This window comes from Trichomycterus rosablanca, chromosome 4 (assembly GCF_030014385.1).
Source record: "Trichomycterus rosablanca isolate fTriRos1 chromosome 4, fTriRos1.hap1, whole genome shotgun sequence".
Lineage (NCBI taxonomy): Eukaryota > Metazoa > Chordata > Actinopteri > Siluriformes > Trichomycteridae > Trichomycterus > Trichomycterus rosablanca.
In genome coordinates this window covers 53,369,114-53,426,162 of record NC_085991.1, presented here as the reverse complement: position 1 = coordinate 53,426,162, position 57,049 = coordinate 53,369,114, and the positions used below count along the sequence as shown (strand labels likewise).

Below are 57,049 nucleotides of genomic sequence, written 5' to 3'. Positions count from 1 at the left end.
AAGAGTTGTTGTATGTAATGTGGGTTACAGTTAATAAAACAACTTGTTTTGGAGCAATTTATGAATATTTTAAAAGTTATTGAAGTTATTAATATGCTGAATATTTTTAAAGCTATTGAAGTTATGAATAAAAACCTATGTTTTATTATGTAATAAAGGGTAAAAGTGTCAGTATAAGAGTTGTAGTATGTAATGTGGGTTACACTTGATAAAAAAACAACTTGTTTTGGAGCAGTTAGAAGAATATTTTAAAAGATATTGAAGTTATTTGTAACGCTAAGTGGGCTATGATGGACGAGGGGCAGACACACGCAGAGATGTACTAAACTAAATATATTTATTGAAAACAAAGACAAAACAGAGGAAGGCATAGTGATGGGTCTGATGACACTGAAGCCTCGGCGCTTGCGCCGAGTAAACAAAGCGAAACCCTGTGTCGGTGCGCGGAAAACCACGTGACCGATACAGTTCCTGTATCGTTTGGTTTCGAGCGCGCTAAATTGTATTTATAAGGGAGAAAATGTATCGACACGTTTGTGGGTTTTGTTGGATGGAGATAGTTTGTGTTCTTTGCTTTGCATTGGTTTTTGGCTTGTCATCAAATACCATGGATCAACCAAGGAAGAGGAAGTTTTCTCCCGTGTGGGATAATTTTGATCTTATCACAGAGAATAAGGTAAATGATTATTCCATTCTTGTTTCCACTATTGATTTTTCTTTCGGGTTATTCCAATTTCTTTCTGAATGATATTCGAATTAGTTTACATGGATTAACTTTTATTTCTATTGTAGGTGAAATGTAGGATTTGCTCCCAGGTGGTGTCTTACTGTAACCGGAGCACTTCCACAATGCTAAGGCATTATCGTGCCCTGCATGAGAAGGAACAACCGGTTAACTCTCCCGTGATCAACCCTGGTGTTTCCAGAAAGCAGGCGATTGATGAGGCTATAGTGAATATGATCATTACAGACTGTCAGCCGCTTAGCCTTGTGGAAGACGAGGGGTTCTGAGAGCTGCTCCAACTTCTTGAGCCATCATATGTTGTGCCAAGCAGAAAGGTACGTGAAACAAACTGATGAATGGATGTCATACATGTTAACAAAGTATATGCATGTTATGTGCTTTCATTCATTAATCTACTCCACTTGTGTTATTTATTTTAGGCTATCAAGACCATGATTAGCCAGAGGTATGAGGAGAAAAAGGAGCAGGTAAAAAAAGAACTGCAGAGTGCAGTTGCAGTTAGCCTAACAGCTGATATGTGAACATCCATCAACATGGAGGCTTACCTGGCTGTGACCTGTCACTATGTCGACAGTGAGAACCATACACTGTCTACATCAATGTTGGGAGTGGAACACTTCCCTCAGCAGCACACTGCTGAAAATATGGCCCAAGGAAAAAAAAAAAAATAATGGAGGAGTGGGCCATAGAAAAGAAAGTGACATGTCTGGTCACAGATGCGGCTCCAAACATGATTGCATGTGTCAGAAAGCTCCAAATCAGGCACACGATTTGCATAGCGCATTTTTTAAATATAACCGTTCGAAAATCATGTGACCAAATTGAGACACTCACTGAAATCCGAAATAAAACAAGGCAGATTGTAACATACTTTAGATGCAGTACTACAGCCAATGAGAAGCTGGCACAAGTCCAGCTACAGATGGGAGGTCCAGTGAAGAAATTAATGAATGAGGTATCAACTAGATGGAACAGCACGTATTTAATGCTGGAACGCATGATGGAACAGAAGGAGTCGGTGTTGGTATCCCTGGCCTCTTTAAAAAATGACATACCTCAGCTAACTTCAGAGGATTATAAAATCATAGATGACACACTCCGTGTGCTTGCTCCATTTAATCAAGCGACAGTGGAGCTGTCTGAGGAAAAAAGAGTCTCTGTATCAAAAGTAATCCCAATGCTTAAAATGTTGCACCACTCACTGCAACGCAACGCATTAACTGTAACCACCGAAAGCGCAATCAATCTCGTGGAAAACCTTAAAAAAAGAATACTAGAAACACTGTGCAACCTGGAGTCATTAAGTGTAATGACAATACCAACACTGCTGGACCCTCGGTTCAAGACGATGGGATTCTTAAGTGCATCAAAAGCCAAAGATGCAGTGAAAAGACTGAAATCGGAGTGTGCGGCAGAAATGAGAAACGCTATACCGACGCAAATGGAAGATGCCAAAGCTGGACCATCAACTCAACCGTCTGCTTCCAGTTCAGGTATGTCATGATTGTTAATTGTGTTTATTTGTATTTTAATGTTCTTGCAAATCACTCCATGTGATTACAATGAATTAGTAACGCAGATGCATTTTATTTTTTCCTCAGATGACAACCTGTGGCAGCAGCTGGACATGGAAGTTAAGGAGAGCAAGGCCAATTCAAATTTCACCACTGATGCCATTATCCAGGTACAACGATACATCTCTGAGGTGAACACACCAAGATCACAGGATCCACTACTGTACTGGAAAACGCAAAGACTAAATTACCCTACCTTATATAAACTTGCACTGAAATATCTATGTACGCCGTCATCATCAGTGCCCTGTGAAAGGGTATTCTCAAAAGCAGGAGAAATTGTTTGTAAACGGAGCAATCGCCTCGGCCCAAAGATGTTACAGCAGCTGATGTTTCTAAATAAAAACGTATGAATGAACCTTGTTTGTTTCCAGTCTTTATAGAAGTTGCCTGCAATGACTTTTTAAATCCAGCAGATGTCGCCATTAAGTGATACAGCAACAGTTTCAACACAGTGTCGACACAGCTTGGGAAATGTGCCATACACCCAATGAGGCCTCATCTGCCCATCACTAGGAAGGCAATCTAACATACACATGAAACATGAACCTAAACCCTAAGCTAAGCTAAACAGGAACTAGACAGGACTAGACAGGGCAACATAAACTAAACAGGACCACAAAGATTAAACAGAGATAAACAGAACTGAAGCTAATAAACAAAGGCTAACAAACAGAGCTTAAACACAGAACTAACAAACAAAGGGCTAAGGCTAACGAACAGAGAAAAAGGCTAAACAAGACTAAATAGGATTACTAGAACTGAACAGGGCTAAACAGGACTAAACAGATTAAACAGGACAGAACATACTAAACAGACTAAGCAAAAACAGGCTAAACAGATTAAACTAAATAAACCAAACAAACAGACCGGAGAAGACAGACAGGCAGGCAGGCACAAAGCACAGAAGCAAGTTCAGAAACCTGACAGACAAACTGAGTCACCAAATAGTTCTCAAAGTCTGGCTTCCAGCTCACCTCTTAAATAGAGGGCAGCTGGAGCTCATTAATTATGGGTAACCAATCAGGAACAGGGGTGTGGCAGGAGACTGAGGAGAGAGAGAGAGGCGTGGCACACAGGAGCACCAGAGAACACGGAGGCTCAAAGTGTGACAATAATAAAGGTAAAAGTGTCAGTATAAGAGTTGTAGTATGTAATGTGGGTTACACTTGATAAAATACAACTTGTTTTGGAGCAGTTAGATGAATATTTTAAAAGCTATTGAAGTTATTAATATGCTGAACACTTTTTAAATGCTATTGAAGTTATGAATACAAATCTGGTTATTATTACAGTGGGGTCCAAAAGTATTTAGTCAGCCACTGATTGTGCAAGTTCTCCTGCCTAGAAAGATGAGAGAGGTCTGTAATTTTCATCATAGGTACACTTCAACTATGAGAGACAAAATGAGAAAAAAAAAAATCCAGGAAATCACACTGTAGGATTTTTAAAGAATTTATTTGTAAATTATGGTGGAAAATAAGTATTTGGTCACCCACAAACAAGCAAGATTTCTGGCTCTCACAGACCTGTAACTTCTTCTTTAAGAAGCTCTTCTGTCCTCCACTCGTTACCTGTATTAATGGCACCTGTTTGACCTCGTTATCTGTATAAAAGACACCTGTCCACAGCCTCAAACAGTCAGACTCTAAACTCAACCATGGCCAAGACCAAAGAGCTGTCGAAGGACACCAGGAAGAAAATTGTAGACCTGCACCAGGCTAGGAAGAGTGAATCTACAATAGGCAAGCAGGTTGGTGTGAATAAATCAACTGTGGGAGCAATTGTAAGAAAATGGAAGACATACAAGACCATTGATAGTCTCCCTTGGGGTCAAGATCTCATCCCGTGGGGTCAAAATGATCATGAGAACAGTGAGCAAAAATCCCAGAACTACACGGAGGGACCTGATGAATGACCTGCAGAGAGCTGTGACCAAAGTAACAAAGGCTACCATCAGTAACACACTACGCCGAGAGGGACTCAAATCCTGCAGTGCCAGGCGTATCCCCCTGCTTAAGCCAGTACATGTCCAGGCCCGTCTGAAGTTTGCCAGAGAGCATATGGATGATCCAGAAGAGGATTGGGAGAATATCATGTGGTCAGATGAAACCAAAATGGAACTTTTCGGTAAAAACTCAACTCGTCGTGTTTGGAGGCTGAGTTGCATCCCAAGAACACCATACCTACTGTGAAGCATGGGGTGGAAACATCATGCTTTGGGGCTGTTTTTCTGCAAAGGGGACAGGACGACTGATCCGTGTTAAGGGAAGAATGAACGGGGACATGTATTGTGAGATTTTAAGCCAAAACCTCCTTCCATCAGTGAGAGCATTGAAGATGGAACGTGGCTGGGTCTTCCAGCATGTCAATGATCCCAAACACACTGCTCGGGCAACGAAGGAGTGGCTCCGTAAAAAGCATTTCAAGGTCCTGGAGTGGCCTAGCCAGTCTCCAGACCTCAACCCCATAGAAAATTTGTGGAGTCCGTATTGCCCAGTGACAGCCCCAAAACATCACTGCTCTAGAGGAGATCTGCATGGAGGAATGGGCCAAAATACCAGCTACAGTGTGTGCAAACCTGGTGAAGACAGGAAACGTTTGACCTCTGTCATTGCCAACAAAGGTTATGTTACAAAGTATTGAGTTGAACTTTTGTTATTGACCAAATACTTATTTTCCACCATAATTTACAAATAAATTCTTTAAAAATCCTACAATGTGATTTCCTGAATTTTTTTCTCATTTTGTCTCTCATAGTTGAAGTGTACCTATGATGACCTCTCTCATCTTTCTAAGTAGGGGAACCTGCACAATCAGTGGCTGACTAAATACTTTTTTGCCCCACTGTATATAATAAAGGGTAAAAGTGTCAGTATAAGAGTTGTAGTATGTAATGTGGGTTACACTTGATAAAATACAACTTGTTTTGGAGCAGTTAGTAGAATATTTTAAAAGCTATTGAAGTTATTAATATTGTTACATTTCAGCCTAGGGTATTTAAGTATCTCATGTACCAAAATGACACACACCTGACACTATAGTGAGCTTCACAATACAAATTTATTTACAATAGTTTCAATAATACAGTCAAACCAAGCTCTCTCTCTCCAGGGGTAAGCAAGGCCAAAATAATAAACAAAACCCACACTAACTTTACACCCAAACCTCTTACTAACTTAACCAAAAAAAAGGAAACAAAAAACAGGCTTCTATCCTGACTCCCTAACTAATCACAAAACCAGGAGGAAAAGGTTACAAACAAAATGGCACTTACCCCCTTCCAGCTCTTTTGAATCCACATAAACACCCCACTCAAGGTTTACAATTATTTACAACACAATACATCAACCACCAAGTCTCTCGCTCTCGCTCTCGCTCTCGCTCTCGCTCTCGCTCTTCATTTCTTCTCCTTTTATAACCTCACCAGCACAGGTACATAGGAATTCTCTCGGCTCCACCTAGGGACAGGGAGGCAAAAGGAAGAACACAAACACAGACACTACACAGCAGCCATAACAGTGTGTAATGTGTGTGTGTATAATGTGTGTGTGTAGTGTGTGTGTGTAATGTGCGTGTGTGTGTGTGTAATGTGTGTGTAGTGTGTGTGTACTGTGTGTGTGCATAATGTGTGTCTGTGTAATGTGTGTAATGTGTGTGTGTGTGTATAATGTGTGTGTGTGTATAATGTGTGTGTGCATAATGTGTGTGTGCATGTCAGTGATGGCATAGTTACCTTGAAAAAGTAATCTGATTACTGATTACTGATTACTCCTTTAAAAAGTAACTTAGTTACTTTATGGATTACTTGATTTTAAAAGTAACTAAGTTAGATTACAAGTTACTTTATTAGTTATATAATGCGGTCCGCTAATGTATCCCATAATGCAACTGGAGCTGCGTAGGTGATTGAAGCGGAATAAGAAACAAGAAAGACGCGGAAAACGGAGTCCTCTGTTCACAAGTGCAAGTAAGATAAATAAAATACAATTTTTTAAAGACAAATGAATAACAAAAAGACGATAAATATCCTACATTTTGGCGAGTGGGGTCTGTAATGAGTCTGTAACCATGGTGATATTACGTCATCACGTCCCCACGTCATCACTTGACGTTGGTAAGATGGCGGATGTAGTACTTTTTTACCAGCCGAGTAGTGCATACTTCCTCCAGTCTAGTGCACACTCTGTAAGTATGCGATTCCGGACGCAGCCCGTGACTTAACTGTCGCATAGGACAGACGTCACTCCCCGAGACGTAAAAAGAAAGCAAAATATATCTTTTTACTAAGGAAAATGACAAAAATAGTAACGCACAGTAACTTGGATAAGTAACTTTAATCTGATTACTGGATTGGAAATAGTAACGCATTAGATTACTTGTTACTGAAAAAATGTGGTCAGATTAGAGTAACGCGTGACTGACTTCAGTGGTGCATGTGTGTGCATAATGTGTGCATAATGTGTGTGTATAATGTGTGTGTGCATAATGTGTGTGTGCATAATGTGTGTGTATAATGTGTGTGTGTATAATGTGTGTGTGTGTAATGTGTGTGTGTATAATGTGTGTGTAATGTATGTGTGTATAATATGTGTGTGCATAATGTGTGTGTATAATGTGTGTAGTAAGTAAGTAAGTTAAAGTAAGTAAAGTTTATTTATATAGCGCTTTTCTAGGACCAAGCCACAAAGTGCTTTACAATGCGGTCAAGTATAATACAATAAAAACACAAAAATTAATAATCATAAAAGCTACACAGTGACATAAAAACATTAATACAATAGTACAAATAAAAATTATAAATGCACTTTAACTACACATACATACATACATATACAGTGTATCACAAAAGTGAGTACACCCCTCACGTTTCTGCAGATATTTAAGTATATCTTTTCATGGGACAACACTGACAAAATGACACTTTGACACAATGAAAAGTAGTCTGTGTGCAGCTTTTATAACAGTGTAAATTTATTCTTCCCTCAAAATAACTCAATATACAGCCATTAATGTCTAAACCACCGGCAACAAAAGTGAGTACACCCCTTAGTGAAAGTTCCTGAAGTGTCAATATTTTGTGTGGCCACCATTATTTCCCAGAACTGCCTTAACTCTCCTGGGCATGGAGTTTACCAGAGCTTCACAGGTTGCCACTGGAATGCTTTTCCACTCCTCCATGACGACATCACGGAGCTGGCGGATATTCGAGACTTTGCGCTCCTCCACCTTCCGCTTGAGGATGCCCCAAAGATGTTCTATTGGGTTTAGGTCTGGAGATATACTTGGCCAGTCCATCACCTTTACCCTCAGCCTCTTCAATAAAGCAGTGGTCGTCTTAGAGGTGTGTTTGGGGTCATTATCATGCTGGAACACTGCCCTGCGACCCAGTTTCTGGAGGGAGGGGATCATGCTCTGCTTCAGTATTTCACAGTACATATTGAAGTTCATGTGTCCCTCAATGAAATGTAACTCCCTAACACCTGCTGCACTCATGCAGCCCCAGACCATAACATTCCCACCACCATGCTTGACTGTAGGCATGACACACTTATCTTTGTACTCCTCACCTGATTGCCGCCACACATGCTTGAGACCATCTGAACCAAACAAATTAATCTTGGTCTCATCAGACCATAGGACATGGTTTCAGTAATCCATTTCCTTTGTTGACATGTCTTCAGCAAACTGTTTGCGGGCTTTCTTGTGTAGAGACTTCAGAAGAGGCTTCCTTCTGGGGTGACAGCCATGCAGACCAATTTGATGTATTGTGCGGCGTATGGTCTGAGCACTGACAGGCTGACCCCTCACCTTTTCAATCTCTGCAGCAATGCTGACAGCACTCCCGCGCCTATCTTTCAAAGACAGCAGTTGGATGTGACGCTGAGCACGTGCACTCAGCTTCTTTGGACGACCAACGCGAGGTCTGTTCTGAGTGGACCCTGCTCTTTTAAAACGCTGGATGATCTTGGCCACTGTGCTGCAGCTCAGTTTCAGGGTGTTGGCAATCTTCTTGTAGCCTTGGCCATCTTCATGTAGCGCAACAATTCGTCTTTTAAGATCCTCAGAGAGTTCTTTGCCATGAGGTGCCATGTTGGAACTTTCAGTGACCAGTATGAGAGAGTGTGAGAGCTGTACTACTAAATTGAACACACCTGCTCCCTATGCACACCTGAGACCTAGTAACACTAACGAGTCGCATGACATTTTGGAGGGAAAATGACAAGCAGTGCTCAATTTGGACATTTAGGGGTGTAGTTTCTTAGGGGTGTACTCACTTTTGTTGCCGATGGTTTAGACATTAATGGCTGTATATTGAGTTATTTTGAGGGAAGAATAAATTTACACTGTTATATAAGCTGCACACAGGCTACTTTTCATTGTGTCAAAGTGTCATCTTGTCAGTGTTGTCCCATGAAAAGATATACTTAAATATCTGCAGAAATGTGAGGGGTGTACTCACTTTTGTGATACACTGTATATACACACATATACATACACAAACATACACATACACTTTTCCAAAGAACGTCAGCCCCATTGCTTAAGATCACTACTCTGAAATGCTAATGAATAAAAATGTGTCTTAAGACATTTCTTGAAGGTTAATGTAGACTCAGAGAGTCTGATATCGAGTGGGAGACTATTCCATAATTTAGGAGCCTGGACAGAAAAAGCACAGTCCCCTTTCCGCCTCTGTTTGGTACGGGGCACAACCAGAAGCTCTTTATTAGATGACCTCAAAGACCTACAACTTTTGTGAGGAACCAGCAATTCACAAATATAATCAGGTGCTTCCCCATGTAGAGCCTTAAAGGTAAGAACTAAAATTTTAAAATCTATCCTAAATTTTACTGGCAACCAATGAAGTGAGGCCAGCACTGGACTGATGTGGTCTCTACGTCTAGTTTTTGTTAAAAGCCGAGCAGCTGCATTCTGAACCATCTGGAGTCTTGACACAGCTCCTTGACTGAGGCAAGTATACAAAGCATTGCAGTAATCCAGTCGAGATGAAATAAAAGCATGGATGATTTTCTCTAAGTCTTGAAAAGACAAAACCTGTCTAAGCTTTGCAATATTTCTTAGCTGAAGGAAGCAAGACTTAACAAGCTTATTTATATGGCCAGAAAATGGCAAGTGAGAATCAAACACAACACCGAAATTTCTTGGGGAAGTGTTAATTCTTGAAACGAGAGAACCAAGGGCCATCTCCAAATCCCTGGGTATGTTGTCTAGACCAACAACTAGAACTTCGGTTTTGTCCTCATTTAATTTAAGAAAATTATAATTCATCCAATTCTTGATAGCTGCAATGCACTCAGTTAGATTGCCTAATCCACTGAATTCATTTCGTTTAACAGAGAGGTACAGTTGCATATCGTCTGCATAAAAATGAAAAGAAATATTAAAACGTCTAATTAAATTACCCAGGGGGAGCATATATAATAAGAATAAAACAGGGCCAAGAATAGAACCCTGAGGTACCCCACAGGTAAAATCAGCCTTCAAGGACATCTTATCTCCAATGGAAACAGAAAATTTCCTATTTGGATAAAAATGACCGAAACCAATCCAGTGCTGATCCTGATATGCCAACCCATTCACTGAGCCTGTTTATTAGGATATCATGATCTACTGTATCAAAGGCTGCACTAAGATCAAGTAAAACCAACACTGTTATTTCCCCTGAATCTGAGTGCATTAAAATATCATTTAAGATTCTCACCAGTGCAGTTTCTGTGCTGTGCTTTTTTCAAAAACCAGACTGAAATTTTTCAAAGACATTATTTTCTTCCAGTGCATGCAGAAGTTGATCAGACACAACCTTCTCCAAGATTTTTGATAGAAAAGGAAGTTTTGAAATGGGTCTAAAGCTAGCACAATCATTTGGGACAAGGCCTGGTTTCTTCAGAAGAGGCTGTACACTTGCCACTTTAAAACAGGTGTGTGTATAATGTGTGTGTGTGTGTAATGTGTGTGTATATTGTGTGTGTAATGTGTGTGTGTATATATTGTGTGTAATGTGTGTGTGCATAATGTGTGTCTGTGTAATGTGTGTGTGCATAATGTGTGTGTGTAATGTGTGTGTGCATAATGTGTGTGTGTATGTGATGTGTGTGTGTGTGTGTGTGTGTGTGTGTGTGTAATGTGTATGTGTGTGTTGATCTCATAACATCCTTAAAACATAAAAAGGTTTTGTTTTGAAGGTGGGCGTGAACAAATTCAGTTAGATTTTTTTAGCCAATCGTTGATGATTGAAATGATTGAAATAACTAACAGCACAAAACTAGAATAAATATTGAATAAATGAACGACTGATGATGACGTTAAACACTCTGTAGTTTACAGGACGCAGTAATGAAGTGATTTTTGATAAGGATCTGTGTAAAGAGTCCAGACGTTTATCTTGTTTTGAGATCACGCAATTCTGTGATTTATCATGAAGAGAATGAAAACATTCATTAATGCAAATTTAAATGAGCTCAACAAAATTATTAGGAAACATCCCATAATGACCATCCGGACCGAACCCGCGCCACCATCCTTCATCAAACATGTCGATATCAGTGATGATGTCATTAGGGTCAAAGGTGATCTCTGTGTTATCAGCTGAGAAAATAAAAGAAATGTTGATCATTAATATTGAGTATTTATAGTTTTATTATTTATGTATTTTGGTATTCATGGTTTATCTTGTATTTATTTAACTGGATGTTTTTCTGGAATCACGTCTGTCTAATTTAATTACAATTCACTGTTTAATTATTTGGTTTTATTAGAATTTTAGCCTAAAAAACTCAGTAATTTAAAATGACATTAAATGATGAGGCAGAAAAAAATAAATAAAATATTAGTGAATTACTATAAACGTTACTGAAACTTAAACAAGAGAAATCATTTATATACATTTACATTTTCAGCATTTAGCAGACGCCTTTATATTAGCGACTTACATTACAGTTACAGTATACAGTTTGAGCAACTGAGGGTTAAGGGCCTTTCTCAATGGCCCAACAGCAGCAACCTGGCAGTGGTGGGGCTTGAACCAGCGACATTCTGGTTACTAGTCCAGTACCTTAACCACTAGGCTACGGCATGCCCCCTATATAAATATTACCAGCGTAAAAGCTTTTTTAATATTAATACAATATTAAATATGTACATTTTTAGATGTTATAATAATGATTAAAACAATAAAGTAAAAAATGTATTTTACTCACTAGCCTGATAATCAAACAGAGCCCAAGCACAAACACCCTGCAGTTTAGCATCATCAGAACTGTCATGGTAACCCTGTTCCATACATACACACACATACACACACACACACACACACACCATCAATACACACCGTACACACACAAACACTGTAAACACTTCTAATACACAGTAAGGAGTTATTGATCATTATGTGCAGCATGCTTATGTGTTTATAAAATGCTTTTACATTTAATGTTTATTATTATTTATATAATAATATAATAATATTTAATTATAATAATATTTTAAGAAGTAAAAAAGAGGGCTTTAAAATTAAAACTTACATGTTAATTAAAGTGCAGTTGTGTTTTTACAAAACTTTAATCCTGTATATATTTAAAGAAAATCACACACACACACACAACACACACACCTGAGTATGACAAACAGGAACCATGTCGTAGATGTTCTCCTGCTGCTGGTCTTCATCATTATCTAAATATTTAACAAACACTGATTTTATAGCATAAATTAAACATTAAACCTGATTTATTCATTAATTAAAATAAAAATGTACTGAGCAGTTATAATGGTGCAGTGAATTATTTTTATGAGAGAGAAAAATTCAGAATAATAAAACTGTAAACAGGAATAATTATTAACCATCATCACTTAACACAGTGTTCAGGTTGAATTACTTGATGCAGCATTAAACTGTTAAACAAAGAATTAATTCTATTCTAAATCACACCGAGTTCTGTGAGCTCAGGTGGACTAAACGACCGTGGAAACGTGAGCTGGTAAACCCCCCCCCCCCCCCCCCCCATATATATATATATATATATATATATATACCTCTAGATACGAGTTTAATTCATTCCAGAGCCGAGCTCGTAAGTAAAGCAGCTCGTATCTCAAACTAATTTTCCCCATTTAAAATAAAGGAAATAGAATTAATCCGTTCCAGCCCTCTGACAAGTCCCCAAAATATCATAAATGATGAAAAAATACACGTTTTTAATTAAGAAAAACACATGTATAAACATATAAAACATAAAATAAATAAATTAAAGAAAAATGTATAAGAAAAACAGTAAGAAAAATGTAGCGAGTACTGTACTAGTGCTGGGAAAGTAAGGGGTTAATGTTTTGAAAACACATTGCATTATGGGTATTGTATTGCATGTTGTTGTAGTCGCTGTTTGCCGGCAGCACGTTAAACTTTCTCCTCTCGCTGCTTAACACCGTTTATGTTTATTTTCTTTTATTTAACGCGGCCACTCAGTTTCATTTTCGGTGTTATACCCAAACTGTTATAATAAACACAGAGTGCTTCGAAGTAACCCTGTTTTTGACTCGTCTTTGCGGTGAAAATGAACTAAAAGTTGGGTATAAAGCAAAACACCGTTCTGGCCCAGGAGCTAACAGGTATAACAGCTCCCCTGAGTCGTCACAACCACGGTCGAGAGACATAAATCAGAAAAAGGTAACACTAGCAGTAGTAGTAGTAGGGAAATTCCTTTGAAACGGCTCCCTTGCGCCGACGCGCAAACTAGCGGTAGCGTCCCCGAAGCTCCAGCCCGGCTCGTATCTTGGACCTTGGCTCGGATCTCGAAAAGCTCGTATGTGGAGCAGCTCGTATCTAGAGGTACAACTGTATATATATATACAGTTGTGCTCAAAAGTTTACATACCCTGGCAGAATTTGTGATTTTTTGGCCATTTCTCTGAGAATATGAATGATAATACAAAAAAAATGTCTTTTATTCATGGTTAGTGGTTGGGTGAAGACATTTATTATCAAACAATTGTGTTTGCCTTTTTTAAATCATAATGACAACAGAAACTACACAAATGACCCTGATCAAAAGTTTACATACCCTAGTTCTTAATACCCTGTATTTGCCTCCTTTAACATCAATGACAGCTTGAAGTCTTTGTGGTAGTTGTGGATGAGGCCCTTCATTTTCTCAGATGGTAAAGCTGCACATACTTCTTGGCAAAATGCCTCCAGTTCCTGTAAATTCTTGGGCTGTCTTGCATGAACTGCACGTTTGAGATCTCCCCAAAGTTGCTCAATGATATTGAGGTCAGGAGACTTAGAAGGCCACTCCAGAACCTTCACTTTTTTCTGCCATAGCCAATGACAGGTCGACTTGGCCTTGTGTTTTGAATCATTGTCATGTAGGAGCATCCAAGTGTGTCCCATGCGCAACTTCAGGGCTGATGAGTGCAAGTTTTCCTCCAATATTTTCTGATAAAATACTGCATTCATCTTGCCATCAATTTTGACCAAGTTCCCTGTGCCTGTGTAGCTCACACATCCCCAAAACATCAGCGATCCACCTCTGTGTTTCACAGTAGGGATGGTGCACTTTTCATCATAGACTTTGCTGACTCCTCTCCAAATGTAGCATTTATGGTTATGGCCAAAAAGTTCAATAACTGTTCCAGAAATGTTAAGGGTTGTCTCTGTGCTGTTTGGCATATTGTAAGCAGGCTGCTTTGTGGCATTGGTGTAGTAACAACTTTCTTCTGGCGACTCGAACATGCAGCCCATTTTTCTTCATGTGCCTCCTTATTGTGCACCTACACCACTTTTTTTCAGAGAGTCCTGTATGTCAGCTGATGTTATTTGTGGGTTTTTCTTTGCATCCTGAACAATTTTCCTGGCAGTTTTGGCTGAAATTTTTGTTGGTCTACCTGATCTTGGCTTGGTTTCAACAGAATCCCTCATTTCCCACTTCTTAATTAGAGTTTAAACACTGCTGATTGGCATTCTCAATTCCTTGAATATCTTTTTATATCCTTTTCCTGTTTTATAAAGTTCAACTATCTTCTCCTGCGGATCCTTTGATAATTATTTTGCTTTCCCCAAGCTTGTAATCCAACAACATCAGTGGCAGCACTGGATGAAACATGCAGGGGTCTGTCAGGAGCCCATAAACTTACTGACTTTTTATGCACACACACGAATTACAAGCAAACAGATAACAGGTGAGGATGGTTACCTTTAGTAGCCATTTAAACATGTCTGTGTCAATTTGTGTGTATGTTATCATGCCAAAACTTCCAGGGTATGTAAACTTTTGATCAGGGTCATTTGGGTAGTTTCTGTTGTCATTTTGATTTAAAAAAGTCAAACACAATTGTTTGATAATAAATGTCTTCAGCCAACCACTAACCATGAATAAAAGACATTTTTTTTTGTATTATCATTCATATTCTCAGAGAAATGGCCAAAAAATCACAAATTCTGCCAGGGTATGTAAACTTTTGAGCACAACTGTATATACATATACAGTGGGGCCAAAAAGTATTTAGTCAGCCACTGATTGTGCAGGTTCCCCTACTTAGAAAGATGAGAGAGGTCTGTAATTTTCATCATAGCTACACTTCAACTATGAGAGACAAAATGAGAAAAAAAAATTCAGGAAATCACATTGTAGGATTTTTAAAGAATTTATTTGTAAATTATGGTGGAAAATAAGTATTTGGTCAATAACAAAAGTTCAACTCAATACTTTGTAACATAACCTTTGTTGGCAATGTCAGACGTCAAACGTTTCCTGTAAGTGTTCACCAGGTTTGCACACACTGTAGCTGGTATTTTGGCCCATTCCTCCATGCAGATCTCTTCTAGAGCAGTGATGTTTTGGGGCTGTCGCTGGGCAACACGGACTCCACAAATTTTCTATGGGGTTGAGGTCTGGAGACTGGCTAGGCCACTCCAGGACCTTGAAATGCTTTTTACGGAGCCACTCCTTCGTTGCCCGAGCAGTGTGTTTGGGATCATTGACATGCTGGAAGACCCAGCCACGTTCCATCTTCAATGCTCTCACTGATGGAAGGAGGTTTTGGCTTAAAATCTCACGATACATGGCCCCGTTCATTCTTCCCTTAACACGGATCAGTCGTCCTGTCCCCTTTGCAGAAAAACAGCCCCAAAGCATGATGTTTCCACCCCCATGCTTCACAGTAGGTATGGTGTTCTTGGGTTCCTCTTCTTCCTCCAAACACGACGAGTTGAGTTTTTACCAAAAGGTTCCATTTTATTTTCATCTGACCACATGATATTCTCCCAATCCCCTTCTGGATCATCAATATGCTCTCTGGCAAACTTCAGACGGGCCTGGACATGTACTGGCTTAAGCAGGGGGATACGCCAGGCACTGCAGGATTTGAGTCCCTCTCGGCGTAGTGTGTTACTGATGGTCCCTTTGTAACTTTGGTCCCAGCTCTCTGCAGGTCATTCATCAGGTCCCTCTGTGTAGTTCTGGGATTTTTGCTCACCGTTCTTGTGATCATTTTGACACCACTGGTGAGATCTTGACCCCAAGGGAGATTATCAATGGTCTTGTATGTCTTCCATTTTCTTACAATTGCTCCCACAGTTGATTTATTCACACCAACCTGCTTGCCTATTGTAGATTCACTCTTCCCAGCCTGGTGCAGGTCTACAATTTTCTTCCTGGTGTCCTTCGACAGCTCTTTGGTCTTGGCCATGGTTGAGTTTGGAGTCTGACTGTTTGAGGCTGTGGACAGGTGTCTTTTATACAGATAACGAGGTCAAACAGGTGCCATTAATACAGGTAACGAGTGGAGGACAGAAGAGCTTCTTAAAGAAAAAGTTACAGGTCTGTGAGAGCCAGAAATCTTGCTTGTTTGTTATTGACCAAATACTTATTTTTCCCCATAATTTACAAATAAATTCTTTAAAAATCCTACAGTGTGATTTCCTGGATTTTTTTTCTTCTCATTTTGTCTCTCATAGTTGAAGTGTACCTATGATGAAAATTACAGACCTCTCTCATCTTTCTAAGTAGGAGAACCTGCACAATCAGTGGCTGACTAAATACTTTTGGACCCCACTGTATATATATATATATATAGTCTGGTAACGTTAAGCAGATTACACAGGTTCCCAAAATCCTTTGCTGTGAACTCACCGTGTAGTGTGGTTACATGTATTCTGATATTTTATTGTCTTTTAGTTATTTTTATATTTTACTTAATGAAAACATTGCCTTTTTTTTTTTTTTCTCTTTCACTATCGTGGCACTTTACCGCTAGCCAGGCACGTGCACAGACATTTTTGGGGGCAGGTGCTCAAGACAAAAAAAAGGGCACCCATCGCCAAAATTATTAATAAAATAAAATAATAAAAAAAAAACACAGTAGGATATTTAACTTATATATTTTTAACACAATCAATACACATGTAATCAAATAACTCAAATTATCAAATTGGATAAATAAATGAAAAACAGGCAAAAACAAGGCCATATTGTTCACGCTTTTTAATAACCAAACAATATATTAAATAATCATCAAAAATAGCTCAACTTAAGATCTACCTTTGATTTCAAATCTGAAACCCACTTTGGGTAGTTAATGTTAACAATGGGCCTATTATTATGCCAATAAAACCAAATAGACAGCTAATTAACATTTTCCTAACATTTTTTGTATGTTGTTCTATATCATATAGCATTATGTTTAGCCTTCTACATATATTAGTTAAACCTCAACTGTTGAAGTATAGGCCAGTGATAGCTCAGTGGTTAAGGTCCTGGACTAGTAAACAGAAGGTTGTCGGTTTAAGCTCCGCCACCACCAAGTTGCCTCTGTTGGGTCCCTGAGCAAGGCCCTAAACCCTCAATTGCTTATCGTGTTCCGCTCATTATGTAAGTCGTTTTGGATAAAAGTGTCTGCTAAATGCTAAAAATGTAAGTATAAATGCTTGCATGAAAATAACTTCTTGACTAAAGGTGACTTTTCCTACACAGCGTTTCGGCCAGGATGCTGTAATTATAAAATATTGTATGTTTGTATCTATTTTCAACACTTTACTGTGAGAGCTACTTGACATTCTACTGCTAAATGTTTGTGCTCATGCTTTTTCTTCTTCAGGCTTTCACATCAAAATAAGTAAGATTTAAAATGAAACAAAAATAGTGAACTTGTCTAATTTGTAAAATGGTAAAACACTTTTGGGGGGAATTGATGACAGAGAGGGTACTTGGGAAATTTATTTTTTAAATATTGATGAATGTAGAAAAAAATTGAGCTCCAGCAAAAAGGGCACTTTTCTCATCCAGGGCAACAGGGCAGGTGCTTGAGCACCACTAGGGGTCTATCTGTGCACGTGCCTGCCGCTAGCATTAGCGACTTGCTACTGTAGAGGGTTGGCTCACCTAGCCGCTGTCCGGTGGGGATGCATGGGTCTTTTGCGGCGTGAGGTGGTGGAGGTGTGGGAATAAAGGCACATGACAGGGTAGAGTCACTTTCACTGTTTAGTCAGGACTTCAGTGAGCGTTACAACACTTTACACCGCCTAGTTCCAGAACCCGAACTTCAATGCTGCACATCTTAAGACGTGTTTGCAGGAAGAACGAGTCAAAATAAAAGATGAAACACTAAATCACTTGGTCTCCTCGGTGCCAAAACCTCTTTTAAGTGGTGAAAAGGAACGGCAGCATTACAAAGTGGTAAATGCTTTATGCAACAGGACGATGATCCAAAATACACAAGCACCTCTGAATGGCTCAAAAGAAACAAAATAAAAGTTTTACCCCTTCTGACATTTATCTTCATTACTTCATCAACACATTCCTGAAGCTGAGACAGAGCCCTCCTCAGAGTTCCCACATCAAGACGAGGCTGAATACTGACATCAGTCCAGTTGTTGGTAGGTGGAGGTCTGCACAGGGACGGGTAAATCTACAGTACAGCAGGAGAGAGGAGAAATCCCTCAGCATGACCAGTGCTGTCCTGTCATGTACTGCATTGCTATTATAAAACAGAGGGACTCTGACCTGTAGGAGGTGGAGATGATCCTCAGTGTTGGAGATCTGCTCCAGGTCAGTGTTTCTCCTCTTTAGCTCAGTGATTTCCTGCTCCAGATCTTTAATGAACTCTTCAGCCTGACGCTCTGCTGCTCTCTGCTTCTCTTCCATCACCTTCAGCATCTCAGCCTGGTTTCTCTCAATGCTGTGTATCAGAGCTCTGAAGATCTCCATGCTGTCAGCTTTAAACTTCTCTGTATTTTTCTACCAGGAGAAACATCAAGTATTTATGTGGTGTTATTAGAAATAGCAGTTCTTCTCATGTATGTTTGGAAATGAGGACTAGTCGAGTAGAGAAAGACTTTACTTACTTTATTAAGTTCTACAGAACGTTTGATTTTTTTTATCTTCTTCAGTCGGTCCTGGATCATCTGCTCAACATCTGCTTGTGTTGCTCTCAGCTGAGTCTGTAAAATATACAAGCTGTGTTTACAGAATTTATTTGAATTCTGCAGAAGTGGTACTAATATAATTATACAGGACCACCATAGAGGAGGTATTATTTGGGTGGTGGATCATTCTCAGCACTGCAGTGACACTGACATGGTGGTGGTGTGTTAGTGTGTGTTGTGCTGGTATGAGTAGATCAGACACAGCAGTGCTGCTGGAGTTTTTAAACACCTCACTGCCACTGCTGGACTGAGAATCGTCCACCAACCAAAAATATCCAGCCAACAGCGCCCCGTGAGCAGCGTCCTGTGACCACTGATGAAGGTCTAGAAGATGACCGACTCAAACAGCAGCAATAGATGAGTGACTGTCTCTGACTTTACATCTACAAGGTGAACCAACTAGGTAGGAGTGTCTAATAGAGTGGACAGTGAGTGGACACAGTATTGGAAAAACTACAGCAGCACTGCTGTGTCTGATCCACTCATACCAGCACAACACACACTAACACACCACCACCATGTCAGTGTCACTGCAGTGCTGAGAATCATCCACCACCTAAATAATACCTGCTCTGTGGTGGTCCTGTGGGGGTCCTGACCATTGAAGAACAGCATGAAAGGGGGTAACAAAGCATGAAGAGAAACAGATGGACTACAGTCAGTAATTGTAGAACTACAAAGTGCTTCTATATGGTAAGTGGAGCTGATAAAATGGACAGTGAGTGTAGAAACAAGGAGGTGGTTTTAATGTTAAGGTTGTTCTGTGCATTTGCTTCTTAATATATCTAACTGTATACAAATATGTAAGTGTGTAATTTTAAAGCCGTTGTCTAATTTATGAAATCAAACATTAATAAATACAAACATTTATCTCATTAGTATATTTGGAAAGTTTACCTCTGTGTTATTCCATATATCCATAGGTGTGCGACTAAAAAGCTGTTTGATTATTTTCATCTAATTTCCATGTATTTTGGTGTGCTAAAAACGAAAAAAATATTGAAAAAAATCCTGGACATCAGGATTTGCCACAAAATGCAAAATTCTCTTCAAATTTAGTAAATTTTTCTCAATTTTTGGTATTTTTTGATCTTAGGGTTTTTAACCAAATTTAAAGTCAAAATTACTATTCGTTAATTCACATCAGTGCATTCAAGATATACAATGCCAAAAAAATATCATTCCGTACACCTCAAGGAAACCTACGAGAACTTGGAATTGGTTCTTCGTAAACTTAAATATGAAGTCCACGGTTGGCAAGTGTGCGGGAATTTGAAAGTCTTGTGCATGCTGCTCGGGCAACAAGCTGGGTATACCAAATACCCTTGTTTTCTGTGTCTATGGGACAGTCGAGACCGACAAAATCACTGGACCAAGAAGAGTTGCCAGCCGAGGGTGCTCACAGTTGGTGAAAAAAATGTCCTCTGAGAAACTTTGGTACCTCCCGATAAAGTTCTTCTACCACCTCTCCACATAAAATTGGGATTGATGAAGCAATTCGTAAAATCCCTTCCAAGAGATGGAGAATGCTTCAAATACTTGGTCATCAAGTTTCCAGGCCTCTCGGAGGCAAAATTGAAGTAAGGTGTGTTCGTCGGACCAGACATTAGAAGGCTTATAGCTGATCAAGAGTTTATCAATACCATGACGGATCCTCAAAAAGAAGGGTGGATTGCATTTACAGAAGTCATAAAGAAATTTTTAGGCAATAACAAAGATCCTGACTACAAAAAGATCGTCGGATGAATGCTGAAAGCATTTCAAGCTTTAGGTTGCCTGATGAGTTTGAAAGTGCATTTCCTCCACCTTGACAACTTTCCTGAAAATTTGGGAGCTGTGAGTGAAGAGCAAGGTGAACGATTCCACCAGGACATTAAAGAGATGGAAAGAAGATACCAGGGAAGATGGAACATTACAATGATGGCAGACTACTGTTGGACGCTGTTGGAGAGACATTGCAGATGTTACTCACAAGCGTAAATGTACCAAGAGGAGCCTCACAGGGAAGAAGAATCGATTTTAGTGTGTGTTAGTGAGCTCATTCCAGTTAAAAAAAATGATTTACATGAAAAATTTGTAATAAAAAATTAATTTTATGAGTCTACTTTCATTTATTTTTAGGTATTGCCTTATTTAACATAGTTACCTAAATTGTCAGAAAATGTGATGTCCTATGACAAAACGGAGGTCATTTTCGGATTCAGCGCACCCAAAAACATAAAGAATACATGGAATAACCAAAACAGCTCTTGAAAATTTTTTTTTTGCAGACCTGTGTTATAGAACAACCATCTAAAAGGACTTTAACACTTAAGTGGAGGAAAAAAAATGTAATACAAATGAAATATAAACACTGTTAATTAGAATTTTAGTTTAATGTTTTTAGTTTGAGGCTAAATTAATTAATCACAAATATTTTCAGAAGCTTTATCAGAGATTTAAATAAATCAATGTTTAAGATCTCTCACCTTCTTCTCTGCACTCTCCTCCTCTATAGGAACTGTGTTGTGGTTCTTGTGGTCTCCTTCAGTGCAGAACTGACACACACACGTCTGGTCATCTCTACAGAACATCTCCAGAGGTTTCTCATGTTTCTGACAGATGTAATCCTCCAGGTTCTCCACAGGATCTATTAGTTTGTGTTTCTTTAATGAAGAAACTTTCTCATGTGGTTCCAGGTGAGTTTTGCAGTAAGAGGCCATACAGATCAGACAGGACTTCAGAGCTTTACATTTCTTATCACTGCAGACCTCACAGAACACCAGATATTTGGTAGGTTCTCCTGCGGTGCTGCTTGATTTGACCTGAACTGACTTCCTAAACTGAGCAGCCAGACCAGAGATGAAGGTGTTAACATGTAGTTCAGGTCTTTTAGGGAAATTCATCTTACACACTGGACACTGACAGTGTGAACTGGTGTCCCAGCACGTTTTGATACAGATCTTGCAGAAGTTGTGTCCACATGGAGTAGAGACTGGATCAGTGAACACATCCAGACAGATGCAGCACTGGAGCTGATCTTCAGACAGGACACTGCTGGAGGAAGCCATGACTGATAGAGGAGATACAGAGACACCATAATGATTCATATATTCATTTATTTATTGTCTATTTAACCACCCATCCTATTCTGGGTCACAGTAGGTACAATTAACTGGGCAAAAGGCAGTAAATACCCCAGACAGGTCACTAGTCTATCACAGAGCAAGCAATCACACACACACACACACACACACACACACACACACACACCTACCTAATGGTAATTAGTTTGAATGCAGGTCTTTGTACTGTGTGAGGAAACTGGATCACCAGAAAAGAACCTGCAAACTCCACACAGAAGAACCCGCTTGCTGTAATGACAGATTGTACATCAGGCTGTGTGGGTGTGTTCTGTACAATCATTCTTCTGGTTTTTCTGGTTTTATACATAACAGGTATGAATGTTCACGTAAATATGAGGTGTAACTCTACTAGACGTCATTTAGTTTGTAGACGGTAGTTTTAACTGCTGCATTTATTGTAAAGCTCAGAGAATAATAAGAATAAAATAAAGAATAAAATATATCTGGTGAAATAAAACCTGATTAAAACTATTATTTATGTCTCACCTGGTAGCGCCATTGAAAGAGAATTTAATCAGACTGTTCTAGACAGAGAGAGTTTCTGTATTACAAGTGTTTATAAACCACTGATTATGAACATCAAGAAATCAACATTTTATCATCAACTTTACTGCGTCACATTTGTTATAAGATGTTTTATTTACAGTAAAGTCTTGCTGTTTTTCATTTGTATGTACATTTCCAGTCAAAATACTCCACTGTCCTAAATTGTGTCCACTTCCCTTACAATGTGCACTATATAAAACAATTCCCTGTAATTCTAGTGCACTTGATGTTAAATCGAGTTACATATGAGACACAACCGCAGATCGTTTCTATACGCTGTTTCCTCATTCTATCAACATAAAGAAAACAAAGTGTGGAACTTCCCCAAAACTTGGTTATAGCACTGCTCCACTTTACCTTCCCTACTGCACTTTTTACCTTTTTACCCCCTTTATTATTTACCTGCAGTGATTGTAGCTGCTTGAAGGCTGTAGAAGCTTCAGACTGGAGACTTTAAGAGAAAATTCAGGAGACAATTTCGTTGTGCAAGTGTACAAGTACAATGTGCAATGACAATAAAGGTATTATATAAGTGTCGTTTCACATGAGTGACGTCATGAGGACACGCCCACTGTTTGTACCACATCTACACATTTTTACCAGCAGGTGGCAGAAATTCACCCAAAGACATACAGTGCTGTGATAAAGTAATTGCCCCCTCACTGCTCTCTGTTATTGTACATGTGTAGTGATGGAAGTGACTCTAAGATAAAGACCAGTGTCATGTTCTGTAAGAACTTTCCTTTATTTATGGAACTTTTCTTCCCTCTACTGGTGTTTTACAGTAATTCGTTATTTTCTTGTTTAATTTCAGTTATTATTTTTGATTTGTTATTATTTTGATTGGTTAGTTTATTCACATGACGTGACCAGGTTACAGTTCGTAGTGTGATCAGGAAAAGTATTAGATGTTACATGTCATGTGATCAGCTTACAGCTCCAGCTATCCCATCATTCCCTTCTGTTGTTTGTGCCTTGGAAAAGTATCACTTATGAGTTATATTTATGTTTACATTTAACTATACTATTACACAAGTGTTAGTGTAATGCTTTTAATATGTTACATTTAAATATTTACATTTAGATTTACGCTTACATGGAAATGCTGCCAATGTCAAACTAACAATGACTGACAGTTATTTGCACTGTTTATAAGCTATGTAGAGTTACCTGCATATCATTTGAATAAGGCATTTGTATGGTATAATTTTGTAGCTATTATGTACAATATTATGTTTGTGGATGTTCTCTGAATAGCATTTAATATTCTAACTGCTGCTTCCTTTCTGTATCATTTCAGTTTTACTAAATTGTTTCTTGAGAAATGAAGACGACAGTAAAGAGCATTTAACTTTACTCCAGCTTCTGATTTCTGTCGATTTGTGTCCAGACACACACACTGAGGACTGAATAACCACTTAGATGTGTTAGTGTTTTCAGTGAGAGAGAAACTCCAGATATGATGCAGAAAATTATGTAGAAATTCTATAATTCTATAAATAGCAGGTTTTAGTCTAGCTTAGTTTAGCACATCCAGGATTATTTGTTTATAAAATGTGTTTGTGTTTCCAAAGGAAAAGCCAGAAGAAATGTACACATTAGTATAGCAGTACTGATACAGCATGTAAAGTTTACACAAATGTTGTACAGATGTGGTGAACATTATTGGAGTGAATACGTTTATGTATATTTGGGCAACACCTACAATCTGAGAATGATCAGATTAATAAGGTCCATGTTGATGTAGTACAGAAGATTTAAAATGAACCAGTAATTAAGAAATGTTTTACAATATGTAAATTTTTAATAAAAATAAAATAATCTATTTAGACTTTTCAGAGCAAAAACATCACAGATACATAAAATAATATAAAACATAAGACTCCATGTAACACCTTACAATATCTCTGGCCAAGGAGAGCCGTGGACCATCACACCACCCCCACAACACACGTCCTGTCATGTCAGAGGGGTTAGTTGAAGTGTACCTATGATGAAAATTACAGACGTCTCTCATCTTTCTAAGTAGGGGAACCTGCACAATCAGTGGCTGACTAAATACTTTTTGGCCCCACTGTAGCATTGCATTCACTCATTATGATTGAACTTCACTAACAGGGCAGATGATCAGTGGTGCTGAATTTTTACCTTCATCATTGAGACAGGGGCAGAAGTATGGATAGAGCTTCTCAGTGAAAGACTGACCAGTGTAAGAGTAGATATGAGACTCATTCTTAACATCATAGAAGGAGACCAAACCCTCCTCATAAGCCACAAACACCCCCACCTTCTGAGGAGCCTGTTTCAATGAGAGGAGGACAGAGGAAGAATCCAGAGCCCCATATTCAGTTTTATTTCTGAGCCACACAGACCAATATCCATCATCAGGACTTGCTGTAATCTCCCCCTTCCTGTTACTGGACTCTCTGGTCACTCCTAAATCCCACTTAGTCTTCCCTTTAACCTGAACCTCATAGTAAAATCTCCCTGAGGAGAATCCCTGCTTTCCCAGCACATAAGCACAGGGATCAAATCTCTCTGGATCATCAGGAAGATTCTGTTCTGTGTCTCCACATGTAACTTGTTTTCCATCATCAGACAGGATGAGTTCAGGTTTTGCTGTATCAGGATCCAGAATCACGTCCACTGAGAGAAAGAGACACAATTTACACCCATTTTATCGTTACACAGTGTGTATTTGTCATAATGAGCTCCTGTGTGCCACGCCCCCCTCTCTATGAGCACATTCTGATCAGTTCCTTTGGACTAATTAGCTCCAGCTGCCCTCTATATAAGAGGTGAGCTGTAGAACAGACGCTGGACTCTATTTTGTGATTATTTTGATTTGCTTTGTTTCTCTGACTTTGGAAGTGACTCTGTCTGATGGTTGGTTATCAGTTTGTATTTGTCTTGTACCCGCTAGATCACCTTGTTAGCTTAGATCACTTTGTTAGCCTAGATCACCTTGTTAGTGTAGTTCACCGGGTTAGCCTAATTCTTATTGGCCTAGATCGCCTTGTTAGCCTAGTTTGCTTTGTTAGCCTAGATCGCCTTGTTAGTCTAGTTCGCTTTGTTAGCCTAGATCGCCTTGTTAGCCTAGTTCACATTGTTAGCCTAGATCGCCTTGTTAGCCTAGTTTGCTTTCTTAGCCTAGTTTGCTTTGTTAGCCTAGATCGCCTTGTTAGCCTAGTTTAAATTGTTAGCCTAGTTTGCATTGTTGGCCTTTTTCGCTTTGTTAGCCTAGTTCGCCTTGTTGGCCTATTTTGCTTTGTTAGCCTTGTTAGCCTAGATCGCCTTGTTAGCCTAGATCGCCTGTTTAGCCTAGATCGCCTGTTTAGCCTAGATTGCCTTGTTAGCCTAGATCGCCTGTTTAGCCTAGATCGCCTTGTCTTGTTAGCCTAGATCGCCGTGTTAGCCTAGATCGCCTTGTTTAGTCCTTTTCACTGTGTTTTTTGTCTTTTTTTTGTTTTTATTAAATATTAGTTTGGTTACATCTCTGCGTGTGTGTCCGCCCCCTTTTGTCTTGTCTTAGCCCCCGCGTGACATAAGAGTCCCTCTTAGGATGCAGCCAGATGTTTTTTTGTTCCAGGGTTCCCTGACTTTGACTCCATGAGGTGTCCTCAGACTTTTCCGCTCAGTACGCCAGCTCCTTATGATGGAAGCGACCCTTGGGTCGAGGGCTTCCTTCAGAGCCAGCTCTACCTGCAGGACATTCTTGACCATCAGCCCACTGAAACACAGAAGGTGTTGTTTAAGATGTCTCGGCTGAGGGGCAATACTCCAGAATGGGCTAGGCAGCTCTGGTCTAAGAAGGGAGCTGAGCTGAACTCGGTTAAGGTGTTTGAGGTCCTCATGAGAGTCACATTTACAGGAAAAAACCCTATGATATTGGTATAGAGAAGTTTGCAAAACCTCCCGTACCCATTGGAGACGCTCCACGCAGCAAAGTCCCCACTGCAGCTCATGCCCGGCATCCAGTGCCTGCTGGGGATACTCAACTTTCCCCAGTACCCACTGCAGATGTGGTCCGTGTGCCAGTGCCCACTCAAATGCTCGTGACCGTTCCATGTCTGTTAGGAGCCATTCAGGACGGTGAGTTTAGTTTTGTTCCTTGTAATGACCCCAAAGGCTCCAGGGGTCCTTCTGTTTTTCCGCCGGCTCCTGTTCCGTGTGGTCGAGTGTATGTCCGTCCTCTGCCAGTTCGGTTAGTTTCTAGTTTGTCGGTCTCTGACTGTCCTAAGAGTAATTTAGCAGTTCAAAAGACCGTAGATGCTGTGTTGGTAGTTTCGGGGTCTCCAGCCATCCAGTCAGTCAAGCAATTCCAAGTTTTCACCAGTTAACTCTCCAGGGTCCAAGCAGCTGATTCAAGACGCCTCACCAGGGTCCAAGCAGCTGATTCAAGACGTCCCACCAGGGTCCAAGCAGCTGATTCAAGACGCCTCACCAGGGTCCAAGCAGCTGATTCAAGACGCCCCACCAGGGTCCAAGCAGCTGATTCAAGACGCCTCACCAGGGTCCAAGCAGCTGATTCAAGACGCCTCACCAGGGTCCAAGCAGCTGATTCAAGACGCCTCACCAGGGTCCAAGCAGCTGATTCAAGACGCCTCACCAGGGTCCAAGCAGCTGATTCAGCTGATGCGTACCAGCGCTTTTGTCATGCCTGCCTCTGAACTTTATGAATGACTTTAAATTTGCCCTGCAGGGCCCAGAACCTCTTTTTCTTTTTTTTCTTCTTATTCCAGTAGTGCCTTTAGGGGTGGTTTCTGTCACGATGAGCTCCTGTGTGCCATCCCCCCCCTCTCCATGAGCACACACAGTCTCCTGCCACACCCCATTTTTGATTAGTTCCTTTGAACTAATTAGCTCTAGCTGCCCTCTATATAAGCGGTGAGCTGGAGAACAGACGCTGGACTCTATTTTGTGATTATTTTGATTTGCTTTGTTTCTCTGACTTTGAAAGTGACTCTGTCTGATGGTTGGTGACCATTTTGTATTTGTATTTGACCTCTAGTTTACTTTGTTAGCCTAGTTCGCCTGTTTAGCCTAGTTTGCCTTGTTTAGTCTTTTTCACTGTGTTTTGTCTTTTTAATAAATATTAGTTTGGTTACATCTCTGCGTGTGTGTCCACCCCCTTTTGTCTTGTCTTAGCCCCCGCATGACAGTATTAATGAAGAAATCTAGATTTCATCATGTGATGACTGAGAGCTCACAAACCGGCATATTGTTGAATTCTCTTCAGTTCAGGTTGGAATAAAATAAAGAACAATTATTTACTGCTAGAAATCATTTCTGTTAGAAACTGGATTATTTTCAAGTGATTATTATAAAGCACAATATGAAGCTGAACATGAACATTAACCAATACACAGTGTGGTGACCAACAATCATAGGAGCTTCAATACAGAATTAAAAATAACAGCAAGTAACAGCAGCTTCAACTTATGGTTAAACTATTACTGGATAAATGTAAGTCATAAGTAATTTCTCTGCTCAAACTCACAATAACTTAGATAGTAATCACTTACCCATACTGACAATCTTCTTCATTTCTTCATCAACACATTCCTGAAGCTGAGACAGAGCTCTCCTCAGAGTCTCCACATCCAGACGAGGCTGAATATTGATATCAGTCCAGTTGTTGGTGGGTGGAGGTCTGCACAGGGATGGGTAAATCTACAGTACAGCAGGAGAGAGGAGAAATCCCTCAGCATGACCAGTGCTGTCCTGTCATGTGCTGCATTACTATTATGAAACAGAGGGACTCTGACCTGTAGGAGGTGGAGATGATCCTCAGTGTTGGAGATCTGCTCCAGCTCAGTGTTTCTGCTCTTTAGCTCAGTGATTTCCTGCTCCAGATCTTTAATGAACTCATCAGCCTGACGCTCTGCTGCTCTCTGCTTCTCCTCCATCACCTTCAGCATCTCAGCCTGGTTTCTCTCAATGCTGCGTATCAGAGCTCTGAAGATCTTCATGCTGTCAGCTTTCTCCTTCTCTGTGCTTTTCTACCAGGAGAAACATCAAGTAATTTATGTGGTGTTATTAGAAATAGCAGTTCTTCTCATGTGTCATTAGAAACGAGGACTAGTCGTGTAGAGAAAGACTTTATTTACTTTATTAAGTTCTGAAGAATGTTTGATTTCTTTGATTTTCTTCAGTCGGTCCTGGATCATCTGCTCAACTTCTGCTTTTGTTGCTCTGTAAAATATACAAGTTGTTAGGGCTGGTATCGCCACTAATTTCCTGGATCGATTCGATTCCGATTCACAAGGTCCCAAGATCCACAAGGTCGATTTCGATTCGATTTCGATTCAACACATTTAGGCATATTTGAGTTACATTAACAGGTTTTGTTTAAATATGTACAGATGTACAGAGAACGAATGGGATAATTGTACAAAGAACACTCATTATTAAAAATATCTGTTTTTACATAAATAATTAATCCAAAACAAAAAACAGTTACACAATTTTTTTTATTATTATGTTATATGTCTGACACGCTACAACATTGTATATGTAATGTAAACATACACCTGGCTGTTGCACAGCTTATGCACCAAGTACACTACACGACTTTCTGATTTGCCGGTTTGCTGTATTGATAGATTGTTTGATTGATTGATTGAGTACTTTATTAATCCTCGAAGGGAAATTGTGTAGTGTGAACTGTACAGGGGGTTTCACACTACACCATCTATCACCAGGAGGAATCTTAGATGAGTCTGTCTGGTCTCCCAAACTACGTTTTGTCACGAAAACACAAATGAGAAGTGACGAGGGGTTTAATGATACCACGTCCAAAAATACACTCCAACAAGTAGCGAGAGATCAAAGTTTGTGCGCTGATGAGCAGCGTAAAATTAAAGAGAAAAAAAAGGAATCTGAGTGGATTTGGCAACACGACCAACAGGGATCATTCTATAGTAAGTTGGAGGTTAATAAATATTTTGTTTTGTAGAGAACGATCAGGTCAGAAATACTGTAAAACTCGTGTGTGTGCTGATGTATTCTAATAGAAACTATATTACGTCCCTGTACCACCTGTTTACAGCCTCTCCCCTGTGTTTCCCCTCGCTGTTTTACACAGTGATTGAGAGCCAAGTTTTGATCGCTGAGTGAACGCCGAGTTGCTCCGGAGCCAGCAAATCTAGCGCCGACCAGAAATTATTCTAGAAAAATCTAAATTAAGAAATATTAGGTGCTCAGGTGGTGCAGCGGTAAAACACGCTAGCACACCAGAGCTGACATTTCACACTCATTGGTTATAAACTCAGCTTTGCCACATGAACAATTACTGGCCGGATAAAGGACTCTCTCATGGCTGATGTAATTACGACCTCTGCCAGCTAATTGATGGCACCTGCTCAGAGACGGGGAAAGAGTGTGTAGGTCAGGGTGTGGCTCTCCGTACACAAAGCTAATCCGCATATGCACCCACCTAGTACACTCAGGTGGAGGGAAAAATACAAATGAAATATAAACACTGTTAATAAGTATTTTAGTTTAAGACCGAATTAATCAATCCAGACATTTTCAGAAGCTTTTTAAATCCTCTTTACCAGAGGTGAAAATAATTCTGGAGCTCAATCTATTAGGTCTCTCACCTTCTTCTCTGCACTCTCATCCTCTATAGGAACTGTGTTGTGGTTTTTGTGGTCATCTAAAGTGCAGACCTGACACACACGTCTGGTTGTCTCTACAGAACATCTCCAGAGGTCTCTCATGTTTCTGACAGATGTAATCCTCCAGGTTCTCCACAGGATCTATTAGTTTGTGTTTTTTGAATGAAGAAACTTTCTCATGAGGTTCCAGGTGAGTCTTGCAGTAAGAGGCCATACAGATCAGACAGGATTTCAGAGCTTCGTGTTTCTTCTCACTGCAAAACTCACAGTACACAAGAGATTTGGTAGGTTCTCCTGCAGTGCTGCTTGGCTTGACCTGAACTGGCTTCCTGAATTGAGCAGCCAGTCCAGAGATGAAGGTATTAACATGTAGTTCAGGTCTTTTGGGGAAATCCACCTTACATACTGGGCACTGGTGTCCCAGCACTCTTTGAGACAGATCATGCAGAAGTTGTGTCCACATGAAGTAGAGACTGGATCAGTGAACACATCCAGACAGATGGAGCACTGGAGCTGATCTTCAGACAGGAAACTGCTGGAGGAAGCCATGCCTGATAGAGAAGATACAGAAACACATACCTGTCAAGTTTTGGATTTAAAAATAAGGGAAAGTTTCTGCCGCGCACTTCGAGCCGTCCCACCAGCCCAACCGAGGTTCAGTATCCCTTACATTTAAAGACAGGTTTACAATAAATCTAAAATAACCACCTGTGAAACACTTACTAACTACAATTAGATGATCAGAATCTGATAGGCCTACCTTTGTTGACATCGAAATGCTGTGGACATTCCTACATATGTAATTCTTATAATACAGCCTAAATGAAAACACAGTTACAAACCTTACAGAATGCATAACTCTGCCCCATCCTGCTCCTCTTTAGAAAGGTAAATTCGATGTCCCATTTAGATATTTACATGCAGTCTTTACTTTTTTTGGCAGGAATGCCCTCTCTCTCCTTGCATCCATCCATCTCTCCCTGTTCCAGGTTTGTTCCCGCTGTCCGCACTAACCTCGCGAGAACTGCCACTTGCAGCAGCCTGGGTGGCAGTTCTCGCGAGGTTAGTGACATTTCAGTTTGGAGAGGCACAGGAATGTTTTATTTTTAATTATAGTTGTAGTATTGTGTAAAGGAAACATAAAAATACTTACCTGTAATGGGGAGCTGAACCTGTGGGGGGCACTGTTACCTTTTGTTATTGTTGTGGTGCGGTTAAAGGAGGGTCAGAAGAAAGTTACCGTTCTGAGAGTTTGCACATTACTTTATTGCTTATCTGAGATTTGTTGGTTAATAATAAAGACACTTAAATATATTATATTTGGATGTGATGATTGAACATACCACAATAATATAATACGGGAAATTTACGGGAAAATACTAATACGGGAGGACGGCGGGAAAGAGGGGTAAAATACGGTAGTTTCCCGGCCAAAACGGGAGACTTGACAGGTATGCAGAAACACCATTATGATACATATATTCATTTATTTATTGTCTATTTTATTCTTCTGATTCTAATGATTCTTCTGCTGCTGCCCCCCTCCTGTGATCGTCCACCTCACACCTCCCCCCCCCCTCCTCCCCCACTCGCCCCCTCTACAGTGAGTCTCACTGCTGACCAGGTGAGAAAACAACTAAAGAGACTCCACACAAACACACACACACACACACACACACACACACACACACACACACACACACACACACTTAACAGCAATTAGTTGAATGCAGGTGTTTGTACTGTGGGAGGAAACTGGATCACCAGAAAAGAACCTGCAAACTCCACACAGAAGAACCCGCTTGCTGTAATGACAGATTGTACATCAGGCTGTGTGGGTGTGTTCTGTTAAATCATTCTTCAGGTTCCTCGGGGTCCACATCACTGAGGACCTCACATGGACAGAACACACCAAACGGGTGGTGAAGAAGGCCCAACAATGCCTCTTTTTCCTCAGATGGCTCAAGAGGTTTGGCATGTGTACCCGTATCCTCAGGACATTTTACACGTGCACTGTGGAAAGTGTACTGACAGGCTGCATCACTGCCTGGTACGGGAGCTGCACTGCTCTGGAACGGAAAGCCTTGCAGAGGGTCGTACGGACAGCCCAGCATATCACCAGGGTTCAACTGCCAAACCTCCAAGACCTTTACACCAGCCACTGCCTGAGGAAGACCAGGAGCATTATAAAGGACTCCACCCACCCAAGCCACTGCCTGTTTTTACAGCTGCCGAGCAGCATGAGGTACAGAAGCATCATGTCCAGTACCAGCCGGTTCAGAGACAGCTTCTTTCCCCGAGCCATCAAATGGACAAGCACACCCCTCATGATCAACACAGTGATCTCCCCCTCATACACCCCCAACCCCCCCATACAACCCATTCTGCACTCTGCACTTCACCATGTGACTTATTATTCAATTGTATTTTATATATTTATATTCACTCACTTTTCATAATTTTCTACACCTGCACATACAGATTCCTGTATTATATTGAAAAATAAGTTAAGAAAAAAGTTAAGGTGTATATTTTTGTTTTATGTGTATTGCAACTGTGAGGGACCGAGCACCTAAACATTTTACTCACCTTTCACACCTGTGTTAATGTGACGTGACAATAAAGTGAATAAAGTGTAATTCTAGTGTACTTGATGTTAAATCGAGTTACATATGAGACACGACCGCAGATCGTTTCTATACGCTGTGTTTCCTCATTCTACCTTCTTCTTCTTCTTCTTTCGGCTTTTTCCCTTTTTCAGGGGTCGCCACAGCGAGTCATCCTCATGATCGCTCATTGATTTGGCAGTTTTTACACCGGATGCCCTTCCTGACACAACCCTCCCTAATTTATCCGGGCTTGGGACCGGCACTACAATGCACTAGTGCATCTAGCGGCTAGGTATCTATAGGACAATTCAGTGTTTCCAATTAACCTGGTGGCATGTTTTTGGACTGTGGGAGGAAACCGGAGTACCCGGGGGAAACCCACGCGGACACGGGGAGAACATGCAAACTCCGCACAGAAAGGACCCGGACCGCCCCACCTGGGGATCGAACCCAGGACCTTCTTGTTGTGAGGCGACAGTGCTACCCACTAAGCCACCGTGCCGCCCTGTTTCCTCATTCTACCAACATAAAGAAAACAATCTGTGGAACTTCCCCAAAACTTGGTTATAGCACTGCTCCACTTTACCTCCCCTGCTGCACTTTTTACCTTTTTACCCCTTTATTATTTACCTGCAGTGATTGTAGCTGCTTGAAGGCTGTAGAAGCTTCAGACTGGAGACTTTAAGCTGCTGAAAGAAAATTAGTTTCGTTTCACCTGAGTGACGTCATGAGAACACGCCCACTGTTTGTACCGCATTTACACATTTTAACCACCAGGTAGCAGAAGTTCACCCAAACACATACAGTGCTGTGATAAAGTAATTGCCCCCTCACTGCTCTCTGTTATTGTACATGTGTAGTGATGGAAGTGACTCTAAGATAAAGAGCAGTTAGATGTGTTAGTGTTTTCAGTGAGAGAGAAACTCCAGATATGATGCAGGAAACTGAAATTCTATTTAAAACTTACAAACAGCTCACAGTTCACAAATAGCAGGTTTCAGTTTAATTCAGTTTAGTAAATACAGGAGAATTAGATTATAAAATGTGTTTGTGTTTATGTGTGTGTGATCCAAAGGAAAAGAAAAACAGGTAGAAATGTGCACATTATTATAACAGTACTGATACAGTATGTGAATTCTACACAAATGCTGTACAGTTGTGGTGAACATTATTGACACTACTGAATATTAAGTACATGTAAAATATCTCCTGAAATAAAGTGTTTAGTGAAGCTGCTTGTATGTATAAACTCATAAGTTGGCAGGAATTAAAAGACAAATTTGAATTTGATGCAAAGAAACAATTAACAGCATCATTTAATCAGCTTGAAGCAAAGAGCAAAATCAAACTCATTATAAATTACACTCACCTGTCCCCACCTTGTCAGTGATCACATGACTTTAATTAGCCTATGAACGGTGGCTTTGATGCTTAAAAAGGCTCATTTTATTCCCTGTTCCTTGTTTGCAATAATAAAGAGAAGAGAGCTGTCTGAGCAAACCAGAAATGCTATTATCACCAACACAAGCAGTCTACATGGTACAAGATCTTCAACAGTTTGAAATGTTATCAAGACGTTTGCTACAGTCGAGAGCCTTCCAACAACATCCAAAGAACTTCAAGCTGACCTGGAGACATCTGGATGGATGGTTTCATAATGTATGATATGCCTTACACTAAAGAAAACAGGGTTCTGTGGGTGAAAGTCCAATAGGACCCCACAGCTTAAAGGAAGGAATAAGAAAAGAGCGTCTGAACTTTGCCAGAACGTACAAAGACAAACCACAATTATTTGGAAAAATCATCTATAAACAGATAAAACCAAATTAGAGCTTTTTGGCGATGAATACCAGTGTTGTTAATGGAGCCTATAAAGAAAAGTGCACCTTACCTACAGTGAATCATGGTGGAAGATCTAGAAAACTAAGTGTCAGTCCTACAGCATGATACTGACCCAAAACACGAAATGCTTTAGAAGGAAAATGGACTGTTTTAAACTAGCAGCGACGAGTCCTGATCTCAGTCCACTAGAAAACGTTCAGAGCTGAAATCAAAAGTCGATTCAAATGTGTGAGAGAACTTCAGTGGATAAAACTACCAGACAGGGACAAGAGGCTCACAGATGTTTGGAGACTGTCACTGATGCCAAACATTGTGTAAATAAATTTTAGGGAATGGCACCTTTAATCCTGTCCATGTGATATGTTTCTTCTTTCTTTACTGTTTTGAAATGACTGCATGTACGTTGACAGGACAAGTTTTTGTTAGATGTATTTGGACATGCAAATTGGTACCACCTATGTCCACTCATTTCTGAAGATATTTGCTTTTTATACTAAACAATCAAGGCTGCCAATAATGTTGAGCACAACTGTATATAAATGACTGAACAGGCTTTTATTAGTACTGCAGTGTTTATTCTAATTTATATAATAAAATCACCTGATCAGCTGTAATGTGATTGTGATTTATTTACTACAAAATCAAGCTGCTTCCTGATCTAAAGTGATTTTCTCCACCACCTGAATATTCGTGTTTTCTATTATAAGAGAAGATATTTGTACTGTGGTTCTGGTGTGTAACTGAAACACTAATGTAAAACTCAGTCACAAAGTAAATCAGACCTCATCAGATTTCTTCTGTTAATTTATTTTACATGTTAAATTTCTATAGAAAACGGCTGTGGTGAGTTTTTATAAAAGATAAAAGTTTCCTGGCATTCCACGCCAGCAGAACATCAAACCACAGCAAGTCTAGCATCATGGTACCAGAGAAAGTAGGTTACCAAACAGAGGAGCTGGCAAGTCTGTGAGGAACAAACCAATCTATAGAAACACTCCCACCTGAAGCAAATTAACACTCAACAAGGTGCAAGTGACTTGTCTCTTAAAAGGAACTGACATGTTAATCATCTGAGGCGCCATGCCTCATCAAATTTAGGAAGGCAAAAGATCAGAATTACAGAATGATTCTGTAACTGATTCAAATAACAGAAACCACAAGTTAAAATCCATCAATAAAGAACTGTTCTGTTACTGTACTGATACGACTCCCTCCCAGCTTCCACATACATACAGTGGATGAACCGGCTGCTTCTAGGAGTGAATACATAAGTGAACGTGTGAAAATATTTCAATAATCAAACAACAGCTACAATCTGAGAATAACAGTGTACATGTACATGCACTGAGAGAAACAGTACAGAAGATTTAATATAAAACAGTCAATAAGAAATGTTTTACAATATGTTAATTCTCTTTTTTATAAAATATACACAGAGATGCATTATGCAGGTCATGCAGTAATAGGTAAATATTAATCAAATGTAATATGGATGGTATAACATACATTTAATTTACAATATTCAGTGCAAAAACATCACAGAAGGTAAAAAATAATAAAAAATAACACCATGTAATACCAGCATATTTTTCCATCTATTGTAATTCTGCTGCTGTCTTCAAGTCTTCAAGACTTGGTGAGATTATTCTGCATGGTTGCTGGTTATCGGTTGCTATGGTGTTTTGAGATGGTTTGCCATCATGGTGCATGCGTGCTGATAGCTAATTGCTATAATATCCCATGAAGTTGCTGGGTGTAACAAAGTGGTTGCTATGGCATTGCTAGGTGGTTGTTTTAATATGCCACATGGTGGAAATGCTATTGTTAGCTGGTTGCTATAGTATTCTATGTAGTTGCAAGGGTGGTCCAGTTAGTCAGTACAGTGCTGCTAGTTGGTTGTGATGGTATTTTATTGTTGTTACCAGTGTGTTTCTAGAGTGTTGCTATGGTATTGTAGGTGGTTGCTATGATGTCCCCTGATGTTAATAGGTGTTGTGAGTGTACTTACACAGTCAAGTCGGAAAGTCTGCACACCCCTTTCACCTTCTCCATGTTTTATTATGTTACAGACTCATTCTATACAGATTGATTCTATTCCGTTTTTTAGACATTTGTGCTAATTTATTAAAAATAAAAATGTAAAATATCATATGTACATACAGTGAGGAACACTGGCGATTTTGCAAGTTTTCCCACCTACAAAGAATGGAGAGGCCTGTAATTTTTATCGTAGGCACACTTCAACTGTAAGAAACAGAATCTAAAAAAAAAATGCAAATAATCACATTGTATGATTTTTAAATAATTAATTTGCATTTTATTGCATGAAATGAGTATTTGATCACCTACCAACCAGCAAGAATTCTGGCTCTCACAGACCAGTTAATTTTTCTTTAAGAAGCTCCTCCTATTTTGCACTCATTACCTGTATTAACTGCACCTGTTTGAACTCCTTACCTGTATAAAAGACACCTGTCCACACACTCAATCAATCATACTCCAACCTCTTCACTATGCCCAAGACCAAAGAGCTGTCTAAGGACACCAGGGACAAAATTGTAGACCTGCACAAGGCTGGGATGGGCTACAGGACAATAGCAAGCAGCTTGGTGAGAAGGCAACAACTGTTGGCACAATTATTAGAAAATGGAAGAAACACAAGATGACTGTCAATCTTCCTCGGTCTGCTGCTCCATGCAAGATCTCACCTCGTGGGGTAAGGATGATCCTGAGAAAGGTCAGGAATCAGCCCAGAACCACACAGGAGGACCTGGTCAATGACCTGAAGAGAGCTGGGACCACAGTCTCAAAGATTACCGTTAGTAACACACTACACCGCCATGGATTAAAATCCTGCATGGAACGCGAGGTCCCCCTGCTCACGCCAGCACATTTCCAGACCCATTTGAAGATCCTCAATGACCATCTGGATGATCCAGAGGAGGCATGGGAGAAGGTCATGTGGTCAGATGAGACCAAAATAGAGCTTTTTGGTATCAACTCCACTCACCGTGTTTGGAGAAAGGAGGAGGATGAGTACAACTTGTCCCAACCGTAAGGCATGGGGGTGGAAACATCATACTTTGGGGGTGCTTTTCTGCAAAGGGGACAGGACGACTGCACCGTATTGAAGGGAGGATGGATAGGGTCATGTATAGCAAGATTTTGGCCACCAACTTGCTTGCCTCAGTAAGAGCATTGAAGATGGGTCGTGGCTGGGTCTTCCAGCATGACAATGACCTGAAACCCACAGCCAGGGCAACTAAGGAGTGGCTCCGTAAGAAGCATTTCAAGGTCCTGAAGTGGCCTAGCCAGTCTCCAGACCTGAACCCAATAGAAAATCTTTGGAGGAAGCTGAAACTCAATGTTTCCCAGCGACAGCCCCGAAACCTGAAAGATCTGGAGAAGATCTGTATAGAGGAGTGGGCCAAAATCCCTGCTGCAGTGTGTGCAAACTTGGTCAAGAACTACAGGAAACGTCTGACCTCTGTAAAGGTTTCTGTACCAAATATTAACTTCTGTTTTTCCATTGTATCAAGTACTTATTTTATGCAATAAAATGCAAATTAATTATTTAAAAATCATACAATGTGATTTTCTGGATTTTTTTTTAGATTCTGTCTCTCACAGTTGAAGTATACCTACGTTTAAAATTACAGGCCTCTCCATTTTTTGTAGGTGGGAAAACTTGCAAAATCATCAGTGTATCAAATACTTATTTTCCTCACTGTAAGTGTGCACACCCTGTGATACGACACCCAAAAGTGAGCTGAGGTGCATTTTGTTTTCACTGATACTGCTTGTGATGTTTCTACAGTTTAACTGGAGTCCACCTGTGGTCAATTCAATTGATTTGACATGATTGGGGATTGCCAACACCTGCCTATAAAAGGTCCCACAGTTGACGGTGCATATCAGAGCAAACTCCAAGCCATGGGGTCAAAGGAATTACCTGCAGACCTCAGAAACAGGATTGTATCAAGGCACAGATCTGGAGAAGGGTACAGAAAAAATGCTGCAGCTTTACACATCCCAAAGAGCACAGTGGCCTTCGTTATTCATAAATGGAAGAAGTTTGGAACCACCAAAAATCTTCCTAGACCTGGCCGCCCAGCCGAACTGAGCGATCGGGGAAGACGGCCTTGGCCAGGGAGGTGAGCAGGAACTTGAGGGTCACTCTGAAAGAGCTCCAGCGTATCCTTGTGGAGACGAGAGAACCTATCAGAAGATCAACCATCCAGCAGCACTCCATAAATCATGTCTTCATGGTAGAATGGCCAGACGGAAGCCACTCCTCAGTAAAAGTCACCTAGAGCACTCTAAAACAACGAGAAGCAAGATTCTCTGGTCTGATGAAACCAAAATGTAACTTATTGGCCTGAATACCAAGCGTCACGTCTGTAGGAAACCAGGTACCACTCATCACCTGGCTAACACCATCTCTAGAGTGAAGCAGGGTGGTGGTAACATCATGATGTGGGGATGTTTTTCAGCAGTGGGACCGGGGCGAGTAGTCCTGATAGAAGGAAAGATGAATGCAGCTCAGTACACTGAGATCCTTAAAGAAAACCTGCTCCAGAGTGCTCTGGACCTCAGGCTGGGGAGAAGGTTTACCTTCCAACATGACAACGACCCAAAGCACACAGCCAAAAGAACAAAGGAGTGGCTTCAGCCCAGTCAGAGCCCAGACCTGAATCCAATTAAACACCTGTGGAAGGAGCTGAAAATGGCCGTGTACTGACGCTCCCCATCCAACCTGACGGAGCTCGCAAGGATATGCCAAGAGGAACGGGCAAAAATGTCCAGAAACAAGAGTGCAGGTGAAGGTGTGAGGGGTGTGCAGACTTTCTGGCTTGACTGTATCATGCTAACATCATAATTCATCTTTATAGAAATAAAATACAAACTAGAGAAAGAAGAAGCAACAAGTAGAAGAACATAAGTCCAACACATTATGCTGCATTTACTTATTAGAATTGAACTTGACTAACAGGGCAGATGATCAGTGGTGCTGAATTTTCACCTCCATCATTGAGACAGGGACAGAAGTATGGATAGAGCTTCTCAGTGAAAAACTGACCAGTGAAAGAGTAGATATGAGACTCATTCTCAACATCATAGAAGGAGACCAAACCCTCCTCATAATCCACAAACACCCCCACCTTCTGAGGAGCCTGTTTCAAGAAGAGGAGGACAGAGGGAGAATCCAGAGCCTCATATTCAGTTTCATTTCTCAACCACACAGACCAATATCCATTTTTAGGACTGAGTGTAATCTCCCCCTTCCTGTTACTGGACTCTCTGGTCACTCCTAAAGTCCACTCAGTCTTCCCTTTAACCTGAACCTCATAGTAAAATCTCCCTGAGGAGAATCAGGTCAGGATGAGCTGTATCAGGATCCAGAATCACATCCACTGAGAGAAAGAGACACAATTTACACCCATTTTATCGTTACACAGTGTGTATTACTGAAGAAATCTAGATTTCATCATGTGATGAGTGAGAGCTCACAAACCTGCATATTGTTGAATTCTCTTCAGTTCTGGTTGGATTAAAATAAAGAACAAAATTATTTACTGCTTTAAATCATTTATGTTAGAAACTGGATTATTTTAAAGTGATGATTATAAAGCACAATATGAAGCTGGACATTAACCAGCACACAGTGTGGTGACCAACACTCATAAGAGCTTTAATAGAGAATTAAAGATTACCAGACTAGCTTTTCTAACAACGGCACACTGTTATTGATGTGAAGCACATTAAAACAATAACAGTAACAGCAGCTTCAGTTAAACTATCACCAGGTAAATGTAAGTTATAAGGAATTCCTTTACTCAAACTCACAAGATCGTACAGATAATGATCACTTACCCATACTGACAACCTTCTTCATTTCTTCATCAACACATTCCTGAAGCTGAGACAGAGCTCTCCTCAGAGTCTCCACATCCAGATGAGGCTGAATACTGACATCAGTCCAGTTGTTGGTGGGTGGAGGTCTGCACAGGGACGGGTAAATCTACAGTACAGAAGGAGAGAGGAAAAATCCCTCAGCATGACCAGTGCTGTCCTGTCATGTGCTGCATTGCTATTATGAAACAGAGGGACTCTGACCTGTAGGAGGTGGAGATGATCCTCAGTGTTGGAGATCTGCTCCAGCTCAGAGTTTCTCCTCTTTAGCTCAGTGATTTCCTGCTCCAGATCTTTAATGAACTCTTCAGCCTGACGCTCTGCTGCTCTCTGCTTCTCTTCCATCACCTTCAGCATCTCAGCCTGGTTTCTCTCAATGCTGCGTATCAGAGCTCTGAAGATCTCAGTGCTGTCAGCTTTCTCCCTCTCTGTGTTTTTCTACCAGGAGAAACATCAAGTCATTTATATATTTAAGTGTTATTAGAAATAGCAGTTCTTCTCCTGTATGTTCGGAAATGAGGACTAGTCGAGTAGAGAAAGACTATATTTACTTTATTAAGTTCTACAGAATGTTTGATTTCCTTGATCTTCTTTAGTCGGTCCTGGATCATCTGCTTAACTTGTGCTTTTGTTACTCCCAGCCAAGTCTGTAAAATATACAAGTTGTGTTTACAGAAATTATTGGAATTCTGCAGAAGTGGTACTAATATAATTATACTTCTAAACTGCACTCACTTTCATATAAAATGGTTTTTTGGATTAAAGAGTAAGAAAAATCTAGAATAAGAAATATTAGGCGCTCAGGTGGCGCAGAGGTAAAACACACTAGCACACCAGAGCTGACATTTCACACTCATAAGTTTAAAACTCAGCTTTGCCAACTGGCTGGGCACCTACAAGAACAATGACTGACTGTTGTTTATATAGATGGGAGCTGGATAAAGAACTCTCTTATGGCAGATGCAATTATGATTTCTGCTAGCTAATTGATGGCACCTGCACAGAGACGGGGAAAGAGTGTGTTGATCAGGGTGTGGTTCTCCATACACAAAGCTGATCCACATATGCACCCGCCGAGTGCAGGTGAAAAGATGCAGTCGGCTACTGCACACGTGTTGGAGGGGCCATGTGCTACCTCAATCTGAGCGGGAATCAGCTTTAGTGGAGAGAAAGCATGCTTCAGTCAGGCAACTGGATGCAGTAAATTTAGGAGAAAATGCATAAAACAATTTATACACTGATCAGCCATAAGATTAAAACCACCTCCTTGTTTCTACACTCACTGTCCATTTTATCAGCTCCACTTACCATATAGAAGCACTTTGTAGTTTCACAATTACTAACTGTAGTCCATCTGTTTCTCTGCATGCTTTGTTAGCCCCCTTTCATGCTGTTCTTCAATGGTCAGGACCCCCACAGGACCACCACAGAGCAGGTATTATTTAGGTGGTGGATCATTCTCAGTACTGCAGTGACACTGACATGGTGGTGGTGTTAGTGTGTGTTGTGCTAGTACAAGTGGATCAGACACAGCAGCGCTGCTGGAGTTTTTAAACACCTCGCTGTCACTGCTGGACTGAGAATTGCCACAAACTAAAAATATCCATCCCACAGCGCCCCGTGGGCAGCATCCTGTGACCACTGATGAAGGTCTAGAAGATGACCGACTCAAACAGCAGCAATAGATGAGCGATCGTCTCTGACTTTACATCTACAAGGTGGACCGACTAGGTAGGAGTGTCTAATAGAGTGGACAGTGAGTGGACACGATTTTTCAAAACTCCAGCAGCGCTGCTGTGTCTGATCCAATCATACCAGCACAACACACACTAACACACCACCACCATGTCAGTGTCACCGCAGTGCTGAGAATGATCCGCCACCTAAATAATACCTGCTCTGTGGGGGTCCTGACCATTGAAGAACAGCATGAAAGGAAAGGGGTAACAAAGCATGAAGAGAAACAGATGGACTACAGTCAGTAATTGTAGAACCACAAGGTGCTTCTATATGGTAAGTGGAGCTGATAACATGGACAGTGAGTGTAGAAACAAGGAGGTGGTTTTAATGTTATGGCTGATTGGTGTATTTGCTTCTTAATATATCTAACTGCATATAAATATGTAAGTGTGTAATTATGAAGACGTTGTCTGATTTATTAAATTAAACATTAAAAAATGAAAACATTTACCGCGTTAGTATATTTGGAAAGTTTACCTCTGTGTTATTCCATATTTATACCCCAGCATAACAGTAAGTATAGAAGAACCAGAAAAGGTCTTTAACACTCAGGTGGAGGGAAAAATACAAATGAAATATAAACACTGTTAATAAGAATTTTAGTTTTAATGTTTTTAGTTTCAGACTAAATTAATCACAAACATTTTCGGAAGCTTTTTAAATCCTCTTTACCAGACGTGCAAATAATTTTGCAGTTCAATCTATAAGATCTCTCACCTTCTTCTCTACACTCTCCTCCTCTATAGGAACTGTGTTGTGGTTCTTGTGGTCATCTAAAGTGCAGAACTGACACACACACGTCTGGTCGTCTCTACAGAACATCTCCAGAGGTCTCTCATGTTTCTGACAGATGTAATCCTCTAGGTTCTCCACATGATCTATTAGTTTGTGTTTCTTGAATGAAGAAACTTTCTCATGAGGTTCCAGGTGAGTCTTGCAGTAAGAGGCCATACAGATCAGACAGGACTTCAGAGCTTCACATTTCTTCTCACTGCAAAACTCACAGTACACAAGAGATTTGGTAGGTTCTCCTGCAGTGCTGCTTAAATTGACCTGAACTGGTTTCCTGATTTGAGCAGCCAGTCCAGAGATGAAGGTATTTACTCGTAGTTCAGGTCTTCGAGGAAATTCCTCCTTACATACTGGACACTGGCAGTGTGAACTGGTGTCCCAGCACTCTTTGATACAGATCATGCAGAAGTTGTGTCCACATGGAGTAGAGACTGGATCAGTGAACACATCCAGACAGATGGAGCACTGGAGCTGATCTTCAGACAGGAAACTGCTGGAGGAAGCCATGACTGATAGAGAAGATACAGAGACACCATAATGATTCATATATTCATTTATTCATTGTCTATTTTACCACCCATCCTATTCTGGGTTGCAGTGGGTACAATTAATTGGGCAAAAGGCAGTAAATACCCCAGACGGGTCACCAGTCTATCACAGAGCGAACACACACACACAAACACACACACACACACACACACACACACACACACACACACAAACACACCTAATGGTAATTAGTTTGAATGCAGGTCTTTGTACTGTGGGAGGAAACTGGATCACCAGAAAAGAACCTGCAAACTCCACACAGAAGAACCCGCTTGCTGTAATGACAGATTGTACATCAGGCTGTGTGGGTGTGTTCTGTAAAAATGATTCTTCTGGTTTTTCTGGTTTTATACATAACAGGTATGAATGTTCACGTAAATATGAGGTGTAACTCTACTAGACGTCATTTAGTTTGTAGACGGTAGTTTTAATTGCTCCATTTATTGTAAAGCTCAGAGAATAAGGTAACACAAATTGTAATGGAAAAATAAAAAATATATATTTGGTGAAATAAAACCTGATTAAAACTATTATTTATGTCTCTCCTGGTAGCACCAGTGAAAGAGAATTTAATCAGACTGTTCTAGACAGAGAGAGTTTCTGTATTACAAGTGTTTATAAACCACTGATTATAAACATCAAGAAATCAACATTTTATCATCAACTTTACTGCGTCACATTTGTTATAAGATGTTTTATTTACAGTAAAGTCTTGCTGTTTTTCATTTGTAAGTACATTTCCAGTCAAAATACTCCACTGTCTGAAATTGCATCCACTTCCCTTACAATGTGCACTATATAAAACAATTCCCTGTAATTCTAGTGCACTTGATGTTAAATCGAGTTACATATGAGACACGACCGCAGATCCTTTCTATACGCTGTGTTTTCTAATTCTACCAACATAAAGAAAACAATCTGTGGAACTTCCCCAAAACTTGGTTATAGCACTGCTCCACTTTACCTCCCCTACTGCACTTTTTACATTTTTACCCCCTTTATTATTTACCTGCAGTGATTGTAGCTGTTTGAAGGCTGTAGAAGCTTCAGACTGGAGACTTTAAGCTGCTGAAAGAACATAAATTTCGTTTCACCTTTGTGACGTCATGAGGACACGCCCACTGTTTGTACCACATTTACACATTTTAACCACCAGGTGGCAGAAATTTACCCAAACACATACAGTGCTGTGATAAAGTAATTTCCCCCTCACTGCTCTCTGTTATTGTACATGTGTAGTGATGGAAGTGACTCTAAGATAAAGAGCAGTTAGATGTGTTAGTGTTTTCAGTGAGAGAGAAACTCCAGATATGATGCAGGAAACTGAAATTCTATTTAAAACTTACAAACAGCTCACAGTTCACAAATAGCACGTTTTAGTTTAGCTCAGTTTAGTAAATACAGGAGAATCAGTTTATAAAATGTGTTTGTGTTTATGTGTGTGTGATCCAAAGGAAAAGAAAAACAGGTAGAAATGTACACATTAGTATAGCAGTACTGATACAGTATGTACATTTTACACAAATGCTGTACAGTTGTGGTGAACATTATTGACATTTGTTAGGATTTTTGGAACATAACATCATTATTAAACATAAATTCAATATGGGAAGTTTTACGGCATTTTCCCAGTTTTACGACATTTTGCCCACGTGGCCCTTTGTTCAAAATGGCGCCTACCACGTTCCCTTGGTGGAGTCCCTCCCGGCCCCCCCTGGGCTTTTTAGCACATTTCATTGGCTCCACCAGCAGGGAAGGAGAATGGAGCGCCGATCGGCTTAGCTCTGACATATATTCACAGATCGTTTCTTAAACTTAATAAAGTGTTTTTGAAGAGTACTTTCTGGATTCTCTGACTGCTTCTTCAGGGCCTCTCAACAAAAAGATTCGTCGTAACAGATGGTAGCCGAGGATGGTTCGAGGAGGCCTGAAATAGCATCAGAATTGATTCAGCTGACTGAGCTAAGACCGGGATACTGAGGATCTTTTGTACTCAATACAAGGCGCGCCTACACAAGGTAAACAGATGTTCTCTGTATATATTAGCTGCATTTATTATTTAGCGTATTGAGTGTGAAATTGAATCTCGGAATCTGTAAGTGTCTGATTAAATTACTAAAGTATCATTGGATAGTTTAAAACTGTGAATATATGCTGGAGCTAAAATGTGTGTTTCCTGATTGCTGAGTTCGAACCAGACCGGTCCAAGTAAACTGCTGATGGCGCCATGTGTTCGGCAGGGCCGGGCCCGGAACACCATTGGAGTGAGGGAAGTCTGTCTGTTTTGGTAACGGGACTAGCCTAATTCGATCGTTCTAAATTCTAACGAATCTGTCTGTTTCGGTAACGGGATTCGATTAATTCGATTGTTAATCTCAAAGGAGTCTGTCTGTTTCGGTAACGGGACTAGCCTAATTCGATCGTTCTAAATTCTAACGAGCCTGTCTGTTTTGGCAACGGGGCTGGAGTAATTTGATTATTCTAAATTCTAAATTCGGTTCATAAATAGTACATCAGGAGTTTTGTTTGTCAGTGTTTCTGTATATATTTGTCTGCGAACCGCGGGTGAAACCGTGTGTGAGCAGTTTACTTTGTCCGTTACCTTTTGTTTGTCAGCCATCTTGCCCATGTGTGGTTTTCTGTCTGTCCGCCATTTTGGCTCTGAATGCGCAGCGTCTTATCTCTGTCTGTCGGCCATTTTAGCTCTGGGAGCGCAGCGTGTGTCCTTTTGTTCGTCGGCGCCATTTTGGCTCTGAATGCGCAACGTGTTATCTCTGTCTGTCGGCCATTTTGGCTCTGGGAGCGCAGCGGGTTATCTGTTGACCGCCGACCATTTTGGCTCTGTGTGCGCAGCTTGTCGTATCTCTTATTCATCGGCTCCTTTGCCTTCGTATGCCTGGGGTGTGTAAGTTGTTGCAGATAATTTTATAATTTAATTTTATAATCTTAAGGTAACTATGAGTTGAGACGAAGTATATGATATGGTACCTTATTAAGTGTGTTTTAAGGTGGGTAGCGTTCTTAAACTTTAAGGTTCTTAAACTAGGAAAGGGGGCACTTAGAGTAGAATTCATCCATGTGTGAAAAGTATTATCCCTCTCAACTGAGAGGAATAGGACATTTTCACAAATAATTAAGGAAAATCTCCTTAAATCAGGGTTGTTATAGTGAATAAGGTTAAAATTTTTGAATAACACAGCGCTTGTTAATCGTGATGGGAGCTTTGTTGGGTGTATCGGTGCATGTATTGTAGAAAGATTGTTATATTGTTTCTTTGTTTTAATGTGTGGGGTAGTGCTGGACTATAATTCGATATCGATATGTCGCAAAAGAAAATGTGTTAATAACGGTGATATGATTTTTAAACAAATTCGATCAATACGCATACATACACGAAGCCAGTGCTCAGTGTTACCGCTCTGATTACACTGGTTACTGTAACAAAGTAGTTTTTAAAGCACATTTCACAGACTGCAATTTTGCTTTTGCTTAAGCATGTTTTGTATTGGTAGTTGCTACATTTTGGATAACATCTGTTACTGAGCAAAATAAAAACGCTAAAGAAATCGCGGCTGGGAAACTGCTGCAGTGAATTTTGCGACAGGGAGTCGAGTCTTTTGTCTCGGTTCCTTTTAGGGAGCCGTATATTTACATAACGACTCCCGGAAGAGTCGGTTCCTTTGTTTCGGCTAGAAGAGCCGTTTCATAGATTCGAATCATTTTACGACACATCACTAGTGGTTATACAGTTTGAAAAAGTTTTATGTCATTTGAAATGACACATTGCACATCCCTAACTGTTTTACATGTTGTATCAACATGTTTCTTCTATTACATTTGAATTAAAAACAACTACTGTGAGATTTATATCCACTCCTATTTGCATTACACCGAAGAGCCCCCCCCCCTGCTGTTTACTCTGAGTGCATTTTAGAGGAGTTGCTTTCTACTTTTTACTTGGGGAGATTTTTAGAGTAGTAACTTTACTCGTAATTGAGTAAAGATTCATTAAAGTAATAGTACTTTTACTTGAATACAATTTTTGGTACTCTTTCCACCTCTGATTAAGACATATGTTAATATATTAGATTATATATTGTCTTATATATTGTCGGGGCTTATGTTTGTTAGAGAATGATGTCGTGTTTTTCTCTGTATACAAATGCTGAATACAAGTAAAAGGTAAAAACTAATATATTATTACTGTGTCTAAAATATTGTGTAGTTGTAAAGGGTGAGATTTCATAGACTGTTGCAGGATTTAGAGGTTTGCAGGTGAGGCCTTTCAATGTTGATGTTTTTGGCAGTTTTTCTGAAATTTGTATTATTCATGCCGATGTCAGAATTGTATCGTGTCGACCGAGGTTGGGAGTTATATTGTGATATAGGTTTTGGCCATGTCATCCAGCCCTAGTGTGGGGGTTGTGAAGTTAGGAGCACATGTCTACGTGATCCAAAAGTTTAAGGCCTCCATTGTAGTGTTGATACTGTAGTATGTCCATTGTAGTGTGCTCCCCTCTGTAGTTGGTAGTGAATTAGAGGAATCTCACTGGGGGCCCTGGACGACCCTCAAGGGGCGGAGATAAAGTGACATCATGAGTGACTGACATTATCTGCGACTCCCCATCTCTGTGTCTTTGAAAATGGGAGATCTAACAGCAGGACAATTGCAGCAGGTAGTTATCAATAGGATTAAAGACACCACACCAGTAAATGGTAGAGACAAGGAAGGGAAGAAATATAAAAAATTATTTCATAATTGGGTAACTAGGGGATTGTATCCAATTTCAAGTGAGCCTGTTCCTCCAGCTGCACAGAGATTACAAATCTTGGAACACCAGCAGGGAGAAGTTGGAGTGCAGCAGGAGAAATTAGATCAAGGAGGGCGACTGAAGGCATTAGCAAACAGGAGACAGCTGGTAAAGCTGCAGGACCAACTAGTTAGAACTAAGGTGGCTTTACAACATATGAAAGTTGTAATAAGCAAGGCAGATAGAGAAATGAGCAAAGGACTTGTGACTCCAGACGTTGACGCACCTCAGCCTAAATTACCAGTCCCTGATCCATCAGTTTTGAATTCTGGTGCAGTGCCCCTACCTAGGGCCCCTCCTCCATATGAAAATGTAAGTAATATGTTGAAAGTTCTCCAGCAGATGTCGCTAAGGGATGAGGAGCATTCAGATCCTACTAAGCAGGTAGCTACAGTTAAGCACCACAATGACCCTAACATGCGTACACATTCCACTGAACCACCCACCCAGTCTACTACAATACTCAGACATGATGTTGCTCCACCCACACATCACCGTCCGGAAGCCCAAGGGACTACTATGGTAGTGACCGGAGGGCAGTTAGCCATACACTTACTGACACAAAACTGTATTGCAATTACATGAGACCTACACCTAGGTATTTATAGCTAATAGTGGAGTATAGGGATTTCGATTTTTAGTACACTTAGGAGCTACCCACTAAGGTATTCAGGAAAACATAGTTTGATGTTTGACTATTAGTGCTATGCTTATCTAACTCGGTTAGTGCAAAATTATGTTCTATAACTGAAAGGAAAACATCTCACATAGCAAGTTAATGATTAAATAAATACTACAGTGTACTTCTAAAATTGAACATTATTATCAAATGCTGTAATGTACTTAATCCTACCACTTTTTACTAATTGCAGGAGATGGTGAACATCATGACTGTATTACTCTATCTATTTTTCCTGGGCCTGATAGGAATGCTGAATTGGAAATGTTTGTGAAAGGATTTGCATCCAGAGATGCTGCAACAGACAGGAAACAAGTGGGCTTAGTTAAAATTTTAGCAAATGATACTTTTGTATCATTGTCCCTCCTATTCAATTTATTGGCTTAAGCTGCTGAACTACATGCTTTAATAACAGACTCTAGACTAGCTGAAAGCAAAACTGCTTACATGTTTGTGAACTAAACTTTCACATATGGAATTGAACAATTGGTTGTATTTGGTGGAAGAGGGTTTTGTTTTGACTAATTTAAATTTGAAAATCGCCCACCATACCTTGTTGCACAACTTGTGGGTGCAATTCTGCTGCCCAAACAGAGAGCCGTTTGTAAATTGTGCATATTCTAAAGTTTTGTTCCAATCTTACAGGACAATGCCAGAGTTGACACTGCCGACAAAGCTGTTGTACACCTTCCACTGCTCACTAACGACATTATTTGTTTACAGGTCCAGCTAACACCAGACTTTGATTGAACTAACTTTAAAATTCTGTGCTTTCCAACAGGATAAACACGTTTAGAAGGTTCTGATTGTGTGTCTCCTGATGTTTGGAGATGTCCAGTGGGCAAACCATGCCTTCCTAAAATACTATACCATACCAAATTGATCCATGAGTAGATCCATGTGTCAAACAGGGGGGACATAATAAAACAATCTATGCAAATCTAGATAATAAAAACCTGCCAAATGCAACAAGGGCTCTCAGTGAAGGACATCCTGTCTCTAATAATCTTTTGAACTGAGACAACATTGTGTCTATTACCCAGCTACTGGAGGAGCTGTGAAGAGGGAAATCGGCACCAAGCACTGAAAATAAGGCCCTTTTAATAATTCTCATACAGATGAGCATGAGATAAACATCAAAAATTGCCTTTAGGCCGTTTGAAATTCTGTTTGGACGACTCTACAAAGACATGGGATCAAAAATACTTAATGGACAAAATTCTGATTGGACACAGGCAAAAATGCACATTTAATGCTTGGTTGCCGTCAATTTTTAATTATTTTGTTTCAGTTGCCCACATCTGGTGGAAGGAGGTTAAGAGGGGTCGGTCTCTGCATATGCGGGGTCTCCACACTGATCTCATTTAGGTTTATTTTGGGGCAATACTCACTAATACAAATGTTTTATTTTCAAGATTTGATTGTAAAATATGAAAACAGGGGGGAGTATAATGGCAGGAATGAGATTTTATGTTTAAATATGGCAGGAATAAGAGTTTATGTTTAATATTACTTAGTTAAGTAATATGCTGCTTTGTGTATTAAATCCTGTGATACATTGTGCTGGGGCAGCTGGACTGGCAGACCTACGGGTATGCATGCAGATTCAGGGACACCTGGTGAAGGTAATCTTCAGCCTTACCTCCTGTTTAGAGAAAAGGGAGTTGTAGCAATCTGTAGTATTTCTCAGTGCTGCTGCTTGCACGGACTCAGGTGAGATTAACCTTTTGCGACCCTGCGGTCACATATGAGGACATTACATTTTGGCTTTGTTATGCCTTATTCCTTGACCTGCTAAACTTAGACCGATTGTCCCCATTAGAGGACACTTTTGTCTGCCATCTAGTGGTAGCAAAAGTACTAGAACACTAGTAAAGTTTGTTTGTTTCTTTATTAAGATTTTGACATTATGTTTTGCACTTTGGTTACATTTATGACAGAAGCAGTGGTTGCTCATTGCACAAGATTCAGGTTATATCAGGCACAGTCATGGACAGTTCAGTGTCTCCGGTTCGCCTCACTTGCATGTCTTTGGACTATGGGAGGAAACCGGAGCACCCGGGGGAAACCCACACGACAACATGCAGGCTCCGTGGAGGGGGGACCCGGGCTGCCCCATCTGGGGATCGGGCCCGGGACCTTCTTGCTGTGGCCGTGTGCGACGGTGCTACCCACTGAGCCACCGTGCCGCCCAACTAATAAGGTTAAAAACAAAAGGAATAGGAAAAATGCATTGAAAAAATCAAAGCTCGGGTCTCAGGAGATTAAATATAATTGCTTGCATGTTAAGATCCGGTAAGATTCAATTTAATTGGTAATATTTTTTGGAAATTGTTAATTGGTAATTGTTAATATTTGATGTTTGTGCTAATGTTTTAGTATTCTTTATTGTTGGCTGGGGACTTAAGAACTTACACAGTGAGGTGTAAGTTGGATTTACATAGAGAATTGTAAATCGGGAGAATAAACAAGAGGTTTATTCAGAATAAACAGGTAGTTTATTCCAGGAAGAAAATTGGGCATTTCGAGGTTTTAACCGAGGTTTTAGCGTAAGAAACCTGGTGCGGACGGATGTGTTTGTAATGTTGTGAATAGTGCACTAGCCTCTCAGAAGGAGAGGACAAGTTGCATCCAACTAATAAACAATACAAAAACCAACTGTACATAGATATATAAAAATTGGGGATTGGTGACTGGATTGAAGAACAAATTGGATTTATGTTTAGTATGTGTCTATGTGTTGTATGAGATAACGTATGTGTTTGTTGAAATAAGAAGGGGGTGTAAGGTATTGTTTGTGTTGTACTTGTGTGACTTTGTTCTAAGTGTTACACATAAACAATTTTTAATAGTCTGTCCAGGTGAACTTAAGCAGTACAATGGGTAAAAGTAAGGGAAAGTTTGCTAAAAAACAAGTGCATGTTAAAATTGGAATTATATGTACATACATTAGTGTTATATTTAAACCAGCCACTAGGGAACACATGCCAGTGTATCTTTTGTGCCGGTCCCAAGCCCGGGTAAATGGTGAGGGTTGTGTCAGGAAGGGCATCCGACATAAAACACTTGCCAAAACTATCATGCGAGTTCATCTAAGAGATACCATACCGGATCGGTCGAGGCCCGGGTTAACAATGACCGCCACTGGTGCTGTTGACAAACAGGGTGCCGGTGGAAATTGTGCTACTGTTAGTCGAAGACCACGAGGAGGGAAACGTGTCAGGAGACAGAAAGAGAGGAGGAAAGTCAAGAGTGTAGGACTGAGGGTGGCAACTCTAAATGTGGGGACAATGACAGGCAAAGGTAGAGAGCTGGCTGACATGATGCAGAGAAGGAAGGTAGATGTTTTATGTGTTCAAGAGACCAAGTGGAAGGGCAGCAAGGCTTACAGCATTGGAGCAGGGTTTAAACTGTTTTACCATGGTGTGGATAGAAAGAGAAATGGAGTAGGGGTGGTCTTGAAAGAGGAGTTAGCAAAGAACGTAGTAGAGGTGAAAAGAGTGTCAGATAGGGTGATGGGTCTGAAGGTAGAGGTAGAAGGTCTGATGTTGAATGTTGTCAGTGGTTATGCTCCGCAGGTTGGTTGTGAGAAAGAGGAAAAAGAGAAGTTCTGGAAGGATCTAGATGAAGTGATAGAGAGTATTCCCAGGGAGGAGAGAGTGGTGATAGGAGCAGACCTAAATGGACATGTTGGTGAAGGAAACAGAGGAGATGAGGAAGTGATGGGTAGGTTTGGTGTCAAGGAAAGGAACCAGGAAGGACAGATGGTGGTGGATTTTGCCAAGAGGATGGAAATGGCTGTAGTCAACACTTATTTCCAAAAACGGGAGGAACATAGGGTGACCTATAAGAGTGGAGGAAGGAGTTCACAAGTAGACTACATTCTGTGTAGAAGAGGAAACCTGATAGAGATTAGGGACTGTAAGGTTGTGGCAGGAGAGAGCGTGGCCAGACAGCATCGGATGGTGGTGTGTAGAATGACTGTTGTGGTGAAGAAAAGAAAAAGTGCCAAATCAGAGAAGAAGACCAAATGGTGGAAGCTGAGGAAGGAGGAATGTGGTGAAGAGTTCAGAGAGGAGCTGTTAAAGGCTCTGGGTGGTAAGAAAGAGCTTCCAGATGACTGGGCTACTACAGCAACAGTGATTAGAGAGACAGGTAGGAAGGTACTTGGTGTGGCAGCTGGACAGAGAAAAGATGATAAGGGAACCTGGTGGTGGAATAGTGAAGTGCAGGAAGTGATTCAAAGGAAGAGGTTAGCCAAGAAGAAATGGGACATTGACAGGACTGACGAAAGTAGACAGGAATATAAGGAGATGAAACATAAGGCAAAAAGAGAGGTAGCAAAGGCAAAGCAGAAGGCATATGAGGAGTTGTATGAGAGGTTGGACACTAAGGAAGGAGAGAAGGACTTGTATAGATTGGCCAGACAGAGGAATCAGGCTGGAAAGGATGTGCAGCAGGTTAGACTTGTCAAAGATAGGAATGGTAATGTTCTTACAAGTGAGGAGAGTGTGATGGGAAGATGGAAGGAGTACTTTGAGGAGCTAATGAATGAAGAGAATGAAAGGGAAAGAAGAGTAGAGGTCATAGGAACGGTGGATCAGGAAGTGGGAAAGATCAATGAGAATGAAGTTCGGAAAGCTTTGAAGAGGATGAAGAAAGGGAAGGCAGTTGGACCTGATAACATAGCAGTGGAAGTATGGAAATGTCTAGGTGAGATGGCAGTGAGGTTTTTGACTCAATTATTCAATGGCATTGTTGAGAGTGAGAAAATGCCAGAGGAATGGAGGAGAAGTGTGCTGGTGCCCATTTTTAAGAACAAGGGTGATGTACAGAGTTGTAACAACTACAGGGGAATTAAGTTGATGAGCCACACAATGAAGATCTGGGAGAGAGTTGTGGAAGCTAGACTTAGACAAGATGTAACTATTTGTGAGCAGCAGTATGGTTTCATGCCAAGAAAGAGTACCACCGATGCCATCTTTGCTTTGAGGATGCTGATGGAGAAGTACAGAGAGGGTCAGAAAGAACTTCATTGTGTCTTTGTCGATTTAGAAAAAGCGTATGACAGAGAGCCAAGGGAGGAGCTGTGGTGTTGTATGAGGAAATCTGGAGTAGTAGAGAAGTATGTCAGACTGGTACAGGACATGTATGAGGACAGCAGGACAGTGGTGAGATGTGCTGTAGGAGTGACAGATAGCTTCAAGGTGGAGGTGGGACTACATCAAGGATCGGCTCTGAGCCCCTTCTTGTTTGCTTTGGTGATGGACCGACTAACAGATGAGGTCAGGCAGGAATCCCCATGGACTATGATGTTTGCAGATGATATTGTGATCTGTGGTGAGAACAGGGAACAGGTGGAAGATAACTTGGAGAGGTGGAGATATGCACTTGAAAGAAGAGGAATGAAAGTCAGCCGTAGCAAGACAGAGTACATGTGTGTGAATGGGAGTGAGACAGGTGGAACAGTGAGGCTACAAGGAGCAGAAGTCACAAAGGTGAATGACTTCAAGTACTTAGGGTCGACTGTCCAGGAAAATGGGGAGTGTGGTAAAGAGATCAAGAAGAGAGTTCAGGCAGGATGGAGTGGATGGAGAAAAGTTTCAGGAGTGATTTGTGACAAAAGGGTGACAGCAAAGGTCAAAGGAAAAGTTTACAGGACAGTGGTGAGACCAGCTATGTTGTATGGTTTGGAGACAGTGGCATTGACACAAAGACAGGAGAAAGAACTGGAAGTGGCAGAAATGAAGATGTTGAGGTTCTCCTTGGGAGTGACAAGGATGGATAAGGTTAGGAATGAGATAATCAGAGGTACAGCACAGGTTAAACAACTAGGAGATAAAGTTAGAGAGGCCAGACTGAGATGGTTTGGACATGTCCAGAGGAGGGACAGTGGGTATATTGGTAGAAGGATGTTAGATATGCAGCTGCCAGGAAAAAGACAAAGAGGAAGACCAAAGAGGAGGTATATGGATGCAGTAAGAGAGGACATGGAAGTAGTTGGGGTGAGGACAGAGGACGCAGTGGACAGAGTGAGATGGAGGAGGATGACTCGCTGTGGCGACCCCTGAAAATGGAAAAGCCGAAAGAAGAAGAAGAAGACATTAGTGTTATATTTATCTTGAAAACTATGGCAAAAATGCTGTTTTACATTTTGCAATGTAGGTAGAGAAGAGTGGGTTTTAAGAAAGAAGATGGTTTTAGTAAAAAGTAAGTTAGAATGGAAGTAAAAAGTAAGTTAGAATGGAAGTAAAAAGTAAGTTAGAATGGAAGTAAAAAGTAAGTTAGAATGGAAGGAATTGTGTAAAGTGGAACTGAGTTGTCTTAAGGGACAAAGTAGTTTGGCAGTTCGACAATACCACTGCAGCAGGTTGGAACAGGTCCAGACAATAATGTTAGATTTGTGGGATGAAGAGTTAGACAATTACATGGAAGCTTTAACTAAGTTTGTTGTCAGTATCTCTCTCCAGAAACCGGAAGGAGGAGAGGAACGAGTACCATTGCTGTCTAAGGTGGAACCAGGACAGTGGGTCAGGATCAAGGTACACAAAAGAAAGTGGTATCAGCCGAGGTGGACCGGACCTTGGGAGGTGTCTGAAGCCACTTCACATGCAGTCAGAGTAAGAGGAAAGAAAGGTAACAACTGGTATCATCTGAGCCACTGCGTCCGTGCTGAACCTCCGACCAGAACCCTCGCAGGGACTGGACAGGATCTGCAGGCACCCATCCTTGAGAGTGATTCCTAATTCGGCTTAAAGTGGGACAGACTGGTACGGTAAAGGGGAAGAGTGGTAGGCAAACCAAGGTGGTGAGTATAACGCAAATTGAGATTTGACCTTAGATACGGGAGTAGCCCAGTAATAACCATGAGGTGTTTAACTTTCAGAGGACTGTGTCACCTGCTGGGACTTTTCGAATTGTGTGACTTTGCAAAAATAACTGCTCCGGGGGCGAAATCAAAAAGATCCCTTGAGAAAAAACATAGAATCCCCACTAAGTGCTTCGAGATTGAGATAGATTACAACCGATCCACCAATGTGTTGTTTGATGTGTGCAGAGTAGTGGACTGTGGTGAGGAAAATAGGTGGAGGGGTCATCATATTTATGGCTGCGCCTCCTATCCCTCATCAGAACCCTACTGTCCCACTTGGGGATCAGTGTTCACACATTCGAACCCAAATTATAAATTTCATTATGACCCGACGGCCCGTTCATCAAGGGGGCATGCAGTAGGTGTGGACGACAAGCCCCGAGCCTATCTCGGCACAAAACTTCAGTTGCGAGGAAAGACAGTTCTTCTAACCCTACCCAAGCTGTCTAGCTATGAGTGGGGTCCCCAACTTAATTAAGATAAGATAAGATAATCCTTTATTAGTCCCACAATGGGGAAATTTACTATTTTACCTTAGGAGTAGATGTACAAGGCGAGGACCCATTGGGCATAGTGTGTGTAAAACCGAAGACAACCATAGGTACGAACAACATAACTGGCAAGATAGAGGAACTAGGGGAAAGTAGTCAGAAGCCACAGCCGGTTGCCATAGCGACTACAGAAACAATGACCTGGCGCGATCAGTTAGCGGTGGAAACTGGGTATGAGGAGCCTAACATGTGGTTAGAATGGGTCAGATTTACAGTAAAGAGCATAGATGTTAAAGATTGTTTTGTATGCGCAGCTGCAAAACCTAATCTGGCCACACATCCAGTAATTTCAGGAAATTGGACATGCCTACTCTCATTGTTCAATGAGATTGAGCCAGTAGGGTGTGAGAACTTATCCATGTCCCACCCATTAACTCAGGAACCAACCCCAACTAACATCAAAGCCTATAAAGGCAATTACACCTGTTTCAGGAGCAACAAACCAGGACCGATAAACAGGGGACATTTTTCAGAAGGATGGTGTAAGGAAACCATTATCCTGGATAGTGATGGGAATTATACAGGCAGCCAGCTGAATGCACAAAAATTCAGTAGGGCGGATTTAGTATGGTTGTGTGGAGATATGAGAATCTGGCGAAGGTTGCATGGGAATTGGTCTGGGGAGTGCGCATTGGTCCT

General features: G+C 40.7%; 1 protein-coding gene and 2 pseudogenes across 1 annotated transcript; all 3 read right to left on the bottom strand.

The window, feature by feature from the left end:
* Positions 1-10,641: 10,641 nt before the first annotated feature.
* On the bottom strand, positions 10,642-21,810 carry LOC134312535 (E3 ubiquitin-protein ligase TRIM47-like). The gene is made up of 7 exons (XM_062994548.1): positions 21,229-21,810; positions 18,680-18,775; positions 18,339-18,572; positions 18,096-18,243; positions 11,954-12,015; positions 11,541-11,613; positions 10,642-10,929 (listed from the first exon to the last, which is right to left on the bottom strand). The coding sequence occupies exons 1-7, from the start codon at positions 21,808-21,810 to the stop codon at positions 10,793-10,795; spliced, it is 1,332 nt and encodes a 443-aa protein (XP_062850618.1). The 3' UTR covers positions 10,642-10,792.
* Positions 21,811-24,526: 2,716 nt separating this feature from the next.
* On the bottom strand, positions 24,527-30,602 carry LOC134311774 (zinc finger protein RFP-like; annotated as a pseudogene).
* A 1,304-nt stretch (positions 30,603-31,906) lies between these two features.
* LOC134312014 (zinc finger protein RFP-like) lies at positions 31,907-43,459 on the bottom strand (annotated as a pseudogene).
* Between the last annotated feature and the right edge of the window lie 13,590 nt (positions 43,460-57,049).

Bases quoted from the DNA above. Each gene is read 5' to 3' on its own strand.
- LOC134312535 (XM_062994548.1), bottom strand. From the start codon at position 21,810: ATGGCTTCCTCCAGCAGTGTCCTGTCTGAAGATCAGCTCCAGTGCTGC. The intron at 18,573-18,679 runs GTAAGTAAAGTC...TTCTCCTGGTAG, and splicing joins GTTCTGTAGAACTTAATAAA to AAAAATACAGAGAAGTTTAA. The intron at 12,016-18,095 runs GTAAAACTTTTA...TTAAATATTTAG, and splicing joins GAAGATAAATGTCAGAAGGG to ATAATGATGAAGACCAGCAG.